The sequence below is a fragment of the Leptopilina heterotoma genome, unplaced genomic scaffold (genome assembly GCF_015476425.1).
Source record: "Leptopilina heterotoma isolate Lh14 unplaced genomic scaffold, ASM1547642v1 Lhet_227, whole genome shotgun sequence".
Classification (NCBI taxonomy): Eukaryota; Metazoa; Arthropoda; class Insecta; order Hymenoptera; family Figitidae; genus Leptopilina; species Leptopilina heterotoma.
In genome coordinates, this window is record NW_025110945.1 from 467,042 (window position 1) to 539,130 (window position 72,089).

Sequence of the window (72,089 nt, forward strand, 5' to 3'; positions counted from 1 at the left end):
AAAACGTAACCACAAATTATGAACATATGGGGCAAAATTCCTGAACTGCCTAGGTAAAAAAATGAATTTTCTCTAAACTTTGCTAAAATGTTACTATTATTAGTAGAAGTGTAAATAATAATTTTTTTTAAATTTGATAAAATATTTTTTGAGTTATGGAGTTTCAAAATTTTGATTTTTTTGAAAATATATTTTTTTCGATTTAATATATTTATACCTAAGTAAAATTAATCAAATTTAAAGTATGAATAGTGATTTTTAAAGGGGTTTTCACGGGCTATAAGCTGGTGATGAAAAAAGTTGTTTTCTGTCGATTTGACCTTGAAATTCAAGGTCAAATTCTTAATTTCAATATACAGTAGAACCCGGTTAATACGAACCCGTTTAATACGATTTCCCGCTTAAGATGCTCATTTATGGTGGTCCCTGCAATTAGAGACATACATTTTATATCCCACCTGATATGTTTTCCTGCATAAGACGCATTCTTAGTGCGGTCCCTACAGAATCGTATTAACCAAGTTCTACTGTATCTAAAAATCGGTGTTTTTTATTTTTTTGTAACCTATCCCAATCGAAAGCTCACCTTATTTCATATGAGCCATGTAAAAACCAGAGTGGGACCATGAAACTTTTTGATGAAATTAATTATAAATCATCATTTTCTATGTAAAAGAATAATATGTAAATTATTATTTTCCTCAAAAATTCTCATGGTCCCACTCTGATTTTTACATGGCTCATAGAAAAAGGTCACCAGCTTATAGCCCGTGAAAACCCCTTTAAAAATCACTATTCATATTTTAAATTTCATTAATTTTACTGATAAATATATTAAATCGAAAAAAATATATTTTCAAAAAAATCAAAATTTTGAAACTCCATAACTCAAAAAATATTTTATCAAATTCAAAAAAAATTAATATTTACACTTCTACTAATAATAAAGTTAATAGAAGGGATGAAAAGACATTCTAATAGAAACCAATTTCCCTTTCAATTTTTCTTAAATTCAAAGTTAAAAAACACTGATAGAGTGTACCAATGGGAAAATAAAGCCAAGAATTAATACATTTCAATAAGAACAGTTTATTTTAAACACTTTGATTATTTTTAACACTTTTAACAAAAGTTGTTTGATTAAAGAGATATTCGATATATTTTAGATTTGTTAAAAAAGATCGATTTTATTCTAGTTATTTTTTTAAACTAGATTTTCTGAATAATATATAATGAACAGATCATAGTTTCTAAACATAGTAAAATTTTAGCAAAGTTTAGAGAAAATTCATTTTTTTACCTAGGCAGTTGAGGAATTTTGCCCCATATGTTCGTAATTTGTGGTTACGTTTTATTTTCTTACTCCGAATCCCTTTGAGATAACAAGATGAAATTTACAGGACATATAAAGCACATTTGCCCTAACATTTAGTAAAATTTTGAACTGACGTGGAATCCACCATTAACCCATTAAAGCCCATGATTAGTCAAATGAAAATATCATCAAAATTATTATTGGAAACAGGACTGTGGATCAAATAATGACTTTTGACGTCAAAAAATGTTTAAAAAATAATTTGTTTATAAAAATTGTTATAAACAAATGAAGAAAATTGATAAAATTTTAAAAACTAATAGCGCCATTCGATTCTACGTGAAAAATTACTAAAGGAACATGTATGACTTTTTAAAAATTTTCACTCGATTTGTTGTAAATAATTTATAAACAAATAGTGCACTCTCATGTACCTATTTGAGCCCATCATTACACAACTAAACATTTCATCAAAATTATGATTGGAAACAGGACTGCGGATTAAATGATGACTTTTGACGTCAAAAATTGTTTAAAAAATAATTTGTTTATAAAAATTGTTATAAACAAATGAAGAAAATTGATAAAATTTTAAAAACTAATAGCGCCATTCGATTCTACGTGAAAAATTACTAAAGGAACATGTATGACTTTTTAAAAATTTTCACTCGATTTGTTGTAAATAATTTATAAACAAATAGTGCACTCTCATGTACCTATTTGAGCCCATCATTACACAACTAAACATTTCATCAAAATTATGATTGGAAACAGGACTGCGGATCAAATAATGACTTTTGACGTCAAAAATTGTTTGAAAAATAATTTGTTTATAAAAATTGTTATAAACAAATAGAGAAAATTAATAACATTTTTAAAACTTATAGTGCCATTCGATTCTAAGGGCAAAGACTACTAGAATATTTTTTAAATTTAAAAAATTATGAATCAACAAATTCTGACTGCATTTGTTCGTATGAAATATTTAACCTTTAGAATTACTGTCACTGTTGTTCATTTGTTTATAACAATTTTTATAAACAAATTATTTTTTAAACAATTTTTGACGTCAAAAGTCATTATTTCATCCGCTGTCCTGTTTCCAATCATAATTTTGATGAAATGTTTAGTTGTGTTATGATGGGCTCAAATAGGTACATGAGAGTGCACTATTTGTTTATAAATTATTTACAACAAATCGAGTGAAAATTTTTAAAAAGTCATACATGTTCCTTTAGTAATTTTTCACGTAGAATCTAATGGCGCTATTAGTTTTTAAAATTTTATCAATTTTCTATATTTGTTTATAACAATTTTTATAAACAAATTATTTTTTAAACAATTTTTGACGTCAAAAGTCATTATTTGATCCGCAGTCCTGTTTCCAATAATAATTTTGATGATATTTTCATTTGTCTAATCATGGGCGTTAATGGGTTAACACGATAGTCAGGGAAACAAAATTTTTTCAGTAAAGTCAAAAAAATGTCAATAAAAAATTTTTTTTCAGGGAAAGTAAGAAAATTGAGACATTTCTTCGACTTATAAACAAATCTTTCAAATTAAAAAAAATTAGCATCTAAATTTTTTAAAATGCAATATTTTCAGTATTTATAATTACATATATTTCCAAAAATCCAAATACATACGAAAATAATATTTTAGAATTATTTTTAACATTTTGGAGAAAACATTTATATTCAAAATTTTTAATTAAAATTCATCAAATAATTAATTAGTTTACTTAAATAATACAAAAAATCTAATAATAAATTCAATCCTATTTTCAAAAAATTGCATTTTAGAATAGTTGTAAAGTTAAAAAATTGAAATTTTAAAAAAAATGTGGTTTATTTCACGTTAACAGGTTTATTTTTTGACAGAGTACTTGCCCAATGTCCAATAAATAATGTTTAAACAAATAAACCCAAAAAAACGAAGAAAAAAAATTTTTTAACAACATGTAAAAATACATTTATTTTTTCGCCCCAGGGTGCGTTTTTGGCTTTAACAACAAATATAAAAAATCTGACTAAAGATATTTAGCAAATACATTTAGGTATCTCTTCAGGGGACCCAAATAACCCTCAGAACAAAAAGATATCCATAAGATATCCATGAGATATCATACTTAGATACAGGATATCCTGAAAAAGTCCCATGGATATCCCATGGATGTCTAAAGATATCCATAAGATATCTGTAAAATATCCAAATTTCCGCAAGGTAGGATATCCTAGGGATATCGTAGGGATATCTCAGGGATATCCTAGGGATATCTCAGGGATATCTTAGTGATATCTTAGGGATATCTCAGTGATATCTTAGAGATAACTTAGGGATATCTCTGGGATATCTTATGCATAACTCAGTGATAATACAATGCAAAATTGTTACAATATTACAATGCAATTAGGTTTTTTTGAATTAAATGATCGTATGGAATTCCGCATGAAATGTCCGCTAACAGTTTCTTTCAAAACTTTTCGGCCACATTTCTATACGAAATTCGAGCGAATTACAAACAGATTTCTTTTTGGAAATTTTTTGAAAAATTCTGGTCAGAAATTCGTATAAAATTCCGCATGAAATGTTGGTTAAAATTTTTTAAACAAATTTTTGGACAAAATTTCATACGAAATTTGTACGAAATTTGAGCGACTTACTAACGGAATAATTTCGGTACAATTTAAAATTCGTGCTTATTAATTCATATGGAATTCTGCATGAAATGTCAGCTAATAAATTAAAAAAAAATTCCGGCTTAATTTCCACACAAATTTGTATTAAATTCGAGTGAATTACTAACGGATTTCTTTAAGAAATTTTTTTAAAAATTCTGCTCGGAAATTCGTATAAAATTCTGCATGAAATGTCAGCCAATTACAAAAAAAAATTTCGGCTAAATTTCTATACGAAATTTGTACAAAATTCAAGTGAATTACTAACGGAATGATTTTGAAAATTTTTTTTAAATATCTGCTCGGAAGTTTATATGGAATTCTGGATAAAATGTCAGCTAACAACATTTTTAAAAAATGTTTTTTTATTTTTGAGCGAATTTTCAAAGGGACCAATTTCAGTAAAATTTTAAAAAATTCTGCTAGTAAATTTATATGGAATTCCGCATAAAATGTTAGCTAAAGATTTCTGTCAAAAATCTCTCCTCATTGATTTTTGAATAATTTTTTATTAACCCATTAAGCTCAAAAAAATTTAAAAAATGTTAAATAAACAATTTATATAACATTTTTAAAGAAAAAACACGATTTTTAAAGGTTTTTAATTTGTATAGCTAAACCCTTTAACATACCTTCTGCTGTTATAAATATCGCGTAAAAAATAGTAGAGTTACAAGAGAACACAATTTTGGAAATTAAAATTTTAAATGTCCGCCACAAAATGGCCACCAAAGTTACTTTTTTAAACATTATTATAAATGAATAGAGGAAATTTAAAAAATTAAAGTATAAAAAAGTCGTCAAACACTAATTTAAACATAATAAAATAAATTGCAATTAACTAAAAAGTGTTTAAATTAATTAATCGCATAATATAGTTTCAGAAAAATTTTGAATATAAAAAATGATCTAAAAAAGAGAAAATTGCGGTTTCAACCTATAACAATTATGCGTTTAAAATACTTGAATTAAAGATTTTATTATTCAATTAAAATTTTTACAGTTTTTAATGTAAATCATTAAATCTCAATATTTATAACAATGTCATGTATTTATTCATAGTAATATAACACAATATTAATAAATCATAATCAGTCTTACGTAATTGAGATATTAACTCAATTTTCAGATGAAATTTTATAATTTAAATTTAAACAATTTCAATTTTTTTTAGACAAAGTCCAACGATAAATATTAAAAGAAAAATTCATTAAACAATGTTTCACTTGATATTTAAAATCAGCAGAAATCTGATTGATATGAAATTTGAAATTACAAATTATTGCACACTTAAAACAGTCTTTGCCATAACTAAAATCTAAATTAATCAGTATGCAAGATAAGAAATTAAAAATTAATAAATAATAATTAATAATAATAATAAATCATTTTTAAGAAATTAAAAATTCCAACTTATTGAACACATAAAACAGTCTTTCTCATAACTAAAATTTAAATTAATCAGTATGCAAGATAAGAAATTAATAACTGACAAGCAAGTTTAAGTTCCAACTTATTGATCACATAAAACAGTCCTTCTTATAACTAAAATCTAAATTAATCAGTATGCAACAATGAAGAGACTACATACTCACTCCTATTTAACGGAACAATCATAAATTTTCTCTTTACATTCTTCAAAGGCCACATTTTTAGACTTGATAAATCACTGACTATAAACTCATTTAGAAGAGATGATTCACATGGTTTTGAATATAAGTTGCGAACAGTTTCAAAGTTTTTTCCAATAACAACAATTTCATTGGAATCTACATGATGAGCAATATTTAAAATCAAAATAATATCTTTGTTTAATAAACCGAAGCAACTATCACGTAGTTTTAAAACATCTAATCTAAATTCTCTAATAGTTAATTCATGATATTCAGGCGAAGAGCATCCTTCAAGTAAAGGACCATTACAATGCTGTGAGTTTTCATTGATTTTAATTTCATTTACTTGCGACTTCGTAAGTTTCGCACTGTTTTTCTTAAATTCGGCATATCTTCGTACTAATTGCTCTAAAGGTTTCTCACCTTTTCTCATCCACTTCTTAAGTTGTTGTAAATAATTTTCAAAATCAAATGCACTGAAGTTATCAAGACAGCCTCGTTTTCTAGCATCATCAACTAAATGCAATAACCCGTGCATATTGTAGGAAACGCTGTAACTACCAAATAAAAAAGTAAGACACTTTACAAAGTATGACAATAATTCATTCGCGTAATCCAAGTAATTTGGCCTTTTTACTAATTTTTTTGAGCATAAAATTCGCATAGCAACGTGAAGAGTGTTAAAATGCGTATACAATTTTTGAGGTAAAATACCTTTAAAAATGAAACTGCCAGTATATAAAACAAATTGTCGGTACTCAGTCGCTTTCCAAAATCTTAATTCTTTTAAAGATCGAGGTTTTCTTGAAAATTCTTGTGGAATATATTTCCTCAATTTTTGTAAACGTTTCGAAATTTTGTTTATCTGCCATTTTCTCAATCGAGAAGGCGAGCGAATAACTATCAAAAAGAAAATCAATCTTCTCATACAACCTAAACATACCAAATGCATATAATCATAAGGAATATCATCAATAAGATTAAAATTTGGAATCCGACGTAGACAACAGTAACCTAATTGGTGTTTTTTATGCATTCGATAGCGAATGTTAGCATCAGTTCTTTTTTTATAAACTTTACCTGTATGAGGAAAACAAACTCGATGTCTTCTCCACTTTCCTCGTATAACACATTTTGTACAGCTGTGAAATCCTGTGTGGCCTTTAACGTTTAAAAGAAACGATTTAGCGGGTGCATCACAAATTATGCAATCAATTTTGCAGGTCAAAACATTTTCTCTAAATTTAAAGCCATTAGTGCACAGGTCTTCAACTTCTGTAATAAAATCTTCCAAAAATTCTTCTTCATAAGTCGGTTTTTCATGTCCGTAATAAACACCAATCAGGAAAATGTCTGGAAATGGATGTATAGAAGCTAAAATTGGCCAAAATTGAGCTCTTGAAGATTTTGCTAGTGGAACACCGTCAATGCCTACTTTTAACTTAATATTTGATAATGGCTTGTTGTAATATTTAGTAAGTATTTCTTCAATTCCAGTGCTTAAGCCAAAGTGATAATATACTCCTGGATGAACTGTTTTTATAGCCGCTTTTCCCGTAGGTGTACCCAGCAATGTTCTTGGGTCTTTGGGTATTTGCTGTTGAAAACAATTATGTTCTTTTAATTTGTTTAATAATGGTCTTAGTTGAGAATGTGTTATTCTGTAATCTGTGGCCCATGTTGCTAGAAATGAATTAATATCTTCAGGGTCTTTCTCCTTTTCACAGTTTTCCATATAAACTTCATTCATATCAATTATATCAGGTTCAGTAACGTTTGATGCATTTTCGGAAGAAATAGATATAGAAGCTAGGGATTCTTTTTCCACTTTAATATCATTTTGTAGCGAATAGTTTAAATCATTTACCACTGGGTTTAGAAGGTTATTATCTGAGAATGAATTTTCAGTATCAGTAAAGAATAAATTTTGGGCCTCCGGTGATAATGAATTTTGTACATTCGTTGTATCCGTTGAGTCTGTATGCAAGAAAGAATGTTGAAGCATATGCTGAGTAATTCGATTTCGAAACTGTCGATCTGACAAATCGTAAAGCCTTTTCCTCTTCATTTTGTGACTTTAACCTGGAAAATAATTTTTGTTTTCAAATAGGCAAGTAAGAATAAGCATAAAATATTAAAAATGTAATTATTTAAACTCATGCTCTGTGAAAATACTATCAGGATACAACAAAATTTTTTGATACAGAGTTAAAAAATAAAATGGAACCAGATTGCCGAATCAAAATGTGACTACATTAAAGAAAATTCTGCTTTTCAAGGTAAAAAGATTAATTTTTTCTTAAGGCGTACTTGCATTTGCGAAGAAAAAAATAGGCCCCACTTTAAAACTTTTAAAAAAGTAAAAAAAACGGAAATGGCGTCCTTTTAAAGTCAATTTTTAAGAAATGATGATTTTGATATTTTGAATTTTTGACTTTAAAAGTACCGCATTTTCGTTTTTTTTACTTTTTTTTATTTTATCACATTAGTCCACTAGCTATTAATGTATACTAAAGAATAAATTTTGTTTTTTTTATTTTAGATTGTCAGGAGCGGCTCTAGTGGGGGCACCGCAAACTCTTACAAATTTTAGATAGCCAATTTTTGGGGCCCACTACGAACCGTAAATAACGGTTAAAAAACAAAACAATTTTTTCTTTTTGTAGTTTTTATAATGTACTTTAAGGTGCAAAAATCGTTTTTAATATTTTAAATAAAATTACTGTGAAAAAAAACATTAAAGTGGGGCCTATTTTTTGCCTTCGCAAACGCAAGTACGCCTTAAATATGTTTCCAAGTGTGTTCATAAAGAGTCAGTGAGTAATTCAAAGCGTTTTCAAAGATACAACATTAACGGTGTTGCGCAATTTCAAACAGTGGTCGCCTTTTAAAAATGGCTGCTTGAACGTAAACGTAATTTCAAAAAGATTTTTTTCCCAATTTGAACAATTATTACAAAATAGGGAAAAATACCAGTTATCCTGAAATTTCGTTCTTACATTTGTGCACAAGAAATTGAAAATCCAATATAATACACGACGTCAGGAAGTAAAATGAAAAAATTATATGTGCCCATTAGGTGCTGCTCTGTGGTGGTAATTTTATGTATAGTAGCGCATTTGTTTAACGTTTTCCTATTTTACTTCCTGTCGTTGTAAATCTAAATAAATCTTTTACTTCTTGCGCTCAATTAAAAGATAAAATATTCAGGATATCTTGTATTTTTCCGATTTTGCAATAACTGCCCGAATTGGGAGATAAATCATTTTCAAATCAAGTATACATTTGAGCAGCCATTTTTAAAGGTCGATCACTACGGAACACTATTAACCCCTTCATTGTCACTGACCTCTATAGCGTCACAAAAATGTCGTGCCCGGTATGTCAATGAACGCTATAGCGGCATCGAAAAAAAACATTTAAAAGTTAACGAACATGTCCTGCTGGAAGTAAAGGGATAGAAATCCTATCTCTTTCAATAATTTTTAATCTCTGAGATAGAAAGAGATAAAGTTTCTCTATTTTAGTTTATCCCCATTTTATCACTTCTCATCTCTCTTTCTGTATCAATCTTTTCCAATAAACTTTATCTTATCTCTTTTAATACTTTCAATATGCACATCTATCTCTAATTTCAGCTAAGAACATTCTTATAATTTTTAATAATTTTGATTCTAGAATATAAATAACTTGATTTGGGAAAAATAGGTTATATAAATAGAAGTACGAAAACTCCAAAAATATTTTTTTTAAATAATAAATTCAATTAAAATTGTAATACTTCATAAGGTCTTTAGTATTAATAATAATATTGGTTAATTAATTATTTATATATTAAAAAGGATAAAAATTTGCAGCAAAGAGAAATAAAAAGAGATAAAAGTACATAGGTGTAAAAAGAGATAGAAATTTCGAGATAAAAAGGTATAATATTTTGGGTTTATCTCTTTTTATCCCCAAAATTCTATTTCTCTCTATAATTTTACTTCCAGTAGGGTGGCCAAAAATGCAGACGCGTTAGTTGGTAAAAAATAAAATCATAAAAGAAAATACAACATAAATAAGATTGTGAAATTATAAAGGAAAATTTATAGGAATAAGGACAGTTGACCAAATCCATTTGTTTTATGTTATTATTTTTAATTCGATCTGAAACATATTTATGTATGTTCCACCGAATGTTAATATATGAATGCTATTCATAACTAAAGTATAATACACTGAGAGAATTACGAGACTTCAGACTCCTCAAAAAATTATTAATTGTGGATCTAAAGTGAACCAACGATTTGGGAACTCTTAAGAACTCTTGAGAATATTCGAATAAGAGATAGTTATAGCCTCACTAGCAGAAAAGCACAGAACAACGACTAAAAGAAAGTCTGAAGTATTGTGCGTATCTCAGTGTATAATAAATTAAAATTTTTATTAATTAATATATATTATTGCTGTTATTGTGCTAAAAACCTTTTTTTATATTTGGTATGTAATTAAAAGTATTTATGCAATAATACATTAAGCGCTAGGACTAGAATGTTCCCATCAGCCGAATTAAAGTACTCAAAATATAATCAGGCTTTGCCCGACTACTCTCAAGTCACACATTATTGCATATACAACCTTAATTAATTTGTTAATGCCAAATAAGGTAATCAACAATGCGAGCAAGTCATTAAATTTTTCATAATCTCCATTAATAGAAGAAACTTTGCAACGTTGTTTGAAATATACTTTTCATACTTTTTATAGAACTTGATTTTTTATTTCTATGTGATGTGGGCAGTAAAAAGGGATCTTACTCGATGATTTTTAAGCTAAGGTTATGTATCATTTACGAAACCGATATAAATTACATTAAGATTACATTTTTAATCCGCGGTCCCAAAAACTCTCCAGTTCAAATTGTTAAGCGAATCTAATTGTTATTTGAGCCTACGCGACCAATAAGAGCAGCTACTCACGGGTTGTCTGTCCTAATCGGAATATCTACTTTTAAATTGCGTGGTGGAAACTAAATCTGGCCAATAAGGAGACTGGATTCTTTCCACTTCTACGTAACTCGAAGTTGATATTGCGGTTGAGAAAGACAGCCCGAGCGTAGGTGTTATTATTGCACGCTGCGACACATTTATTCTCTGCTTGCTATGTTAAATACAGTTGGTTAAATTTGATCTTTAAAATTTTTAAAAACTGATGCCGGTCCTTTTTACGGTCCATGTCACGTAAATTACTCTGACAGTAAGAAGGGTAGATACTTTTTAATACCCTTGGGATATTTTAGAGATATAAAAATTTTAAGAAGCTGGTTTATATCTTTAAGATGTTTGTATTACATTTTAAAATAAAGGGTCTGTAAAAATTTATAGATGCTTCTTCTTACTGCCATTTTTGATAAGTAATGAGAAATAATAATGTACGTGTAACAAAGCTGTAGACTTTAGAAAAGTATTTACGTGATTTAATTAATCTCTTCATTGGCACTTTCGTTATTGCTTTCGTGATTGCTCTCATGATTTCTCTCATTCTCATTATTATCAGGGACAAGGTCGTCACTATCGTCACTCTGCTCTTCATGATCTTCTAATTGTTCTTCATCACTTTCAAGGAGATAATCATTTTCTGCATTGGTTGTATTACAGTTTGACCGATTATTTTCAGCATTAAAACGCTGTGGTGCGTGACGTAACCAATCCTTAATTTTTTGAATAATAGAGCTCTCAGTCCAATTCTTATTTTTCTGCAGGGATTCTAAAAAATAGTTACATTTTTGTGCAGATTTCTGTTTGACATTTATATAACATTTAAACCTCTATATTACTCTACGGCAACAATTTAGTAGTATAAGAAAATAGATATCCTGCATTTTTCTGATCGGGCTTTTATATTTTTCGGCAACCATATGCACTGAACGTTTTGCGCGATTAGCATTTCTAAAGTGATTTTTCATGGCTTACATGGAAAACGTAATTTTAGTGGAATTGAAATTTATATGGGTGATTCTCCAGCACACGAAGCGCAGAACTTGATTTTATTCATGTTGTGAAAGAAAAATCACAAAAAAATTTTATATAATATTATTACACTTCCAACGCACGAAGGTTATTTCTATGCTTATAAAAAAACCAATACAGTCAAACCTGGATAAGTGACATTTCAAGGGACCGTGAATTTTTTGTCACTTATAGAGGTTTTTCACTAATAGAGGTTTTCACTTAAGGTAAACGTCCCTATTATGGAACACTTCAAAATTTCGTCCCTGTTATGGAACAGTATTACAAACATTAAAATAAATGCAATTAAAAGTGGTGATAAGAAATTTCTACTTATTTCAAAAAATTATATACGTTATAAGAATGATTATTTCTGTATAGTATTTAGTTTAATAAGAAATGTTTAATTGCATTTTAACTTTGAATTTAAGGTAAGCCAGAATTTTCGTCAGACGACTGTTCCATATTAGGCACACTTATTATTTGCATGTCCCTATTTTTGGAACACACAAGAAATATACAGCTAACATAACCTCAAATCTTTTCAGTATTTTCGCATTAATTTTCTACCTGAAAAATTGGTTTTATAATTATCTATTAAATTAGAATTTGTTAATTGTACTTTATTCTGTATAAATAATATTCAAATTATTGAGATAAGTCAATAGAATTCTAAATACTTATTAAATTAAATAAGTGTTCCATAAATAGGGGCATTCAATATGGAACACCCGTACATACAGGAAATCATCGTTCCATAATGGGTGCAGTGTAGAGTTTCAAAATTTAATTAATATTATTTTTATTTCATGGAAAATAACCATTTTAGAGAATAAAGTGTTCCATAATAGGGACATTTACCTTATGCCGTCTCTAATAGAGGTTTCTCACTTATCCAGGTTTTACTTAGCCAGGTTCGACTGTAGTTACTTTTGTATGTAATATTATCATTTTTCATAATAAAGCAGTTTTAAGGTATTTGTCGCGTAAATTCGTTTTCGTCAGATTTTTTTTAAATTTCACATAACTATTCTTTGGATATTTATCTACAAAATAAGGTCTGTTTAAATGAAATTGACCGTCTGTAAGTCTCAAAAAATGAAATCAAAGTTTCGATTTTTAACATGTACGGTATAGGAAAACCATGTAGGGGAGAGTCTCCAGTTGTGAGACGGGTTTTATTTTTGACCCATAAATTGTAAACGGGTAAACGAAATTGTAAATAAAATACACCGTTCGAAAGGTAACAGAAATACGCAACTTTTATTAAAAGAAAGTATAGTGTTTCGATGAACTCAAAAAATTTTACAATATATTTTCCGAGCACATCGCTTTTTAAAAAAAAAATGTCTCCAGTTGTGAGACACTCATTAAAAATTGAATGAACTAAGGGCTGGGTAGTTTGAAGAAGTTAAATTTTCCAAAAATTCACATCATTTTTAGTCACAGAATGACAAAGCCCGGTCCTGCCGACAGGACGCTTTTTGCTTTAAGAGACTACCTAGCCCAGGTTTATAAATTTAAAGACTCGATATTTACATCATTTGAAAGCTTGTTTCATTACCTTTCCAACGATATATTTAGTTTTATATTTATCTGCTTCCATATTAATTTTATAGAGCAATTTCGAAGGGACTTGCGCCTGAGTCTATACTCAGATATACTGAACAATATTAAAAATGATTTTTTTTTAATTAAACAATTAGATTTCATTCTTTGAACGTTTCTGAAGAGAAAGAGACTTGTCCGGTCAAAAAAATATTGATTTTTTGGGTATTTTACATTAAATTTTCGAAAAAATGTTTTTTTCACTGTTTAGAAACATAGCAAGTTTGAAGGCTTTGAAAAATGGTTTAATATTATTATTTTAAATAGTCAAAAATATTGATTTTTTCGTCTTTTCGTCTACTTTAATCCCAAGGAGTGCCAGAAAAGAAAAGTTGAATTCCCTTTTTTTAAAAGCCTTTTTTTCGGAACGTCCTTCTGACAGGACGGGCGCTTGGACGATTTATCATTAAATACTACAGCTCGTCTGCTTCTTTTGGCGCGAAATTTTAAAGACGGCCATATGCCAAACTTTCGACGTTGCCACGATCGTTTTCCATGCGAGAGGTTATGAATATACATTGAGAACTTCTGTGTGTGAAACTGTACGTGCGCAAAAATTGTTCGGAAACTTGCATTGATAATCGCTCCATGGATAATCGTTTCAGAAGTACAGTCATCGGATACAAACTTTTGAGAGTGACTAGTCCGCACAAATACCTTAAAGTTAAAAACGTCACATTTCGACCTGTCCCCAAAGAATGTTCCAAGAAAAAAGTTAATATTGTTAGTAATATGCATTAATAAACATAATTACTGTTGCCATTTTATTTTTACAAGAAAAAAATTATTTTCAATTTTTTTTACGTTTATGCTTGTCTAAAGTTTTATCTCCTGTTCTGTTTTATCAAGAAACGTTACACTATAAATAAAAACGAAATTTCAATACAATTCTACTTTAGTAAAAGCAAAAATTAACTTCCTTAATTTAATCTATGAAAAATAATCGATTTTCAAATTGATTTATTCAATTTGTTGTCCTACCTGTACGAAAAGTATATTATTTCGATCACTCGGAGCGGAAACAAAGTGTTAATTTGCGCCCTGGAGTAGGATGAGCAGGCGCAAAATACTTGACTGCCCGCTCTTACTTGAAAATGTCAAAACGCATCTTGATAACATAAAAATCAGTTTTTACTCTATTAAAGAACAACTGCTTGTACTATTGAAAAGTATTTACGGCTTGTGCCCTCAATGCCATACTTTCCATGCTGTTAGGACAAAAAATTAAGTCGGTATCATTGGTATCCAAAAATATTTAGTCAAAAAAATTGTGTTCGGAACATAGACGCAAATGTGATTACTACTCAGGCGAGATTTTGGAACCTCGACGACACTTCCGCTCTCTCAACTTCGACTCGGGCGCGAAATTGGGTCCCCTCAATCCCTTAATCTAACAACTATTGCAAGTTTAGTGTTATGGTGCATAAAAAAATACTATACCTAACTTCTCATAAACTATCATAGTAAATTTACCATAAATTATCTATTAAATTTCTATAAATCACAGCGAAAATTTTCATAAATTAACACAAAATACAGACGTTACATTTTTTAGTTGTAATTTGTGGAGACGCATGAATATTTCCCAAATGACAAGTAACCGAACTGTCATTTAACCGAAATGCATGTGACCGACCGTTTATGTAACAGAATTGTCATTTGACCGACCCGTCATGTAACAGAACTGTCATGTGACCGACCCGTCATTTAACCGACCTGTCATTTGACCGAACCGTCATGTAACCGAATTGTCATTTAACCGAATTGTCATGTAACCGACCCGTCATGTAACAGAATTGTCATTTAACCGACCTGTCATGTAACAGAATTGTCATTTGACCGACCCGTCATGTAACAGAACTGCCATTTGACCGACCCGTCATTTAACCGACCTGTCATGTAACCGATTTGTCATGTAACCGAATTGTCATGTAAACGAATTGTCATTTAACCGAATTGTCATTTGACCGACCCGTCATGTAACAGAATTGTCATTTAACCGACCTGACATGTAACAGAATTGTCATTTAACCGACCTGTCATGTAACCGACTTGTCATTTGACCGACCCGTCATGTAACCGAATTGTCAGGTAACCGAATTGTCACTTAACCGACCTGTCATGTAACCGACTTGTCATGTAACCGAATTGTCATGTAACCGAATTGTCATTTGACCGAATTGTCATGTAACCGACTCGTCATGTAACCGAATTGTCATTTGACCGACCCGTCATGTAACAGAATTGTCATTTAACCGACCTGTCATGTTACCGACTTGTCATGTAACCGAATTGTCATTTGACCGACCCGTCATGTAACCGAATTGTCAGGTAACCGAATTGTCACTTAACCGACCTGTCATGTAACCGAATTGTCATGTAACCGAATTATCATTTAACCGAATTGTAATGTAACCGACCCGTCATGTAACAGAATTGTCATTTAACCGACCTGTCATGTAACCGACTTGTCATGTAACCGAATTGTCATTTGACCGACCCGTCATGTAACCGAATTGTCAGGTAACCGAATTGTCACTTAACCGACCTGTCATGTAACCGACTTGTCATGTAACCGAATTGTCATTTGACCGACCCGTCATGTAACCGAATTGTCAGGTAACCGAATTGTCACTTAACCGACCTGTCATGTAACCGACTTGTCATGTAACCGAATTGTCATGTAACTGAATTGTCATGTAACCGAATTATCATTTAACCGAATTGTAATGTAACCGACCCGTCATGTAACAGAATTGTCATTTAACCGACCTGTCATGTATCCGACTTGTCATGTAACCGAATTGTAATTTGACCGACCCGTCATGTAACCGAATTGTCAGGTAACCGAATTGTCACTTAACCGACCTGTCATGTAACCGACTTGTCATGTAACCGAATTGTCATGTAACCGAATTGTCATTTGACCGACCCGTCATGTAACCGAATTGTCAGGTAACCGACTCGACATTTAACAGAACTGTCTTGTAACAACCTATTTCTTGGAAATTTACAGTAATTCAAAGAAATTCATACAAATTTCTATGAAAAGGGTTGTTACAAGACAATTCGGTTAAATGACAATTCGGTTACATGACAATTCGGTTACATGACAATTCGGTTACATGACAAGTCGGTTACATGACAGGTCGGTTAAATAACAATTCTGTTACATGACGGGTTGGTCAAATGACAGGTCGGTTAAATGACGGGTCGGTCAAATGACAGTTCTGTTACATGACGGGTCGATCAAATGACAATTCTGTTACATGACAGGTCGGTTAAATGACAATTCGGTTACATGACGGGTCGATCAAATGACAGATCGGTTAAATGACGGGTCGGTCAAATGACAGTTCTGTTACATGATGGGTCGGTCAAATGACAATTCTGTTACATGACAGGTCGGTTACATGCATTTCGGTTAAATGACAGTTCGGTTACTTGTCATTTGGGAAATATTCATGCGTCTCTTAATTTCCAGAAATTACCAAAATAATTTTTAATTGAGTTTCATGCTATAATAATTTTATAAATTACAGCAAAAATTTTTATAACTTATCAAAGGAAAACACCTTTTTACGTCAATAGCTCTTGTTTACAACAAAGTAATTTAATTTTTCAGCAATAATTACTAGGAAATCTTTTTGGATAAATGCTTTTTTAACTGCGAACAATTAATACCACTTATCTTTAAAATAGTATATTGTCGGTTGGGTGCAGTAAGTTGTTAATTCGGACAAGTCGTGAGAAGCGTGCCGTTTCAAAAAACACGTGAGAAACCTGCCACTTCATCTGCGATTTGAAAAACATGCCAACTCAGAATTGATGTTCATTTTTTTTATTTTAGGTACAAGAAAGAAGTTGTCTATCAAATAATAAATAATCAACAAATTAATTCAATAAATTAGTAAAAATATTCCTTTTTTAAAGAAAAATAACAATTATGCATAATGCAACTAAAAAAATAATTTTTGTACAACTTTATAATCTTTGCTTCAAATTTTTCTGTACTGTCAAATGTCAACCTAAAATAAAAAATATGAACGTCAATTCTGAGTTGGCATGTTTTCCAAATCGCAGCTGAAGTGGCAGGTTTCTCACGTGTTTTTTGAAACGGCACTTTTTTCACGACTAGTCTGAATTGGCACCTTTCTGCCCCCAACCGACGATATTAAGCAACAAGAGATTAAGTCAGCCATTTCTTTACGGTGATTTTTTTGACAAACATTATCGTAATGAAATTGGCTGCCTTTATCCTCGTGTTACTTACGATATTTTTAATCCCAAATGCACAAAAGTGTCGATTTCAGATAGAAGACGACAGGGAGTATAAGTCATGCATTTGTTCGACTTGTATGAAAATGACAGCCGTTTTCTCCTATGGGCAAGAAAAAATGCATGTGAACAGCTGATTTTCTGTCCCATGGGAGAACACGGCCGCCATTTTCATGCGGTCGAAGAAATGAATGACTTTCCTCTCTGTCGTCTGCTATCAGAAAGACCCATTTTTGTGCATGTGGGATAAAAAATATATTTATAATTATCGTTACGATAATTTTTTTTTAATTTCATAAACCAAATCCTGCGCCACGCAAAGAATCACCCATATGTTAATTTTTTTAAACAAGATACAGAAATGGAAGTATCTTGTTGATGGGTATAATTTTAAGAGAAAATCATTTCAGGCAGGAGAATAATCTTTTATTTATACTTTTCTTTTAAATTAATACAACCTAATAACAACTCAATTTTTGTGTGAAAAATGTGTATTTTTATAAACTAAACCTCCTTCCGTCATTTTATGCGTTGTTATTGTATTTTCTCCTGCAGAGGTGCTCATATGATTATGCGCCTAGACTGAATGGAACGCCTTAATGCAAAAACCACACGTACGAATTTCAATGAGCTACACATGGAGAATAGACTACAAAAGACCAAACTAATGTATTTGACATAAAACACTTTTGCGTCTGGAGTTAATTAATTAATTAAATTCTTTAATTTTTCGCCTATAGCGTATGTATCGGTCGTGTAAGTTATAAATAATATATAATAACCAAACTTAACTTGTAAGCACTTTGTTTTTCTGAACATATTGTATACATTTTATTTTTATTTGTAAATTAAAAGTAATATTTATTATTCTTCTGCAATTTAAAATTTTATTATTTTATTTAATTAAAACTTTAAATGCAAAAATATAAATTTTATGTCATAATTTACCTGACCGATTCATGCAAAAGTTATCGGTTTTATTGTACGAACATACCAGTTTGGACAGTATAGTCTATCCTTCATGGGGCTACATTTGGTTCTTGCATCAAAGGGTTTAATTGTTTCCGAAAAGTATCAAAAACATGCAGATCTGTCTTCTTACGCTACTATATGACTCCAATAAGCTCAATTTTACACTCAAAAAATCTACATTGAATTTTAACTGATCATCCATAGTAAATCCTAATCTAATAAGATTAATAAGGATTCTTAATCATTTTAATTATGTTTTTTAGATTAATTTAACAAATCAAAACATTGTAAAAAGAACCTGCATTAACTATAGACAAATGACTAGGACATTTAATGACTTTAAAAAATGTTATAATTGTGCACGCGTCTGCTTTCGTGATTTATCGTAATTAAAAAAAGATTTTTTTATTATTCGTGTTTACTTTTCTTATAAAATGGGATATCCTACGGACATCTTAGTCATATTGCAAAATTAGGATATCCTCCAGATATCTGAGGACACCCCTAGGATATTTTACGGATATTATAAAGTATTAGCTTGTTGTTAGGGAGTAAACTTTATTTTTATCCCACATGCACAAAAATGGCGCTTTTAGATAGCTGACGACAGGGAGTAAAGTCACTCATTTGTTCGACCATATGAAAATGGCCACCTTTTTTCCATGGGCAAAAAACAGTTGGTCCCATGTGTTCTTTTTGCCCATGAGAAAAAAAGGCCACCATTTTCATACAAGTCGAACAAGTGAATGACTTTTACTCCCTGTCGTCTGCTATTTGAAATCGACACTTTTGTGCATTAGGAATAAAAAATATCGTAAGTAACATGGGAATAAAGGCAGCCAATTTGTTTACGATGATTTTTGTGACATGAGTGGAGGTCTCGGGGTGCCCTCGACCTCCACTCGTGTCACAAAAATCACCGTAAACAAATGGCTGCCTTTATACCCTTGTTGCTTAATATACTATTTTTGCTGGTTACATTAACTAACTTTTCTAGTGACTGCAACAATATGATTGAATCTTATGTCTTTAACTAAAGACGGCTTTGGTTGGATGGCAGGATAATTTAAATAAATTTTTATTAATCAGTGATTAGTGAATGTATTAAATTATCCGGCCATCCCCACCAATGGTTGTCTACTCCAATTTTACTTTTAAAATCGTAAGTTTTGAATTAAAATTTGGTCAACTGGAATGGGAGTTTGATATTTTAAGTTGAAAGCGATAAGGAAATAAACAGTTGCTGATTTCTCGCAATTATTGGCATTATTAAAAGATTAAAACAACATTTAAAAATGTAAAACTTACCCAAAATCACTTTAGTTACTTCCAACGAAGAGAATCTGTATTTTCCTTTACACCCTAACCAACTAAATTGAGCTGCAACCTCATTACAAAAAACTTTTCGCAACATTGAATAGACAGCATCCTTAACATTTTTCCCTCCAATTTTGTTAAGATAAGAAAGCTGAAAAAAGTAATATTGATTCATTTAATTTCTTGTTATTTTTTCAAAATATATAATTAGGCAATGGCTATGTTACGTTTTTCTGTAGTGGATTATGGAGAGCGACCTCCATAAAGCACTGTAAAATATTTATTGAATAGTTCACCATGCTTTAACAGCAAAAGACATTATTTAGTTTAACATTTTTCTAAGCGGAGTGAACTCAACAATCTACCACCAGATAACGTGAGATAGGCTTTGCCTCATTCTAAAACCAAGTTTTCTAGCCCGTTAAGTCTCCCTACACTACTTCGTAAAAAAATTTAGAATTTTATTTTGAACTTATTAGTGTGAAAAACATTAAACCGTTTTGCTTAAAATTGTTTTTTTAAAGTCCTGTGCGCAGCGTAACTTAAAATATACTAAACAAATCGTTTTAAAATTTTGCACACTACTTCTTTTTATAATTCCCCAGCTTAAGAAAAGAGGTTATAAGAACTATTTTTTAATAATGGCTAATTTTGCGATAGTAAATTAGTCGTAAATTTAGCTAATTATGGATTTTATAAAATAAAAATGCAGTTAAATAAATGTTTATTAAACAGGCTAAATATAATTTTAAATTTTACTTAAATCAAATTTTGTTGAATAAATATTCGATTATGTTTAAATTGGACTATTAGTAAATATACTTGAATAACATTTTACAAAGTGTCAAATGTAAACATAAAAATTCTGAAATATCGTAAATAGAAGAAAAAATTCTACTTTTATCAGTCACTGATAAGATCGGCTTTATAGAAAAGAAATTTTATTAACTTTGGTAGATGGTCCGGGTCTATACCAAGAGCTCAACAACTAAATTTTAAAGGTAGTAGCATCTCCAATCAACTCCAGACAGGGTACCCAAACTCGAATAAATTTTTACGATCCTGGATGTTTACATTTTTGAAAGATAAAGATCGCGTTTATCGAGAAAGGCACAGCACAAAGCTCTGTTCTCCATTGACGATCCAGTGTTTGGATCAATTTTCCATATTTTTGTCTCTTATAAGAGAAAATTGAACACTTTTTCTTATAAAAACATAAGTTTCCTTTATTATCTCGATTGGACGTTTTCGAGTAAGAGAGCTTAACAACATCTTTACAGAATCGGAAACTTTAGGTGTAAAATAAGATAAAAAGATCTCAATTGAAGACCTAATTTTTAACCCTAACGATAAGACGGTTAGAAAGCTGGGAGGCTATATGTACTGAGACAATCGAATAATTTAAACTTAACGACTATAGAAACAGAAAGTATATCTCAAGTGGTAGGGATGAGTAAAATAGTGACTGAAGGCAAGCTTACGTACCTTACGCAGAAGGCGAGAAGAGTGAGAAAAGGGGGACTTAGATACACTGAGAAAGCTGTGCTTTTCGGACATGCCTTCACAGGTAGAAGATTCACTTCTACCTGTGTCAAAACAGTCAAGTTATATGTACCTTCTAGTTTTAGACTTCTTGCTGTATTGCATGGAAATGGCAACATTCAGCGCCTCAACTATTAACACATAAACTAAATTAATTATTATTAGTTAGCAAAAATAGTTGGTATATAAGATTGTGTGCTCTAACAGTTGTCAAAGCCTAAACCCAGTGAGCAAAAAACCATCATTGTTTTAAAAACATTCCAAAAACGTTTTTAGAACGTTTCATGTCTGCTAAATAACGTCCCAAAAACGTTATATGGTTCTAAAACGTTTTAAAAGCAATGGAACGTTTTTGGAACGTTTTTAAAACAATGATGGTTTTTTGCCCACTGGGAAGTCATTAAAAAAGAAAGAAAAAAATTCCAGGTTAATGATGATTGGTTAGATCCAACAGAATGTTATTGATATTGGAAAAAAAATTGATAATCTACCTCAATTTTTTACGTAATACTCAATGTGTATGCTAAGACTGGATTATGTTGCTTTGTAAACAAAATTATGCTTTTTAATCCTTTCACAAATCGCAATTTTTTTGTTAAAAATAGTACATTGTATGGCAAGGACGGAAAGTTGGTTATTCCTGGTCGGGTTCGAATCGTACGAGGTTAGAATTGCCAATTCTGCCCGAGTTGCACACGATGTTTTTTGTCCAGTTGCACGATAAACAAGATACTACATACTTATATGTATTAAGTATTGAATATTTGAAACATTTTTATTAATCCTAAGGCAAATTCGAACAGTTATACTTTATAAATTGATTAATACACAGAAGAAGTTAGTTAAATTAGTTGCGTGTAGTTTTGAAAATGGTGATATTTTAAAACTTATTTATAATATATAATAATTTAACACACTCTAGTGTTATTTTAACACACTTCAGTGATATTTTAACAATAAATGCAGTACACTCAAATCTCGCTATAACGACCTTCTCTATAGCGAACAAAATTTCATTTCGATTACCCCTACTATTTATAAACAAATGTACATTCTGTTGGTTTAAATTTGGTTAAAATCACTTTTATTTATGTCATAATTAGCATAAAAAGTTACTTCTTATTTGAAATTATATCAATGAGTTGAGCATCTTCAAAATTTTAACTTATATAAATTTTCTGTAAATTGTAAACACTAAAAAATGAATGAAGAATCTTAAAAGTGGGGATTTTTCTTTTCTCCTCTTGCGTTCGTAAAAGAGGGAGACTTGACTCCCAAACTTCTCGTTATAGCGAGATTCGAGTGTATTAAAATCACACAGAGTCGGTTAAAAATGTGTGATTTTGCACACCACATTTGATTTTTAAATAGCACTCCATTTCTGTGCAAAATTCTGTATAAAACTTACTTTTAAAACATCGAAAAATATTTTGTTTCATAAATCACATGTAGAATATGTGTAGCATATGTGGGCAAAGAGAATTTGAAAGGTGTGTTTCTGAAAACTGTGTTTTTAAACTGGCGACCACGATATCTTAAAAACGGCTTGATCAATAAAAAGTTCAAGTTGTTTCTTTTTAGTACAAAAAAATAGACAAAAAAAACGTATTTTAAATTTCAAAGCTGCGTAAAAAATTTAATTTGTAATGTTTTGAAATAATCCTAGTTTATGCGATAGCCGCATCTTCATAGATTGAAATGCTTTTTGATTTTAGTTTAGTCAATTAGTCAGTATCTTAGTTAGTTCTTAGTTTTCATGGTTCTTAAAAATAAAATCCTAAAAAACTCTTAAAAACTAAAAAATAACCTATATAATAAAGTGAAAGTATTTTTAATTAATAGTATTTTTTAATATTTCTAAAGCAGTGTTAGTAGTCGGGCGGCAAAAGCTTATTTTTCGCTCGCTATGCATGAACGGAAAGTCGAGTTTATCCCGCTTGTTGGACAGAAAATACTTTCTTATGTTAATATTAACAATGCACATTCCATAAATCTAATGATAAAAGAACCTTATGACCAAAAAAAATCGATTTTTAGAATTAGACGCGGTCACCTATGCTTTTATAAGAATAATAAATACAAAACACCTATACAAACTTTAAAAATATAAAACTTGTCATTTTTTTACTTAAACCTATTATATTTAAGTAAATATTTGTAAGTAAGTGCCTTCTTGTATAATAAATTTAATTAAAGCCCATTTTAAAATACTATATTCTTACATTTAGGTTATGTATATTTCAACCTTTTTTGCAAATATAAAACGCTCTACTTACAACATCCTGATAGAACTCCTCTGCAACGAGGTCTGTTTCTAGTTTAGCTAATTCACTGAGATCTTTAAGTGGAAAAGTTTTTTTCAATTTCATCATCTTGTCCGAATTCAATGTTCCTGTTCCATTAACAAATTTTTCTTGTATTAAATTTTTAATTTCATTTTTGTCTTTCTCAATATCCTCAAGGCGTTCACTAACAGTTGCTAGTAGAAACTTAATTTCGGTCAATGACCTCATCACAGACTTACGAAAAAGTCGATCTATAATGACACAATATTTAAAAAGTTATTAAAGATATGTCCTGCTTATATTTTCCATCAAAAAAGAAGCAATTTTCATTCAGTAAATTAAATCAATTACATATATATAGTGTAATAGGGAATCAATGATACACTATATCGTATGCTATAAAAAATGCTGTAGTTATAGCTATAGTTAACTATTATTTATTAATTTAACATTAAATTCAATAATAAATTAATTTAATTCATGAAATGGTACATTTAAAGAAAAAAGTTTTCAGATTACAAGAAATAGATTCAATAACTTTAAACGGTTGACATTTACATAAGACAATGGGTGAACTTTTCAGAAAAATACAATAATAAAGTAATAATTTCACATGAAAAGATTTTTAAATAAATTTATAAGAACAGCAAAATCAAAACACAACCCAAAGTAATATGTACACTTTTATAATAATAATATAATAGGTATATTTAATAATATAATGTGCAAATTTAGTTTAAATCGTTTTAAAGTAATGCATAAAAATCAACTTTTCGGTACACTTTTATAACTAGTTATTTCAGTTTTATAGGAAGCTAAATGATCATGAAATGAACTTCTTGTTTCTTTGATTGTAAAATATAAAAGAAATTTTCAATTTAAAATATGTTCACCTTCAATATTTTGGTTTTCAAACAACTGTTGTTGTGGTGCAATATATTGATTAGAACCAAGTGATGTTGAAATGTTAGCAGTTGGTAACATCTGGGAGAGTGATGGAATAGTATTCGAAATAATTGATTTCTGAGCATAAGTTGAATCTAAGTTTTTGTTTGCAGGCTTTGTTTGCAATGGTAACAAACTTTTTGTAGTTGAGTTTCCAGGAAATGAATTCTTAAACATCGGTCTGGTAGGGAAATCAGTCGTTTCTCGCGAATGTATTGACGAATTTTTTGCAAAGCTTCCTTGATCTTTTCTATTTTGCGAGTATAAGAGCAACGAAACTTTTTGAGATTTTACAATGGAAGGCTTTTTTGGGTTTTTTGGTTGATTAAATTCTGGACATGAAGGTAAATTATTCTTTTTGCTTTCTTCAATACTTGAAACTTTGAAAGGCGTAAGTGACTTGCTTTTTAATTCTTTCGTTTTAGGATTTTTTTTATATTCAAAATCGCTGTCAGAATGTGTTTTCAATTTCTTAATTTTTCTATTAGATTTAGCCTCAGGGTCTGTACTAACTTCAGATTCATTTTCATATGATCTTAACTTGTCCATAGCTCTTTGAAAAGTATCTATAAAAAACCATTGAACATAATATTGACACATATAAAAAATATATTTTTATGGAAATATTCAATTTATTCGAACTTCACGAAAGTCAAATTTTGTTATGATTTTAAGATTTAATTATGTACATAATTAAATGACACAAGAGATAATGATTATGATTTAGAATCTATAAGAAAATTTTAGAATGGGTTTTTGAAATCATGTCCTAGAATTTAACTTTGAGTTCATAGACACCTTAAGTGTGCATTGTATTAGAAAAAGTGGATTGTGTTCAAAGGGTTATTATAAATAAATTAATAAAATCTTTATTTACTTGCAGAACTTATTTCTGATTTGAATTCAATTTCTGCCCATTTCGAAGTTGGTTTAATTTCACACTCTACAGCTTTGTAGTAAGCGTTCATATTTGTTAAATTAGGCCAGAAGATACTTTTTCCGCTGCCAGAAATCCAGACACGAGGAACAACCTGTGGTCCATCATCAAAATCCAGCACCAAAAATTTCTTTTCATTGCTAGGATTAGACATTTTCCCAACACTGGAAAAGAAAACACGTTGATGTAATAGTAAATTTCAGTTACATCAACTAAAGTGAAATCTGTAGCTAAAAGCATGAAGTAATGTAAAGAAAAAAATCTTCTGTGCATTTTTCTGCTTGGTTTGGTTACACTTTTCTGGTACATAACATTCTATATCTATTAAACGCTTAATGCTCTTAAGCGCCTCTGTAAATCAACCAAGGAATTAATGTTTCATAAACGCGTGATTTTGTATACCTCACGTAAAAAATATTATCTTAATGGTATTGCAATTTATATATAATATAATTTTTTTAAACAAGATAAATAAAGTGTTTTGTTATTCAGTGTAATTTCAATACGAATTTAAGAAGCAATTACATTACAGGTAAAAAATGAAATGGTTTGAAAAATGTGTTTTTATAACTTCAAAATATTACGAATGCATTGATAACTATAAACGTAATATTTTTTATAATAAATTATAATTGTATAATAGAAGGAGAAATTAAATCTTTAGAGAAGCACATTTATACAGTCAAGAAAAAATATTAATCAATAATGTTTTTATTGTATGTTAGTGATGATGCTCTTTCAGTTATCAATTTTCATGATATTTACACAACACATTGTTAATAATAATAACACTATTTTCTGGTGTTGATAACTTAAGAACAAAAAATATAACTTCATTCCGTTAATTTTATTCTCAGTGTACGAATACTTTCCCCTGCAGAGGCGCTCATTTGACTAAGCGACCAGGCTCAATTGTTTCCAGAAAAGTGTGTCCATATCGAAAACAGTCGGATCCGACTTATGTCGTATGTTACTTTTCCTACAAAGGTCGCTTTTGTTGACCTAACTGGAAATTAGCGTTAAATTATTAATATTCCTTTTTTCTCAGTGTAGAAGAAATACAAAATCCATCTTCATAAATAGCAATTTAAAACTTAATACCTAATAATATTATAAGTAATTTGACTAAAGAAATGAATAATTTTCTTATATGACACATTATAATATTCAAATTTTGTTTCTTGGAGAATATAGAAAGTGATAATAGGTAATGAACTTCTTGATAAACATCTTTCTTAGAATCAATTATTTTTAAAAATTTTTCAAGTGTAGTTTATAAATCAATTTTTTTATTTAAATAAATAAAATAAATCGCTATTTTTATTTTTAACAAAAAATTCAAATTTTGTATTTACTGAAATATTATCTTTACACTTTAAAATAATTAGTGGAGTGTAGACGAGGTTGGACCACTGTCAAAATAGGCCACTACTTTTTGTTATATTCCATTATTGGATAATTAAACGTGGTGTTTTTTATGACCTCAGTACAAAAAAATCTCAAAAAAACTTCTGTGCTTCATGTGAAAAACCATTAATAAAATATTTTAAAAAATCATGAAATCGTCAAGGCAAGCATGCAGAAGTATTTTTGGATTCTTGATAACAAAAAAAATAAAGTGAAAAATCGAGTCCGGAAACATATCTCGTTTTGGTTAGAACAATTCGACAATGATGCATTTTGTCAAGGTCAGATCACCATTTATAATACATGAATTTGACACATACTTTTTTAATAAATATACAAAAAAACTCTTTCCATGTTGTAATCAATAAAGGATACATTTCTCGCAACGCTATTAATGTTTTTTTATTTTTTAATGGTAATACCCTTTGAATTTTAAACATGGTCCGACCCTGACTGCAAGGGCCAACCTGGACTACAAAATTTTTTTTTGAAAACTTTATAACTTTTTCTTTTTAAAACCAATCAATTTACTTTGTACAGAACAAATATTCCTATTAAACAGGACTATCCAACAATATACTTCAATTGACCAAATTCATTTTTAAAAAAAGTTAGGGTGTTATAAACATAAGTCAAAAGGTGGTCCGACCTTGACTATACTCCCATATTATATAATACAAAGCTTAGCAATTGACATATATGTATAAAGTTTTAATTTCACCAATAATTCGAGAACAGTTTAAAAATTATATTTATATTATGGCAAATGTTTAACAAATTCTAAAATAAAACGCTAACAATTATAAGATTTTACTAAAAATATGGATTTACTAAATATTAAGTTATTTTAATGGGTTACACCACTTTGAAATTTTCAAGAAATTGAAATTTTTTTTGCTTAATTTACTCTTTATGGAAACCAAAAAGATATGTCATTAGTTATATATCAATATATGAAGTGAAAAGACAATTTTCAAACTGTTCAAGCAGGGTCCCGCGCTAACGTTTACGTTGTAATGAAAACTTTAAACGTGTTTTTCTCAAAACTGTATTTTAAAAATCGGTGGACACTAACTGACACAATTTTTTTAGATAGATAGATTTTAAACTGCAGAAATAAATGTTTTTTTATTTTTTGGTCTAGCTCAAATCTGGACCGAGTTATAGTGTCCACTGCACGGCCATACATTTTATAAGTACTCCGACAAATCATCTGCCAGACCGACATTTTTGAAAAAAAAAATTTTTTATATTTTTTGTAGTTTAACAGTAGTATAAATACCCTTCTATATTTTATATTAAAAAAAATTCTATTGTTAAGAAAATGATTGAAAATGCGTATTTTTTGATCGACAGATTCGTATAATTACGTCCACTTTTTGAAACAGTACCCTAAATTGTCACTTGACGCTTTTTCTGATTGACAAAAATCAGAAACTTCCTGTTTTACTGTACGTTTAATCAAAATGTAGCAGCGTTTTTGGTTGAACAAAAAAATATACATTGTTTTTTTATATTCAAGCACAAAACAAGGGTAATACATAATTATAGGAAAATGGTTGCTGAACACAATTATACACTTGCCAACGTAATTTTTGAATCTCTTACAATTCTCGACTAAATAGCATAGTAGACCGACGTAAGACTACTCTGGAGTACCAATATATTACATAAAACTTTATTTTTTAAAATATTTTTATTTTTAAAATTAATTCAAGGGGAGAAACCACATTAGACGTCTGAAAAATTGATTTTTTCTTTTTTGCATAAATTGTTAGTTAAGGAATTAAAAAATAGGCTGAAATAGTTTTTAGAGTAAAATTCGACGTCCTTGCTGTATTGGTGATGAACGGAATAGCCGATTAAAGTGTAATCACTTTAAAAAAAATTTTGTTCTAAGTATCAATTTTTTGATACTTTTTTTTCTAATGCGTTTTTCTCAAAACATGATTTTTGAAATTGCCGTGCAGTGTAGCTCAAAAAGTTATTGATCGATTTTAAAATGAAAAATTGGAAATTGTTCGTTATTAAATGTATTATTAAGGAAACTCAACAATATGGTGGAAATGTTTTATTTCATTCAAAAAAATTCTTACCTTAAAAAAATTCGCGAAAAACGACTAAAACACAGTGTTCTAATGTGGTTTGCCCCCTTAAAAAACTTAAAATTCTTAAGTAAAGTTAATGTTTTGAGGATATGTTACGGGCCGGTAAAGTTCCAATGGTTTTAATTTACTTTTATAGTTGTATGATAAAAAATTGAGACAAAAATGTATAAAAACGATGCACTAGAATCTTCATTACTTATTATGAAATATCATTTTTTAAAAATATTTAATTTGTCTCATGTATAAAATAGCCCCCAAAATATTATCGCAATGAAATTGACAACACATACTTTGCACAGTTTAAGACACACTTTTAAAATCTAAGACATTTGGTATAATTTTTACGAGCTTTGCAAATCACCAACACAAATGTTTCGTTTTTAATTTTATGAATTTTTTCTGTTCATAACTTGCAAAGAATTTAAAAATAACAATTTGAGCTCTCTGTTTTCCTGTCATTGAACACTGTTTGCAAAAAAAATTAAACGCAAACCATTTAATTATAGATTTTATTTCAAATTTAATCCAATTATTTTCCAAATTTTCAATTAGTTTCAGTTCAGTTTTTCGAGTATTTAAACAACTTTTAAAGATTTAAGTACAATTTTTAAAAATTAAATTTTTTAAAACTCATAATTTATGTTAAAATAATATTAAAGTACTTATTGTGGTTTTTTACACAAGAAATAAAATTTTAAATAACTTCACTGTACAATCTTGTAAAATTTAGTTATTTCTAAATAGTAAATCAGCAGTTCTTCCAAAATTCAATTACTTTTCAGAATTTTTAATTAAAAATATCTTTATACTTTTACATCAAGTTTTTAAACATTTCTATTTACAAAACATTATTAATATTATTATTTATAAAAATTCCTACTATAAATCTTCTAATAATCAATCATTTTTTTTAATTTTAACAGAAATTCGATTTAAAACAATTCTTATCAGATAGTTCTAATAAAGTAGTTTAAATGAAATTCTCTTATTAAAAATAATTTTACAGAAATCAAAGGAAATTTAAATCTCCTAAAATTTGATTAGAGTAAATAAATTTGTATTAAGAAAGTTAAATTTTATTAACAATATTTGTATGTAATAATGAAACAAGATAATAGGTTATTCATAAATTTATAATTATTTTGAAGATAATAAGTATTAATTTTTTGTTTCAAATCTAGAAAAAAAGTATCCAAATAATATGAAATTATAAAAAAGTAATAAAGAGTAGGTTTTAGTAAATAAATGAGAATCCTGATGTTTAATAAACTAAATATTATTATTAATAATAATAATAATAATAAATTTAATAAAATAGAGACAAAAAAAAATTCCATTACAGGAAGCGCTCATTAAAAAAGGATATTTAATATAATTATGTAATTATATAAGTAGTAATATAAATTTTATCAATAAACATATTTTACTCTTGAAGTTTGAAGAATATTCATTTAATAAACACAAAATATTTATACTACATATATATACATTATATGTAAAAATGCAATCAATTAATCAAGGAGTATCAAAAAATTAATATAAAACAAAATAACAAATAAGCATATTTGCTTAAATTGAATCTGTCAAATAAATTTATCACAAGCTAATAAATTTTTTATTTAAATTTTGAAAATAAAGTAAAAATATTTTTTTTTAATATGGAGGTTTTTCATGAAAAAAGAAAATGTCATAAAACAAATTTGAAGGATAAATTGTATTATTTCACGAATTAAATTTAATAATCTATAAAACAGGAAAATACATACCTGGCAGTAAGCAATTTGCTTCCTTTCGATGTTTTGTAGATTTAATAAACACACAAAATTAAACTAAATTAAAAGAAGGAACTACAGGAACGTTTTCCAGCTTAAATGACAAAAGCGACAAAAGCGTCACTTTTTCATTTGTTTTTACTTCTCCTGCTACCGCTACACAAGATAGAAATTGTCTTTTTTTCTTCTCTTTTGTCTTTATTTTGTGGCTTCGAAAATTATAAAAATCGAATATTATATAGTCAAATACATTTTTTCCTTCTTATAATTCTTAAATAACTGGTCAACTGTTCTATCACATGGTTAGTTCCACAAGTGGAATAGGGTGTTCACATTCACTTTCTGTACGTTCTAAAAGTACGAAACATGGTTGGTTGGATTAGAGGAATTGTGAATTATGATTGGCTAAAACTCTAAATTGACATTTCGTGCTGTTTTCACGAGATAGACGGAGATAGACAGAGCGTGAAAACAAAGCACGAGACTGTAAATTTAGAGTAGCCAATAAAAATTTGCAATTCCCCTAATTCAACCAACCACGTTTCGGATTTTCAGAGCGCTCAGAGAGCAAATGTCGGAAGCACCCCCAGTCACAACACAGACTTTTAAGGCCTTTCTCCAATACGATCCTAAGGCTGTGTCTACATGCTTGCGTTTTAACGCACGTTTTTTCGTTTTCATATACTTCTATCCTTCTTACACTCTTTGCTCAACGCAAACCCAACGATAGGGCTCAAGAATTTAAGTCGGTTCCACACTTGATGTCGGCGTTGTAACCGAGGCATTGATAAGGTTACAGCTTTCACTTTCAAATATTTACGCTTGTAACATGGCCTAGTTAAAAAACGCAACGTAAAAATAAGCTGCCATGCAAAGATGTGTACTTAACAGAGATGGGTAAAAGTTATTTTCTGGAGGTTTTCTACGTGTAATAGGTACATAAATTATTGTAACCAAGACAATCGCAACATAACCTCTTTTTGTAATTTACTTTCTGGTCTATTGTTAGTAAATAATTAGAAATTAAGAAATAAACTATTTTAATATTATTAAATAATTGAGAATTTTCAGTCGAGCTAGTAGTAGTAGAAATTTTATTAAAGAATAGATAATTAATTTTTGCCAATTTCAGATTTAATATTTAAAAATTATTATAAATTTATCATTCAGTGATATAGATCTTCACAAATTTTAGTTAGTTAAAATACTAATCATTCTACAATAAACAATGTCTGATTATTTGTTATTAACATAATAACAAATAACAAGTTATATGTTACAAGTTTGCGTTGCGTTTTTAACTAGTCAATAAGTGCAAATAGAGTAAACTTATATCGGTATCTCTCTCACACTCATGGTCTAGTTACAAAACGCAACGCACAACGCTGTCATGGGACTCCAGCCTTAAGCTGCTTCTACAACAACTTTTTTTTCATCGACATGAGCGTGAAAACGATGCGCGCGCAACTTTTTTGCATGGTTTTAACAGTGCATCTTGTTCGTGTCGATGAAAAAAAGTTGTTGTAGAAGCAGCCTTAGGCTGAAGTCCCATGTCAGCGTTTTGCGTTGCGTTTTGTAACTAGGCAATGAGTGTGAGAGAGATACAGATATAGGTTTGTTCTATTTGCACTCATTGCCTAGTTACAAAAAGCAACGCAAAACGCTGCCATGTGACTCCACCCTTATATATTATCTTACCATGACAACCAGCAGACAGACGAACTGAGAGCGTACCTTTAAGGAGAGTCCAGAATAGAGTCGAACGCGCTGATAGTAACGCGCTCGTCCATATGGAATACATAGGAGGAGCGCGTTAGTATCAGCGCGTTCATACCGACTTCGACTCTATTCTGGACTCTCCTTCAGGAATCAACATTGAAGGAGAGTCCAGAATAGAGTCGACGTCGGTATGAACGCGTTACTCTCCTTCATGTAAATGCACCCTTAAGGCCTTTCTCCAATAAGGCCTTTCTCCAATAGGTTTCAAAAAGTGTGCGTTGCGTTGATTTTAGCATGTGTTGCTATAGCAACCGACGCAGACGCAGTCCTTCGCACACTTTTTAAAACCTATTGGAGAAAGGCCTATAGGAACCCAAAACTTTGCGTTTGTCTGCGAATGACTGCGTTGCGTTGATTTTAGCATATGTTGCCATAGCAACCGACGCAACGCAGAGTTTTGGGAACCTATTGAGGCCTTTCTCCAATAGGTTACCACAAGTGTGCAAATGACTGCGTTGCGTTGATTTTAGCATGTGTTGCTATAGCAACCGACGCAGACGCAGTCCTTCGCACACTTTTTAAAACCTATTGGAGAAAGGCCTTTACGCCAACACTGGACGGCATCTTTAGATCATGATGAATCGTCTGCTTTTGTGTTGCCAGTCTAGTCATCTTCTTGTTGACATAAAATTTCAAATAATGTTATACTTTATTTTATTCACATCAAATGCAAAAGAAAATTTAGAAAAATTTTAAAAATTTAAAAAGTCTTAGAAATCTTATAAATATTAATATACTTGAATTAATGATACATTTTCCGGCATGATATTTCTTATATCATTATGACTCTATTTTGAGGTTATCAGCGTTTTGTAAGAACATCAAGTTTTGAGCACTGATTTTTTATAAATCGTATTTATAATAATTTCTTGTTTCTTTTAGTTGTTATGTACTTATTATATAACTGAAGTGATTAAATACAGCTAGAATTCTGTTGTCTTTTTGTAAATAGAAAACGTCTGTCCAAAATATGTAAATTCATTTTTTGAGAAGAATATTCAATTTATTTAGTTTTTAATTTATGTATAATTTTATCCTACTATAAAATTGCACATTTTAAGCTAAAAAACGTCATTTTATCTCTATTTGTTTAAAAGATAGCATTAAGCTGAATAAAGCTGTGTAAACAATAAATTAATTATTATTTTTTAATTTCAAAAACAAAAATTAATTGTACACACCTTAACCCTCTGCCTACGCCGACTTATCCCCACTCTAGCGCTTTTGAATGTATTTCCCATAGTCCCCACCAGGCGACCGAATTGTCGTTTTTTGTCGATAACGGTCACTTGAGTAGGCAGAGGGTTAAAGAATATCTGTGAATTTTTAAAATTTTTTCTACTAGCAGTTTCGCTTGGGGAACAGGTGAAAGTATAGACTTGAAAAAAGGGCTGAAAAACTGTGTTTTTTGGCACATTTTGTGTCATAGCTACTGCAAAAAATTTTTTGTGGTCATTCAACATACGCCTGCCCCGACATTTGAAGCACGAGCGAAGCGAGTGCTTCTGGTCGGGGGCAGGCACGAAAAAAATGTGAAAGATAAATTTATTGATTTATTTATACCTAATAATACACGGGCAACGAAATAAATTAATATTATATTCTCAAAAGAATTTTTTTGTTCGTACAAAATTAATTTTATATTTCGGAAATTTTAAACGTTCTAAGAAACAAAATGTCGTTATTTCTTTAAATTATTAAAACTTTATTATAATATTCTGGCACGTATAAAATATTATATTGTGCATCTATAGGGAGGAAAATAGAAGATTTCCACAAGTGGAAATCATTTTCCTCCCGTGGTGCACATACTATTTTTTCTAACACACGTAAACGGAAAGTACAATTACTTCATAAAAAATTTTAACGACAATAGTGTTTTCAACCCAAAGTTTATTATAATAATAGTATAATTTTTTAAATTGATTAATTATTAGAAATTAACAATTTTAACAATAACAATAAACAACAATTTAACAAATTAAAAAACAAATTTTAATAATTTAACAATTAAAACAGTTTTAAACAAAAAAAACAATTTAACAATTTTAACAATTTTCAATGAAACATATATTTAGTCGTAAATAAAGATACATTTTATCTTTACATTGTTATCAAAATATATTACACTCGACTCTCGGATCTTTTGCACTTACGGGACCAAATCCTCTCATACCTTTTACCAAAACAAATGCCATGGTAACGCAAAACAAAATAATATGTATAACCAAATATGTAAATTAATGACAGTATTTATGTTTTAGTTTCAATATTTACATTTATAATAATTACAACTTTAATATAATTTTAATCACATAATGGAGGAGCTGTTCTAATTTACTATAGATAACCAAAGTTATCGCGAAATAAATGTTTTGACAATTTTATAGTCATTTATTTATTTAATACAAAAGGTAAAAGGTGCGGGAGAAAAATTGCAAAAGAAGCGAGAGTGTAAAAGAACTAAATGCAAAAAATCCGAGAGTCGAGTGTACATGTGATTTTGGACGACAGGGAGGTAAAGTACTTTTTTCTAACACACGCACGGAAAGTACATCATTTCTTACCTGTGTAGAGGGTGGAAAGTATGTCTTTTCCGACGAGAGGGAGGGAATGTTACTTTACCTCCCTCTGACGTCATAACGGGGACAGAAAAGTATACTTTACCTCCCCGTGACGTCATAGCGGGGAGAGAAAAGTACTTTACCTCCCTGTCGTCACGGGGAGGTAAAGTATACTTTTCTCTCCCCGTTATGACGTCAGAGGGAGGTAAAGTAACATTCCCTCCCTCTCGTCGGAAAAGACATACTTTCCACCCTCTACACAGTTAAGAAATGATGTACTTTCCGTGCGTGTGTTAGAAAAAATAAATTATAAAATCTTCTTGTTAATTTTTATTCTCGATTTATAGGGGAGAGTCTCCAGTTGTGAGACGGGTTTTATTTTTGACCCGTAAATTGTAAACAGGTTAACGAAATTGTAAATAAAATACACCGTTCGAAAGGTAACAGAAATACGCAACTTTTATTAAAAGAAAGTATAGTGTTTCGATGAACTCAAAATATTTTACGATACATTTTCCGAGCACATCGCTTTTTCAAAAAAAAAAATTGTCTCCAGTTGTGAGACACTTATTAAAAATTGCTAAAATTTAATAAGTTTGACATAAAACGTTATGTTTAGTATAAATAATTAAATATATTAATAATATATATTATTATATACTAAATGATAATATTTATTCGCCAAAATATGACTATCAAATAAACACAATTTAATAGCTTCAACAAGAGCATTAAAATTGATTTCTTCTGAATCAATTGACTTCTTTCCACTTGACATGCCCAAAAATACTAGAAAAAAAATCAAAACAACGTTTAAATAGTATGCCTGCAAAGTCGTATTTTTTATGCTGCCCAGATGGGTGTTGACACCGTCTCACAACTGGTGATATGCTGTGTCTCACACCCAGAAATCGGCGCTATTTTGAAAAAGGAAAATTAAATTATTTTCAGCCGTAGATTGGAACAATGCAATATTGCATCACAAAATATAAGGAAAACACTAAAAGAAAATGCATTACATTTACCTTTTCCAATTAATTAACTTGGAAAAAAAGTACTTTGCATTTATTGAAAAAACGCTCTTTAGTCGATTATCACACACAGTGTTGGTATTTAACAAAAACAGTTTATATATCCGCTTCGGCGTACACGAAAAAGTTGGCTCATACAAAAAGAAATGTTTTTATATAAACCAATCGGCTTTTTAATATTGCATGTTAAAAAAAATTGACTGTCTCACAACTGGAGGTGTCTCACAACTGGAGACTCTCCCCTATATTAAAATAAAAAAATCGTTAAATTTTCTGGAACTTATAATTTTCTTATTTACCGACATTGGTATTTTTACCACCAAAGAATTCCCGGTAAGAAGCGAGGAATTGAAAAGAATTCAGAAGTTCATTTCTTTTGAATGGGCGAATTTCCAAAATAATCCAATTCCTCGGTGAAGCAAGGAAAAGTAGCAAAATCTATTATTCTTAATTGACTTCACTAAAATATGAAACGCGAAATCAAAAGAGTGAGAGAGTACAACAAATCAGTAGAAATTTCTATTCCACTGAATTGCTTTACTATCACTTAATATTTCACTTGAAAAAAGGTTAGGTTTTGAAAACTTGACGTTAAACATTGAACACTTGAAAATTTCTTTCATTTATTTCAATAAGAGAATTTTTTATTTTATCGTAAGCACTGTGCGTTTTTAACCATATTTTCACTAGTTTTAATATTTAATTTTAATAGTTTAGCTGTTTAGCACTGAAATTACAATGAAATTCACACGACGCGAAAAATAGCTGTCACTGCATTTTATTTTAAAACAATAACTAGAGGAGCTCCTACAAATAATTGGAAAGATTATGCTTTTTCAAATTGTTTGTCAAAAGTTCTATTCCTCTTAATGCGTTTCTAAAATTCGAAGCAGTTAATTGAAAAGAATAAACAATTTCTATTCGTTTGAATTGACTACGTAAAATCGCTTAAAGTCGATTGAAAAGAATAGCTATTTCTAATTTTTTTCAATTCGCTTTTACAAGATTTACTTTGTCGATTCAAAAGGATAGGATTCTGTATTTTTTTGGAACGTTGAGAAGCAGAAAAATTTTGCGCATTCAAAAAAATAGAAACTCTTAATCCTTTTTTATCATCTCATTGACACGAGTAATAGAGAAGAATTAATTTTTCTGATATTTTGCTGTTCACAGAGGAATTGGGTTTTTTTGGAAATTCGCCTATTCAGAAAGATTAAAAAATCCTCGTTTAACAGAATATTTCTGGAAATTTAATCTTTTTCTATTCCTCGCTTCTTACCGGGTTCTTTTACTCTCGCTGTAATAGAGGGAGTGTGTGTATATCAACCAAAGCATAAATGTTTGACTTTCAGCTGCGAAGTCTAAGAGGGAAGTGCGTACTTTCGATCGAGGTATAAAGAAAAAGGTTTTTTTTGAAAATTTTTAAAGTTTTCAGAAAGTTCACTGCAAGTTTGTTACAACTTTTCCGCAAATTTTCTGTCAAAATTTGTAGTAAGATTGCTCCGCAAACTTTACACAAGGCGGACATTTTGTTATTTGCCTCAAGTTTGCTGCAAACTTACAATGCAAATTTGCGAGGTCCCAAACATATCAATATAATATCCCTGAGATATCCATAAGATATCCCTGAGATATCAATATAATATCCCTGAGATATCCATAAGATATCCACGGGATATCACAGAGATATCCCAAGGATATCATAAAATATTTTTTGGATATCTTATGGATATCATATCGATATCTTTCGACATCCATGAGATATCCATAGGATATCCAAACTTCCGCATTTTCGGAAATCCTGAAATGATCCCTTTGATATCTGTAGGATATCCATGGGATATTCACTGGATATAATTTGGATATCCTGCAATATCTTATGCTGTGAGGGAAGGATCTAAAAAATCGCGATGAGAATAAATTCAAAAAATATACTTAAAAGTTGATATGGGGCCATTCAAGTATTACGTAAGCATATGTTTCAGGTTTTTAAACCCCGTCTCCCCCATGTAAGATTTTTTATATGCATTAGCGCCATTTTTTCTAATGGAAATAAGCAATAGCTAGACCACCCCCCTCCCCTTAAATGCTTACGTAATACTTGAATGGTCCCTATTTTCTTTTTCGAAAAAATTTTCAAAAGTAGGTTGAAAAAAGCTTTCAATATCGACACCACAAAAATAAACAGAATTGCACACAACTCCAGACATTTATTTAGGGTGATAACACTCTTTTTTTAAATTAAAGGATCTACGCTGTATAGACAGTTTTAGAAGTTAATTGTAAAAAAATCCCCACTGTGATGCTTGCAAGTGATTTTTGAAAATGTTTTAAAACTCATTCAACACATCAGTCCCACCTCGGGATTTTTTGGAAAATCTTCTCTATATTATAAGGAATAAATAAATTTTAAAAAAATAAAAAAAATCCGGGCCAAAGTTAGAAAAAATTAATTTTTTTATATAAAAAAATTCTTTTAATAAAAAATTAAAAAAAAAATTTTTTGTTTACATTTCTTAAAAGTCGAAAGAAAACTAAAACTTTCATTCTTTGACAACTTTTTCCTAAACTCAATATTTTCTGACTTATAAACTACTAAATATAGGTCTACAATTACAAGTCCAAAATTTCGAAAATTCATAACTCGAAAATTTGGACAATTAAACAAAAATGAAAAAATACGTATCTGTTTTTTTCGATACAGAATAGAAAAAAAATATTTTTGGCCTATTTTAAGAGGTCGACTTAAATCTCACGTGGAATTGCCCATATATATATGGTTTTTTGGTTTTTTTTTCGAAAAAAGAATCAGCTACGATTTTCGGAAATTAAAATTTGAAATCTTGGACCGATTTCAGATAAAACTGCGTTAGCACAATTTTGACTCATTTTAGGTAAACCTAAATGTGCTTGAAGACCACCGTGTACAATATAGGGAGACCGAGGAGGAAAGTAACAAAAATCAGTTTTTTTATTGTAGCGTTAAAACTATTTGAGCAATAATTTTTGTTGATACCTTAATTGAAAGCTTGGACTTTCATCTGTTAAATAAAATTTGAATTAGACATTTAGATTAAATAATCAGTTCACAGCATGACTTTTTCACGACCTCTGCATTTGTTACTTTCCTCCTAACCCCCGAGGAGGAAAGTAACAGCACCTAGGAGGAATGTAACATTATAGAATTATGGCAAATATTATAATTTCAAGACTATTATTAATTTCAAATATTTTTATTATCAACTTAGAAAAATACAAAGATATTTAAAGTACAAATTGTACATATTTGGCACAAATTTAATACATATTTAAATTTAATACATTTTGGTACATTATGTCGTCTCATAGATATTATCTTCTTATCTATATCACAGATGTAACATCTACTTTTAAACGTTATAATATTAAATTATTAAAATGTACAACAAAAATACGAAGTATATAGATTAAATTAATAATTAATAACGTAATAGTTTTCACCACTTAAGAAAATTTGCTTAATTTTGCATATGTTTCATATTTTTGGCATGGAAAAAATAAAACATTAATTTTTTAAAACATAAAAGTAACTTTGTCTAAAGTTTAAAAGCAAAAATTAACAATTATGACAAACGTAATTATTTTCACCACACGGAGAAACTTTTAATACCAATAATTCTTAAAACTGGTGAGACATTTTAGTATGTTAGGTTAGATTCAAGGGAAAAACGACATAGGTTATAGAAATTGCTATTGAGACTATCAAAAACACTCATTCAGTATATATTTTACAGTTCTTCATAAGGAAACTAACGAAAATTAGTATGTTGTTTTAGAAAGAAAATAATAATTTTTGCAAAGTTGGGAAAGCCATGAATTAAAAAGAAACACAACAAATTAATTGTCTATAGATACTCATAGAGACGATAGTGATACTTGGATCTGATGGTAGATGGCATTAGTGTATGTCACTGTAACTGTAGGTAAATATATTTAACACGACGTAAGAACCTAACCTATATTATTAACGCACACACGCACACGCAAGTAAAGACACGACGATTGGTCACGGAAACCGAAAGATCGCACGATTCGTTAGAAGTACACAGCTGAATCGTCCTTATATATTAAACGAGTGGAAAAATATGTGCCTTCGAGAGAGAGCATTTTTTTAAATAACTTTCTAATCAAATTATGTAAATAAGTAAAAGTCGTGAAAAAAATTATGTTATATTGAGGAACAGTTCTTGAATTTAATTTGGCATGAGGAGACATTCACGTTTATTAATAAAAGGTTTTTTTCTTTCATACACGTGTGAATTTCAACTTCGAAAACATTAGGGTTAGTTCGCGACGTCAGGTGATGGTCTCGGTGATGCTCGGGCGAAATCGGTTAAGTCCGCCCGCAGTCCTTCCAAAATTGGTATGCTACGTTAGAATGTCTGTTATATATTCTATCTATATGTGGAAAAAAGGTTAGAATTACCGTATTATTTCACAAACAAAAACTAGCATTTTATTCTTTTCTAAAGAAAAATAAGACTATTTCTAATGCAGATAGTAATTTTTGTACACCGAAGGTTGCTTAATATATAACGAACTTATCATATTTTCGTATTAATGTTGAAATTATTAGCACAACGCACGAAAAATCCTCACATTCTAACGTACTTTTAGAATAAACATAACCAAATATATTTAATATTATAAGAAAAAGTTTCTCCGTGCAGCTGTACAATATGAACACAAAATAAAAATTTTGCCTGGTTCAATAAACCATTTTAAGGTTATGTTAATACGTCAAAACGAAAGTCAATCAATTATAATTTAATAAATATATAAAATAATAATAATAATATAATAATAATAATATAATAATAATATATATAATAATAATAATAATAATAATAATAATAATATAATAATAATAATATAATAATAATATATATATATATATATATATATATATATATTATATATTATATAATAATATATAATAATAATAATATATATAATATATATAATATATATATATATAATTATATAATAATATATAATAATAATATTATTTAATATTTTTTTATTTTAATTATAATCAATTATAATTCATTCCTTTTAACGAACAAAATTTAATCTAAAAATTTAAATATGATTTACTTCACTCATTTCATAATGAATGCACAATATACTGAAACGAGGAGGAAAGTAACAACGTGTTACTTTCCTCCTCACTATCTTTTTCAACAAAAAAGTGAAAATTACACAAAAGTATTACACACAATTTAAAAATGCACTATTACAACTTAAAGACAGATAGTTAAGCTACAAAAAATCGAAAAGCACATTTTATTTAACTGTGTAATTAAAAAAATACGAGGGTTTGAAAATTTAAACGAAAATTTACTTTTGACGTGTTTTTGTAACGTCACATCACTAGCGGACCTAACCTCACCGGAAATGCTCTTGCACGCTATGGAGAAGTTGTAGGGGGCACTACTGACTACAAAAAAATTTAAACTCTGTATATCCGCTAATTTGTTTAAAAGATATTAGCGTTGTTACTTTCCTCCTCGGTCTCCCCTAGCATAGTTTATACGAGTTTAAAAAAGTATGTTTTGTAACCGACTTTCAAATTTTCTAACGAATTCTTGAAATAATACAGTTTTCAAGCAAACTGAAAATTTAAGGAAATAATTATAAAAACAAAAAAATTATTATATTTATGTCGTGAAACTGCTTAGTATGTTAAATTTAATTTTGGTTTTCGTGTTATATGTTTTTTAATATTCTTCAAAAAAATTTGTAATCTTTTCTAACATTTCCGCAGAAGAAAAAAACATCTTAAAGTCTTAGTCACATTTGTATATACACACGATGAAATAAGAGACAAAAGCAGAAATATCGCGCGCGTAGCTCTGCTAGTTATAATTATAATTATTATTAGATAAAAAGAATTTCGATAAAATAAAGATTCGGAAAATAAAAATTAGAGACTTTTCATGCGCCTCGTTGTAACGCGCATTATTATTAATTAAATGTTTATTTTTCAATTACTTGGTTTTATTGTGTTTTGTCCCTAATATTTAATTGAAACTACAGGTAAAGTCGCATTTTGATATAAGAAGATTTCGTTCATTAACCTTTGTGTTAACTGTTGTGAGCGGAATCCTTATCCTCATTTATTTAATTTCAAAGATATTAAAGTCTCGCTAACTTTGACACAATTGATTCTTTTTGGAGATCTCTATATTCATAGAGGATACGTCAATTGCGAAAAGTCCCTAATATCCGCGGTCCTTCTTAAATTTATTCTACAGGTCGCGAATGTTTTAGGTCAGTGTGCCGATTTGAATAGTCGCAGTAGTCGTTTTAGAGTATTGAGTTCTTATTATACATTTATATATAATAATTATTATATTATTGAGTTTTTAAAAGTAAAAGTATCTTTTCTTGGAGCCGACATGATGAATATTAAAAATTTCTATTTATGTAATTAAGTCTAAATTAAATTAAAACTGAAAAACTTCTGGTGATTTTTTATTTGTAGGATTCGTTATGTTTTTTTATGTTTATATTTAAAAAAAAACCTATACTCTCTCTCTCTCTCTCTCTTAATTCTGTATATTAATCAATTTGCGAAAATTCGACAATTTACGGAATCATTCCGGATAACTTTTTCATGTGGGTAGTGTTCTTTAATTTTATAATTGTAAAGCTAAATAAAAAAGTTTGAATAAAGAAATTCCGATAGGATATATTGAGGGGGTACTTTTGGAAATTTCTTCGCAACTGGGAAACCGGATTTACTGAGAGGGTTGACTGTGGAATTTTAATAAAAAATGTACACGGAGAAAAAAATGCTGTTGAATCAATGACATATGGGTTTGATTCATTGAATAGTGTCATAACGGGCTGCCTAACGTATATGCTGTTGTTTTGAAAGCACCGATTCTAATGATTCGATAGTATCACTTTCTTTGAAACAAAAGCATATTTCTCAAATTGACAGCATACTATGTTAATTCGAAGGTGAATTCTTTTGAATGAATAAACAAAATTTTTTAATTTAACAGTATATGCTTTTGAGTCAATGACTATAACTTTTAAATTTAAAAGCATCATTTTTATGATTCAAAAATTTGTATTCTTAATTTTTTTAGTTGTTGCTATCGATTGAATAACACCATACTGTTAATTCAATTCTTTTATGTGGTTAAATATATACCAACGATAAATTGAAAAAAGGGAATTTTTGTTAACATGTTTTTTATATACTATAATTAATTCTCACACCTTTAACACAACACTTTTTATACACATCTTTTTTTCAATTTTTCACACTAACATATACATCTTTATTATTATTTTCATTTTTCCCAACGGCTAAACACACACACACACATACACATTCAAACACACTTATCTTTTTTAGTCAGAAAAATACGGCTATTCCCAAGCGGTCACCCATCCATTTAGTAACCGCGACCAACGACGCTTAACTTCCGTGATAGACGAGAACCGCCGCGCTGCAATGTAATACATCCGCTTCTCAACGTTGGGCACTTACTTTGTGGTTAAATACCGTGCTCGAGATTTTTCGCGTATATAAGGGAATTTATATAGGGAATTTATATTTAACTAGTCATTAATTAATTAAAAGAATTTAAATAATACTTTTTTATATTGGAATCTCAAAAACGACAGGTTTAATAAACATATAAATATATGTGGGTAAGTATTTCAATAAATTTAGTACCTGTCAATGTCTCAAAACATAGTGTTCTTATTTTTATAGCATATGCTATAGGCAGTCCGCAATAGCACCACTCATTGAAACGAAAGCATATGCTTTCGTTTTCAGAGCGCCCTTCTTTGGAGCAAACAATTTTTCATTTGATTTAAATTTACACGCATTTTCTTCAAATTTACCTATTAGATGCTTCAAATGAATAATGTCAAAGAAGCAATAAATTATTCTGTTGCTATATATAGATGAACTATAGAAACAATTTGCACAATATCATTAATTCTACAGTACCGTACTTTTAATTTAAACAGTTTCATTTTTTCATTTTAAGCAATATACTTTTCGATTAATAAATGTGTCATTGAATCAATGACGGGGAATTCAATAGCATGGAGATATTTGATTCAACAGCACTTTTTTTTCAGTGTACTAAAAACCAGTCTTTGACGGCGGTACATCAGCAGGCATGAGCGTGTACATTATACATATATACGCGTATGATGGATATAATCCATCAATTATTGAACTTCTGTGAAGTAATGAACTCCCCTATGGTTATAATTTTTTTTACTGTACGAGATCATATATAGAGAGTACCCCGTGACCAATTCCAATCTGCTCGGCAATCTCGCAACGATATCTATAATAGATACATGCCACACAATATAGGGAACATGCTCACATCGCCCGAGGTGTACACGCGTGACAGTAGAGAGGATATCCATCCATTCGGTTGCAATATATATATACATATATGGAGAAGAAGTAGAGAGAGCGGTGAAACCCCGATACTAATTACATTTTCCTCACCAATCACGTTCTGCCTTCCGTGTGGATCGTCGATCCTCACTTCCACTCGCACAGACAGCGGCTTTTGTTTATCTGGCCAGCATCCAAAAAAAAGGAATTCCCGTCTTGTTTTGAAGGTTCCGAACTCAGTGGGACACTGAAACTCATTGCTCACACGCGCCACTTTTGTCTTTGATCCATTTTCGCTCCGAGAAATTTTCCATCGTCTCCAACTTCACAGGAATCTGAAATCTTTGAATCTTCCCCCTCGCCCACCCCCAAAAAAAAGAACCAACGTCCAACCAACGTGAAGAGTGATAAAAATCTTTTCAACACTGTCGCTAAACTATAGAACCTGAATGACAATAAAAAGCCGCAAAGCAAACCGAAAGGATGAAAAAAAGAATTTAGAAAGCAGTATCAAGCATAGTGACAAGAAATTAATCATGCACAAAACTAAAAGCAGAAGCGGAAATTAAAACAGTGCTAGAAAGATAGAGAAGCGAAAGAAAAATCAAAAGCAGAAGTAGCAAAAATTGAACAATATCCCTCAACTAAAACCTAATTTTAAATCCAAAAAAGCAGAAGATGGCGCCAAGTGGAATTTCGTTCAGCACTGGTTCACAATCTGATACGCAACAAAAATCGAATCCCTGTTTTCTTTTGAAGCAAAAAAAAAAAAAAATATGATGAGAATTTCTTATTACGAATTGCGGGTCGAGATAAGAAGGAAACGTCGCCAGGAACTTTGTACGATAGAAAATCGATGGCAACAGAGAGTCAAAGATTTGAGAAACTAGCCCAAAGGCACTTGAGATGTCAAGAACTACTACTGCTTTTACTCCCCCACCGACGAGTCATTTACCAAACCAGACAAACCCCCTAAGCTTATATTCCGACTTTGAAATCAACGGATATCAATTTCCTTTCGCAGAATCTATACACAAGAACACTAATTATCAACAATCGCTCCAAAACGACAATCAGAATACGAATAATAATGACCAGTCGAGAAATGCAATTAAAAAAATTTCACAATCCGAAAGAATTTTCCGTTAAAAACAAAAAATCACCAAACACTTTCACTATTTTTATTTAGAATTAATAAAAATAAGGACAATCTGCAAGATAAAAATCACGAACAATACGACAGTTCATCGCGAGTCTTGCAGACAAAGTGAGAATTTGGTAACTGAATTGAGAAAAGGCCCCACTATAACTGCGGCGGTAGGGATTCTGTGATTCGCGGTGCCTATGGACCAGTTTTTTGATTCAAAGACGTGATTCTCACGGGCCGGTATTGCGAAGGGATGCTGGAGCACTGGACAACGGTCAAGCCGCACCCAACACGCGAGAAAAGAAGAGAGAAATCCCAATGTTGAAATCTCTCGAGATTGGGAAGGGGTTGTTACTTCAATTCTGGTTTGATCCGGAGGGATGATGGTCATCGCGTGAGAAAGGGCTCTTAGATTCGACCTCCGACTCTATATCTCCTCTTCTCGCTCACTAACCTGATTCTATATATGAGATATAGCTGTCCATATATAATGTCCAGTATTTAGAGGATATTCAGATAGTATATATTAATTCCAAAATTAAGACGTAAATTAATTAAATTGTTTCACCTTGTTTAACCTACTTTTCAATTTATTTTAAGTATAGAACATTAATTATTAAAACAGTATAGTGATAAGTACATACAAATTTTTGCATATAATTTCTGAAGTTATATTCCTCCTCTCGACTCATTAATTTAAATGATAAAATTTGAATTTTAAAATTTTTATAAACATACCAACATAACCGAGCGCTGATATTGTTGATTGTAATTATTCAGATTAATATTTCAATAATTTAAAAAATTATTGTAATAACAACAAATAATTGCAATAATAACAAATAATTGTAATAACAAATAATAGTAGTAACAAAATAATTAACAAATTGTAATTGTAATAACAACAAATAATTATAAAAACAAACTAATTGTAATAGCAAACAATTTCTAACAACAAATTATAAACAAATTGTAACAACAATATTAAGAAATTCAACAAATTCTAATAATGACAAGTAGTATTTTTATCAAAATATAAAATATTACTCATTTTTTTAAAGTGTCGAACAGAATTTAATTCAAACAAAATTTATATATTTATACAAATAAAACTTTGTGGTTAACGATTACTTCGAGTTCAATTTTTTTTATACCATACGTCCGACAGATTAAGAGAAATTCGTAATTGAAATGTGAATTTAGCGAAATCCTGGTTCACGTTGATTCACAGTTTTAAAATTTTTCACTGTTGATTAATCGAGGCAAATTCGAAAATATTTGATGTCCTGCCACTACCAAGTGATAAAGTCAGAATATTACATTAAAATTTATATAATATAAAAAGAAATTTTGTGCTTGTAAATGTTCATAATAGGAATTTAGTAAATAGAGACTTCACATCTAGACTAATTAAAATATAATTTTTAGGAATTGTTAAGTTATTAATTTTTTATATGAAAGAATAACTGTTTTTAATGTGATATTTTGGTTTTTTTTATTGAGTCGTTTAATGTTTTGAATAACTATTTAAATTAAAAATATATAGGAGACCCAATAATAGAAACTTTAGGTCTTAAGGGGTAATATCACTCTAGAGCCAAAAATGGCCTATTGTTAATGAGTTTGTTTCGGAAAATTAAAAAATGAATAGGATTTTTTTAAGGTTTGTTAAATACATATTAAGGTAAGAAAAAAAAATGTTATTTAAAATTTTATAACAAAATGGTGGCGATAAATTTCATAGTAAAAACTGACTGTTCCTTTTAGTGACCAAAACGGCCGGACAAGTTTTTTAAAAAGTTTAAGTCTTGGAAAAAAAAAAGAAATTAATATCAACTTTGGGAGTACATAATGGATTTTTTTATATCAATTTTTGTAAAAAATGGCGCTCTTTTTAAGTAAATTAATCGACTTTTTGACAAAAAATAAGCAGTAAATTGTTTATAAAAAATAAAGTTTACATACAATAATTAAAAAATCCATATGTACTTCCAAAGTTTATACTATATAGCTTAAAAAATTTCTTTGTTTTTAATTCCAGGACTTAAACTATTCAAAAAACTATTCCGGACGTAAAAGTATAGTCGATTTTGAATATGAAATTTACTGCCAACGCAACATTTTGTTATATCATTTAAAAAATTTTTTTTTTCCACATTTCAATATGTATTTAATAAACACTCCAAAAAGAAATCCTCAAGTTACTAAATGTATAAGATACCTCAAGATACCCAAGTATAAATTTATAAGTGAATCCAAAAATTGTTTTAAACTTTGTCCACCATATTGAATGTGACATTTTGAATTTTGAAAGACAAACATCGGATTCGTAATCAGTGACAGAGTAACTTTCAAGCGAATCCGATCAATTTTTTAAAAAAATATCTGTGATATTGGATCCGCCATATTAAATTTTTATAAACTAACATCATATTCGTAATCAGCAACCCCGAAAACCCCCGAGTAACGAGTTTCAAACGAATCCGATCAGTTTTTAAAAAAGTCATCCACCATATTGGATCCGCCATTTTGAATTTTGAAAATCTGTTATCAGATTCGTAATCAGCGACCTCCAAAACAAATTTTAATCAGATTTGAGCACTTTTGAAAAAGGTTGTCATCTTACGTATAAAATTAGGAAATATTTTGTCCTTCTAGCGCCATTTTAAATTCAAAATCGAAAAAAGTATAAATTAGAAATGAATATTTTTCAAGTAGGGTATGAACTTTTGAAAACTTTTATGGCTTTTTTCTACTAATTGTAAGAGATTGAAATTTATGTTGAAGCAGCATACCTCGTCGTTAAAGGGTTAAAGAGTAAACAACTTTATGTATTTTTGGAAGGCCATAAAATTTAGTTAAATTTGTATTGGTTTGCGTTAGCTGCCTGTAATTATAAAATCTACCTATCTAAAAAACCTCTAGCATTTAAATTTAATAAAATATTATAGTAATATTTTTGCAAATTGTCTAATGGGTTGCTGTCAAGAGGTAAATAAGTATTGATGTCTGAAAGCGAAGCCTGTACTTTTACATTATTATATAATCAGATTTTGTTATAGCTACAGTGGTGTTTCCTTTGTCAGCCGAAGGGCACATTATATTTTTATTTTTGTTTAGAAAGGATTTTGTGGCATCCAATTTGTGTAATAGTATCGCAGTCTGTCTACTTTTGACTGATTTAATTAATAGTGCCAAGTACAATTTAAAAAACTTTTAATTTCCAATAATTATAATATGGTTGATTATAATTTTGAGGGCGATCAGCGATCCCAAAAGCCCTCAAGAAATAAGTTTCAACCATTCCAATCAATTTTGCATCTCCCATAGGAAGCTGTGTTTTACACTAAAAGTATCACGAGACTTCAGAGAGCTCAAAAAGTATTATTTGCTATTTTCATGTAAACCCACGATTCAGGAGCTCTGAGAACCCTTGAGAGTCGTCTAATGCCTCCTTTTGAGAAGTTTGGCGTCTTTTCAGAGTCAGTACAGAGCTCTCAGTCTGCGACGTCACTTTAGGGACATTAGGTCACCCGAATGAGACAGCTGTAGTTCCACTAGCGGAAAAACACAAAACAAGAATTTAAAAAGGGGCTATTAGAGTGACCATGATTGACGACAGAGTGCTGTTACGGCCGAACTCCGTAATTTTTAAAAAATGTTAAATACAAATTTTCATAATACCTAATTTAATTAAAATAATTTAATTATTTACCTAATAATTGTTTACGTCATTTGTTTCTTTTAATTTAAATACCTAAAATCCCTTCATTCCACACATCAAGGATATAAGGTTCTCTACATATTGGTTGAATGACTAACCAAGTATTAAAACGAATTATTAAAATTAACATTCTACTTTAACAAATGAGAAATTTTATTGTAGACTGAATTTGTATAAAAATTTTTGAATTCTGTATACAATTAATTATACATTAGTATTATGATTGCGACAATTATTGCAGCGTGGTTTTTAAATGCTCTTACGAAAAGAGGGAAGACGTGATATCCAATCCCCTCATTTGCGGTCATTTATAGTCACGATCTCTGAGTCAAGTAGACAATTGTTCCTTACAATTCAAAAATAATAATTGATTATTGATTTCGACGACGACTGATGAGCATTATATTGTTGTAGGCGTTGTTGTACACGGACAACAAAAATATAACAATATTCATCAGAAAGCTTTAAAGTATTGCACACTAAACAATTCGAAATAAAACTTCATAACTTTTTTTCTGTTTATACCCACACAGAGTCGTCAATGTCAAATCCACAAAAAGCTTTCAATCAAGATAATTCAGAACATCTTTTTGCATCTGCCTACGCAAAACTCTTTCCGCTTTACTGTTTTGAGCAGCTTGATGTCAAACTGGCATAGAAACCCTGCCTGAAGCGATGGACCCTCAAATACTCGTAACTTTGTCAATTTTGCTCTGATTGATTTGAAACTTTGACACAATATTTTCCAGATATTATGGAATCATTAAGAAAAATAAAAAAAGCAAACAAAAGAATAAATATCTAATCGACCCCATAATTAACAAATACGGTAAAACAACATTTTGTCGAATTGTACATTAGATCGAAATGCCATTAAATCTAGATAACATTGTGTGAAACAAAAATTTATTCAGAAAGACATTCGATCTAAAAGACATTCGGTTAGAAAGCCATTTGGTCTGAAAGACATATTCGATTAAAAAGTTATTTGATAGAAAAGTCATTTGGTAGAAAAGTCTTTTTGACCTAACGACATTTAGATCCAATGACTTTTCGCGGACATGGGAATTAAAAATTTAATGTATTTTAATAAAAAATTCTGCCTAGAGGTTTTTGGGGTCCCTCATTGCGGATATGAATTTTTCGACTGGTGCTTTAGTGCACACGAATTGTAGAAGCGCACAATTTCTTGCAATACCACGGGTCATCGTGTAAAGGTTGGATCCAGAGACCATCATAGAAGGAGAGGGAAGAAGTAGAAGAGGAAGTTCATCCAGCCTCTTGAGTGTTAGTAGCACTAAAAGTGTTATTAGTCCGGTGCCTTCAGAGTTAGACGAGGAGGCTATCAACGAAGAGCGTGAGAAGTGCTAAGTACTGAGAGCGGAATAAGCGATAACGGCGACGCGACGATCGGCTAAAATCCACAATAGGCTTCGCAGAGGAGAACAAAAAGTTAAGGAGGGAAGGAAGAACATACCTCTAAGCTCATGAAGTTAGATGTGCTCGCACAGAATCACGAAAAAGGAATAGAAGTCCTGGCAGTCCAGAAGACGTACGCTGACGTATTGGATAAATTTTGTGCGAGGAAGTAAATCCAGACGTCAGCCACACGCGCATTGTGAGGACAAGGCCTACAAGAAAAGGAGATCCCTTGATACAAATCAGAGGAGACTCCAATAGAGAAGCTTTCCCCTCTAAGGACACCGAAGTCGATGGAAACAGGGGACACTAGCAGTAGCATTCACTCAAGAGATAGTGAGGACAAAAATACTGTTGAGTATCGTTAACTAAACGGAACTCAACGCTGTTTAGTTACAGCTACTGCTAGAACGGTTCAAATGACAAAATTTTAGGTTACTAAACGTGTTTTGTTACCACAACAATAACTCTTCTCTTTGTGCACGAGCCTAGCAGTGGAGGATTCCAAGTCTTTAGATCAGCCCTCGAGGAGGCTAAGAAGACAGTAGCAAGAACTAAAATAAGTGAAGCTAGAACAAGAGCGGTACGGTAGGATCGCGTAAGCGATGAGAAGGGACCTCATCCTGCGAATCTTAAAGCCGAAAGGTAGTTCCGTAGGTTGGAGATAAGTTCACTTAAAGGAGTGGTTTTTAGTGAGTCGACCCCAGAACATACATAAGGGTGGTCATCCCCACATGACCTTGCATTTGATCCAGATATCTAAACTTTTGCAGATTTTCCACTTCCGACTATACAAGAAAAAAATATGAAAGATTTACATTTGCATGTTTTGAAAAGAGAAGATTATGATTAACTGTATCAAAGGCCTTCGAGAAGTCAGTATAAACCACATCCAATTGATTTCGTTCAGAAATTACATCGTTAGTCACTTGGATGATGCTAATTAGATTGTTGGCAGTAGAACGATTATTTATGCACCCATTTTGCTCATCCGCTATGTAAGTAATTAATATATAGTAAAGGTAAATATATAATATGCTTAAATACGGATCTCTCGAAAGCTTTGCAAAGTTGGGAACTATTGAGATTTGTCTATGGTTAGTGATGTCACTTTTGTCTCCAGATTTAAAAACCAGAACTACTCTTGTTATTTTCCAAGAATCTGAAAAGATTCCCGTCGCTAACATTTTATTAAAAAGGAAACAAAGTGGCTCAGCCAGGATGAAGGCAGTAGATTTTAGGAAGAAATTAGAAATTGACTGGGGAGTATCAAACATTTGATGTTTTTGTTTCATGACACTGGGGATTCGTAGATATTTATTTTCCGAGCTTATAATCTTTCAAAATGCATTAGGATTTGTATTAAAATTATACTTACAATTGTCTGATAAAATAATTTATGATAATTTATGTTGATCTTTAATTCTATTTTTATAATAAGGGACAGACATTTAACTTGATCTTTTAGTTTTAGGTGATTCTGAAATTTTTTACCAATTTATGAGTTAAAGGATAAATAAATTGTTACAATTATGAGATTGATAATTAAAAGCTGATGTCGGCTATCTGTTATCGAGGATAACAGTCACACTACATACATACTATTTTCAGGAAATGCAACAAAAAAATGATTTTTTACAATGCTGGGACCTAACCCCGTAAATAAGGAAATATTTAGAAAATGAACATTTTACTGAAATATTCAAGGTAGCTTTCTTTTATATTTTGATGAAAGATTACCATGATATTCCGGTAGAAGCTTCCCTCCAGGCGGACATTTTAAGCTTAGGGGAAGCTTCCCTCAAGTTCCCAAGGGAAGCTTAAGAATAATCCTTGAGAAGATTAGAGTAAGCTTAGAGGAAGATCTCGTGGTGTGTGGGAAGTGAGAGTTAATTCAACAGCTTTTGACATAATTGTTTCTACTACACACCTTTTCAACTAAGTAGTGTCTCTTTGAACTACCTGTGCAGAAATTGTCCTACTTGCCCCAATCTGCTTATGCATCAGTGAAGTTGGCTATTAAGATCTCATTACCCTGGCGCCCTACCAAAAATTCTGTGCATCTCTAAAACAGAAATAGTTACAAAATAGTGGCAGATATACATTTATCAAAAATAAATTTACCACCGGTGGATATATTGTGCGCCAGTGTGGTTAATTGCTGATTGGATAATTGCCGCTTGAGGACATCCATGTCTCCCCTTTCCTGGCACGTAAAATTTTAACCATTCATTAACACATGGATAGTTATAGATCAATAGATGAATATTGATGAGGAAAAACGATGAGAGAACATGTCGACCCAGATAATAACCACGCCTTTTATGTTGAATAATTCACACCAACGGGAACATGAACCGTGAAACATATCATATAATATTATTATCCGAATAATAAACCACTGACAATTAAGCTCTCACAATGATTAAGCCAAAACCATAATTTGTATTTCTAAACGCAAAGATATTTATACATATACTTATAGATATAGATAGCTAAAGGGAAAATTGAGCCGGATTTGATGCTAAAGTAGAGATATTGTCGTGATCTGGGACGCAGGAAAAAGAACCCTCCTCATTGGCTGCACGTTTACGAGGACCTGTGAAATCCCAACCGATTTTCAGTCTCTTACTCTTTCCTCTTCTTTCTCTCTCTCTCTCTCTCTCTCGCTCTGCGAATCTCCTTCTCTCGTTCAATGTTGAGAATCTCGTGTACCACACGGACCCTCGGTACTACCAGGCTCTGTGAGGGATGATGGAAACGACAGGGGGTGGCAAATAGAGTGGGACAGCGCGAACAAGGGTGCCATGACAAAAGACCCGAGAAGGCCACGGTGGTAGGGTGAAGGGGGGGTAGCTTTACTCCGGTTTGAGATGGGTGGGTGGATTGGAACGAGGACGTTATGTGGGCGGCTATGTAGTCAGAGAAAGACGGACGCAAATGGAACGCTGGAGCTCCTCGTGGAAGCGCCAGCGGAGGATGGGAAGAAGCAGACTAAGGGTGGCCGCACGGCAAGAGGGGTTGAAAAGTTCAATTGCGCGTATTTTCGCCGTGACGTCTCGCAAATCCTACTACCCACCATCACTACCACTACAAACATCGACGCTACCGACTCGTTGAGATATATACGTGTATTGTATATACGTATATATAACTATATACAGACGAATGCGGAATGACACTCGTGCCCTCGGTATTTAACTCCCCCTTCCAGTTCAAGCTTCGACGATCCATATGCAACCCTGATAGCGTGTACAGCACTATGCAAAACGTACTTTTAAATTTGTATTCAAAAAAAGTTGTCAACTTTTGTGAATTTATTTTTTTTTGTATTTGGAAAATAGATTTTTTTGTTTTCTTTTATCCATTTGGCTTCAAACTGGTGGAAACGGGGAATTTGACCCAGGCTGGGATACGGATTTGGGATCGATTACGTAACTTATTCCGTATATCGGACATTCTAAATTCCGCATATACCGTATTCCGTAATGTTACATCCGGAATAGAAAATGTGAAATACCGAATCAAGAATCTAGATTGTAGACTCAAACTTCACAATTTCTACTCCCACTTCCCACTCTCACTTTTCACCCTCACCTCCCACTTCAACTTTCCACTCTCACTTTTCACCCTCACCTTCCACTTCAACTTTCCACTCTCACACTTTACTCCCACTTTCCACTCTCACTTTCCGTTTCCACTTTCACTATCCACTTTTACTTCCTACTTTCCACTTTAATTTCCCACTTTCACTTCCAACTTTCCTTTTCCCACTTTTCATTTTTTATTTTCTTTTTTCTATTAAGTAAAACTAATTTGATATATTACTGGGGCATTCTCTGTAAAACTGACCCCCCCCCCCCTTCTGCCCAGAAAGGGTTTAAAAATAAAAGACCATTCTTTTTGAAAAATTACAGCTTGGAATATGTAGTTACTTTTGCCGTATGCCTTTTTTTAATTAAAAATTTTTATTAGATAATATAGCACTATAAATAAATAAATGCTAACAAAAAAATATATAAACTGTTTCAGAATTTTAAAATTTGACCAGATTTGCTCAAAACTTGTTACTCGGGGGTTATTGGGGTCGCTGATTTCGAATCTGAAGTTACTTTTTAAAAATTCAAAATGGCGGATCCAATATGGCGGACTAAATTTTTAATTTGATCAGATTCGTTTAAAATTCGTTACTCGGGGGTTTCTGGGGTCGTTGATTACGAATCTGAAGTTACTTTTTAAAAATTCAAAATGGTGGATCCAATATGGCGGACAAGATTTTTAAAATTTGATCAGATTCGCTCAAAACTTGTTACTCAGGGGTTTTTGGGATCTCTGATTACGAATCTGAAGTCATTTTTTGGAAATTCAAAATGGCGGATCCAATATGGCGGACTAAATTTTTAATTTGATCAGATTCATTTAAAACTTGTTACTCGGGGGTTTCTGGGGTCGCTGATTACGAATCTGAAGTTACTTTTTAAAAATTCAGACTCGAACACCAGACTACCCTTTTAAAAATATTAGAATACTATTGTTTTTCTAAATTTAAGATTGCTATTTTCTTGGTGTAATTATTTACAAATATTTTAATTTGTCAATCCAGTGAAAACGTTATTGAAAAACGTTATTTTACTTTTAAATCGGAACCAACAGATGTTGGTTATTATTCTACTAGAAGACTATTTCTACAAAATACATACTTTCCACTATAATTTAATAAAGTAATAAGTTCTCCAAAATAAAATTTTACCCTGTTTAAATTATACACGAGTTTATTTAATAAATAAAAATTATGTCTTGTAAACCTTAGAGTTTAACTCTTCACTGAGAAAAGCTTATACTTAAATGAAATACATAAATTATTTTAGATAATTTTGTTTAATCAAAATTAGTTTAAAAGATTAATCATAATGCATAGAAAATATCTACTGATTTGATTCAAAAGCATTATTTGTTTAAATAATTATAATTAATTCGACCATATATTCTGTTTTGGTTTAAATAAAAAATATGTTTGAAATTTTGTTTAATTAAATATTAAAAGTGGATTATAATGAATAATTTAAAATTAAGCATGACTTATGTTTGAATTAAATATATCATTTGTTTAAATTAAAAAAATATATTTCAATCAAACATAAATACAATGTTGAACTGCACAGGAAAGATTTTTTAAACTTGATTTAACCAAAATGGGTTTGAACAGTATACACAAGCTTATTTAATATAAATGTATTTACATTATAAAACAGTATGAAGATAAAATTTTTTAAAAGTATCTTCAGATTGGTAATCAATGACCCCAAAAACCTCCGGGTAACAAGTTTTAAGCAAATTTAATCAAATAAAAAAAATCTAATCGCCATATTGTATCTGACATATTTTGAATTTCTAACTAATTTGACTTCAGATTCGTAATCAGCGACACCAAAAACCCCCGAGTAACAAGTTTTAAACGAATCTGATCAAATTAAAAATTTAGTCCGCCATATTGGATCCGCCTTTTTGAATTCCTAAAAAACGACTTCAGATTCGTAATCAGCGACCTCAAAAACCCCCGAATAACAAGTTTTGAGCACATCTGGTCAAATTTGAAAATTCTGAAACAGTTTATATATTTTTTTTGTTAGCATTTATTTATTTATAGTGCTATATTATCTAATAAAAATTTTTAATTAAAAAAAGCCATACGGCAAAAGTAACTACATATTCCAAGCTGTAATTTTTTAAAAAGAATGGTCTTTTATTTTTAAACCCTTTCTGGGCTGAAGGGGGGGGTCCGTTTTACAGAGAATGCCCCTACTATAATAGTTTTCCTATCTTGTAAAATTTTATAATAAAAAATCATACTTACAATCTTATGGGTATGTTTTTTTAAACTGCTAGTACAAATGAAGATCTTATTGTTAGTGAAAATAGATCAAAATTCTTTGAATCTTTAGCGGAGAAAAGACTCATGAATTCATAATATATAGCACCTGACAGTTATCTTAATTTTTAAATTATGTATTGAAAGTCATTAATTAATTACCAATTCTACTAATATATCAAATTTGTTTGGTTGCATAGAAAATAAAAACTCGGAACTGAAAGTAAAAATTAGGAGTCGAAAGTAGAAAGGGAAATGTAAGAAATGAAAGTGGGAGTAGAATTAAAAATTGGGGAGTGAAAACCGGAAGTGGAAAGTGGAATGTGTAGAACGGAAAGTGGAAGGTGATAGTGAAAAATGGCAGTGGAAAGTGATCAATAAATGGGTGTGGAAAGTGGCTAGTGGGAATTAAGAGTAGAAAGTAGGAGGGAAAAGTGGAAAGTGGGTAGTGAGAGTGGACAGTAGGAGTGGGAATTAAAAGTGGAAAGTGACAGTAAAAAATGGGAGTGGCAAGTGAGAGTGGAAATAAGTAGTGAGAATTGAAAGTGTGAATGAGAGTTGAAAGTGGCAGTAAAAAATGGGTATGGAAAGTGAGTACTAGTAAGTAAAAAGTGAAAGTGGGTAGTAAGAGTAGAAAGTAGGAGTGGAAATGGAATGTGGGAGTGGTAATTTACACTAAAAAATGAGGGTGGGAAGTGAAAGTGTAAAGTAGGAATGGAAAGTGGGAGTGGGAAGTAAAAAGTGAAAGTAGGTATAGTGAGAGTGAAGAGTAGGAGTGGGAATTGAAAGTAGGAATAGGAAGTAAAAAGTGAAAATGGGTAGTGTTTGGGGACAGTAGAAGTAGAAAGTGACAGTATAAAAATAGGACTGGAAAGTGACAGTAAAAAATGGGAGTGGAAAGTGAATATTGGGACACGAAAGTGGAAATTGGGTGTTGAAAGTGAGTAGTGGAAAATGGAAAGTAAGAGTGGAAAGTAGAAAAGAAAAGTAAGAGTGGAAAATTGAAGTTAGAAGTAAAAATAGAAAGTTGGTAGTGAGAGTGGAAAGTAGGAGTCGGAATTGTAAGTGGAAAGAAGGAGTTAAAAGTGACAGAAAAAAATGGGAGTGGAAAGTGAGTTGTGGGAAGTAAGCGTGATAATTGGGTGTAGAATGTGGGTAGTGAGAGTGGAAAATAAGTAGTTGAAAGTGGGGAGTAGAAAGTAGTAGAGTGTAGTAAGATTACAAAATGGGAGAGGAAAGTAAGAGTGGGAAATGGGAGTGGGAAGTAAAAAGTGAAAGTGGATAGTGAGAGTGGAGAGTAGGAGTGGAAATTGAAAGTAGATAGTGACAGTAAAAAATAGGACGGGAAAGTGAGTAGTGGAAAGTGACAGTAAAAAATGGGAGTGGAAAGTGAGTATTGGGACGCGAAAGTCGAAAGTAGGAGATGAAAGTAAGAGTGGAAAATGGAAGTGGGAAGTGAGAGTGGAAAGTGGATGTAGGAAGAAAAAAGTGAAAGTGGGTAGTGAGAATGGAAAAAAGGAGTCGGAATGGAATGTGGGAGTGGAAAGTTACAGTAAAAAATGGAAGTGGAAAGTTGGAGTGGGAAGTAAAAAGTGGAAGTGTAAAGTGAGAGTGGAAATAGAAAGTAGGAGTGGAAAGCGTGAGTGGGAAGTGAAAGTGGGAGTTAAAAGTGGAAAAGTTACAGAATCGACCTTCTGTAAGTTACGTAATCAAATCCCAAGTACCATACTTAAGAACTCCTGTCTGGACCCAAAACGGGTCCCGATAAGAATTCCTCCTCCACCTTAAGTTTTATAACATACACCGCAATTGTATAGTGCAAGAGGCAGGAAAACTTAAAGATGGAAATTAGAGGAATATGGAAGTTACGAGTATAGAAGTGAGTGTGGTTTATTTGGTACTTTCAGCACAAAATGAACAAAACATCATTCCGGCGTAAATAAAACTTTTCCCGCAATTCAGCTCTTTCTGTGGGAATTTTGAATTAGCCTGTATATTTGCCCATCGGCTACGAGAGTTCGAACTTGGGTATAACTCGCCCTATAGCAAAAGCGACGGATTTCATGCGATTCTGTACGCTTCGTAAAGAGAGAGACAAAGAGAGAGAGAGAGAGAGAGAGAGAGAGAGAGAGAAAGAGAGGAAGCAGACCGTTTGGGTATAAATTTGCAGATATACAGATATTTTGTACGTGATATTTTGTTCGTCACTAACACACACAAAACTTTATATCGATTCTATAAAAGACACTATACACCTTCATGTATGTATCGAATAAGATTTCCATTTTTTTACACGTATATATAGTTGACAAAAAAAAGTTGTTCAAATGTCTTACTCTGCAGATAAAAGGGTATCATATTCGATAATTTGGAATGTTCCTTCTTGTTACTAGAAAATTGGGAATAATTTCACTTAAATTTTGTTAAAAATATTTTGTTTAATATTTAACTCTAGAACGAAAATATGATTTTCTTGATCTCTAACGGAAATCTGGGGTGGTTTGGCACCCCAGATTTGAAACATTTGTCAAAGGTTTCTATTTTACTGAAAAAGAGGTTTAGTATAGTGCCTTTTTTTTGTTTTTCTGTAAGGAAGGCGATGGTATGATTTATTTTTTTATAAACTAAAAAAGAAATGTAAAAAAAGTTGTAAAAACGAAATTTAATTTAAAAATTTCTCAAAATTGGCATTATTTATAAAAAAAAATTGTAGTTTTCCAAAAATTGACAAATTTAGAAAATTCCGGCGAATTTTGAAAGCTAATCTCCTGCTGACAATTTTTTAGAATAGACTTCAAGCAGTATCAAATTAAAAATAAAAAACGTGTCTGGTAATTCTATATGCCATCAAAATACTATATATACTATTATATATAAAAAGCCTATTAATAGAAAGAAAAGAATTGAAATGGAGACTTATTCCAACTGGAAAGACTTAATGTAATTCTCATTGCTCTCGGAAAAAGGAGAGAAATAGTTCAAGGTATCGGTAATTCCAGCAGACGTGAAATCAGTAATGGGGGAGGTTCTTGGAAACGATGTTAAGGATAGCGATGAGAAATTTTGTGTTTTATCATCGTGGCGCGCGAGTGACTAATTGCCTTGCTTAGAGCCAGGCGCTTCTGGAGGAGAAGAGTTTCATGAAACGATGAGGGAAGTCCCTCGCTGAGCAGTCCGCAACGAGGGTGGAACGGAAAATTTACGCTAAAGCGACTTTAAATTTGATTCATGGCAGAATTTCCGAAGCACTAAGAAAAGACTCCTGTTAGAAATGAAATTTTTTTCCAACGTCATTTCCAAATCATACCGAGAGAAGGAAAGCGGCGCGCTCACTGCGTGACATCGATGAATTGAAATGCGAGGGTTACAAAATAGTAAAGCACAAATTTTTACACATTTGTCCCTTCGCTCCAATAAATTTATAACACTTTCTTTAATATATATGTGATTCTATTTTTATAATTATTTCATTCTTTCTTTCACTGGAAGTAAAATTAAAAGTACTTTCTCTAAAAGGATAACAATAATTTTAAAATTGCGAAACAAACATTTTTTATTGATTCTCTTAATAGTTGATATTACGACCGTTTGTAGAGGTCCCGATTACTGATAAATTTGCAAAAATTTTTGAAAAATAAATTGAAGAGTTGTCCTACTTACACTAGCAGCGACAAATTTTTTTTCAAATACAATAATGAGAAGTACTTCAATCAAATAATTGAAATAAGAACTTTTACTGAAACTACACAAGAGATTAAATTTAATTATTTTAATTTAATTCTTAAAGCTTTGGAGTTGAAAATTGATATACTGGACATTGTTTTCACCAAACATCGGTGAGCCTTTTGGCTGTTTCAAGAGTGGACATACTAACCCTAAAAAGACATGGAGGCTGGCGTTGTGGTAAAGTTGCAGAAGGATACATTGAAGAGTCCTTGACACATAAAACTAAAATGGGTGAAAAAATTGCCTCCATGATTTCTCTATCGTCAACGAGTGAACACGTGCCACTTACAGTTGCTAACACTGCATCAACTCCTACATCTAGTGGCGACAGTATGAATCATCAAACAATTGTTCCTTCTGCAGTTGCATTTCTCATGAATGAAATCATTAAGACGAGAATTATTTTGAGAGCAAACATGCATAATGTATATAACCTAAGGAAAAATTAAAAATCAAAACCGAAATATTTCGATACAGATAATGAAATGCACTAATTTGTAAAATTGTAATCAATTAATTCAAGTAACAAATTAAATCAATTAAATCGATGCCCCACCGAAAAATGTACTTTTTCGTTTCAAATCACTCTACAGATTACAATTTTCGACCAAAACGATTTTTTTTCTAAATTTTCCTAATTAAATTCTTTATCGATCTCTCGAGCCCGATTCTTGAATTTTTGTTTTTAAACACTTTTTTTAATATCAATAGAAAATTACAAAATTCATAAAATCATAAAAAATATTTTTTTTAGCTTCATTAATTAAGAAAATTAATCAAAAAACCTATTAAAATAATGTTTGAGTATTTCTGAGTTATGAAAAAAAGTATAACAATTTATTAAATGTTAAGATGATGAAAAAAATCGATCACTCCGAGTCAGGATCGGAGTGATCGATTTTTTTCATCATTTTAATATTTTATCGACCGAGTGATAGCATCATTATATATAATTTATTAAATGGTTTAAATAATTAATTGCTGTTATTTTTTTTATAAACTGTACTTAGGGCTAGAAATTTCTAGTTTTTTATCAATTGTGCAATTTGTCATAAGTAAAACATCTACTAATGATAAAAAAAAATTAATTAATTCAACATTGGTTGAACAATTAATTATGGTTTTTTTTGTTACAAACTGTAATTAGAACTAAAAATTTCTATTTTTTTCTTAATTGTACAAATTTTCAGGAGAACACATATAAGGATAACAAATAAAAGATTGTTAATCAATCTTTTACGTCCGAGAAATAGTAATTAAAGTAAAGGAGAATGAAACGAAAACATTCGGACAAATAGTTTTTAAAAATTAGTTTACTCCAACGTTTCAAAATCTAAATGATTTCCTCTTCAGGGAGTCTATAAAAATATAAAATAATATACAAAAAATATAAAACAATATACAAAAACAAAACATTTTTGAAAAATTAGAAAATTGTTTAAATTTAAATTAAAAATTATAAATTATTTAAACAAAGTTTAAATAATTAATTTTTGATACTTGAATTTTGATTCTTTAATACTTGAATGTTGTAGTTACAAGAAAATGCACAATAAAGAAAAAAAATTTCTATCCCTAAGTACAGTTTATGACAAAAATAATAACAATTAATTGTTTAAACAATTTCTAAAGCAATAATTTTTTTTATGTTATCAGTAGATATTTTACTCATGAAAAATTGCATAATTGAGAAGAAACTTGTCATTTCAAGCACTAAGTACAGTTTATAAAAAATAACAACATTTAAATATTTAAACAATGTTTAATTAATTTATATTTTATTTTTTATCATTAGTAGAAAAATTGAAATCAGTAGAAAACATTTTCTAGTCGTAAGTACAATTTATGACAAAAATAGTAATAATTAATTGTTTAAACAATTTCTAAATAAATTATTTTTTATTTTTTATTATCAGTGGATATTTAACTCATGAAAAATTGCACAATATTGAGAAAAAACTAGAAATTTCATTCTAGTTCTAAGTACAGTTTATAAAAAAATTATTAATTGTTTAAACAACTTAATAAATTGTTATTAATAACAATTATTTATTATTATTATTATTATTATTATTATTTATTAATTATTAATTATTATTTATATTTATTATTATTATTTATTATTTATTATTTATTATTTATTATTTATTATTTATTTTATTATTATTTATTATTTATTATTTATTATTTATTATTTATTATTTATTATTTATTATTTATTATTTATTATTTATTATTTATTATTTATTATTTATTATTTATTATTTATTATTTATTATTTATTATTTATTATTTATTATTTATTATTTATTATTTATTATTTATTATTTATTATTTATTATTTATTATTTATTATTTATTATTTATTATTTATTATTTATTATTTATTATTTATTATTTATTATTTATTATTTATTATTTATTATTTATTATTTATTATTTATTATTTAGTTATTGTTATTATTGTTATTAATTGTTATTGTTTTTTCATAAATCAAAAACACTCAAACATTATTTTAATAGGTTATTTTTGATTAATTTTCTTAATTAATGAAGCTAAAAAAATATTTTTTACGATTTTATGATTTTTTTCAATACTTATTGTTATTAAAAAATGTTTAAAACTAAAATTTAACAATCGGACTTGGGAGATCGATAAATAATTTAATTACGAAGATTTAGAAAAAAAAAATTATTTTGGTAAAAAATTGTGACCTGTAGAGTGATTCGAAACGAAAAAGTATACATTTTTCACCACTGTGAACCAAATTTTTTGGTCCTAAACTATTTTTGCCTTTGTCCATGGTTGGCTAAATTTAAAAAATGGGCAAAGTATAAAAATTTTTAAGTTTTAAACTTTTTGCTCCTTCAGCAATGGTTCACTAGACGTTAAACTTAGCTAAAAATTTAAAAAAATTATATTTAAAAATATTCTTGTTTTTCACATATGATTTTCTAGATTTTGACTATAGTTACATTGTTGTCAAATAATTTGTTTACAAGAATACTTTATAACTTTGTTGATAAATGTCAAGAACTAAATTAAAGTTTTAAGATAAACCCTATAGAAAAAAGAATAGGGGAAGAATTGAGGCGCATGAAAACTCTCCAATTTTTATTTTCTGAATCTTTATTTTATCGAAATTCTTTTTATCTAATAAGAATTAATTATAATTTCTTTTAATCGAAAGAATAATTGTCAAAAACATTATTTTTTTGAATGACTAATTAACAGAATGTTTAATACTGCGAAAGAAAAATTTTTTATAATATTCAAATAACCGAATTATCATTTCTAAAAATTATTATTTTTTATATTTCTCATTTACATTAATATTTTCATTTTCGAAATTTCAATTTTGATAAATATTATTTTATAGATTTGTTAATAATTATATAATAATTATGTTCCCAAATTATCATTCAATATAATTTTAATATTACCGAATTACCAATTCTTAAAAAATTTATTGTTCCTAATATCTTTTTTTTATAATGTGTAAATGTTCTAAATTCTAAAGACTCTAAATTCTATTTTATCGAAATATCATTTGTTATAAAACTTTTTTCTTATAAATGTTTTTCAAAATAATTTTAACTTTTTCGAATTAACATTACTCATAATTTTCTTTACTCCTAATCATTCTTCTTTATAATATTACTATATTTTCTAACTTGTATTTCTTCTAACTATAACTTTACCGAATTGTCACTTCTCATAATTATTATTATATCGAAATAGAATTTTTCAAAATTTTTGTAATATCTAATAATTTTTTATACAAATTTCTTTATTGTATAATAACCAATTTTTATAATTTTATTTTATTAGAATAATTATTTCGTATAATTTTTTTCTTACCGAAATCATATTTTAAATAATTTTTTTTAATCGATTTTTTATTTTTCCTAATATTCATTTTTCCAAATACTTCTTTTTCATAATTTTTATATTTCCTAATTCGTATTTTACATAACATAAATTTCTTCTAAGATTTAAATTCTCTAATTTATTATTTTCCTAACCTATAAATGTCATAATAAGAATTGCTCCGAATTAAATGAAAGGTAATGCATTTTGAATACGGTATTTTGTCATTTAAAATTTTCCCTGATGCGTTTTCCAATCAAAAATATAGTTGTAATGAAAGAAGACCCGAAAAATTTAAGATCTTTTTTGTTTTAACAATCATAATTTTTTATCCTTGAAACAAAAGTTGAATTTTTTTGGAGATTCTGAAAGAGGACTAAAGAATACATAAGAAACACCATATGAAATTTTTTTAGCCCACTATCTTTAAGAATGACGAGTACAAACATAGTGCGAAAAACATACTTCTCGGACGAAATGGGTTAATAAAAATTTGTACAATGACATCAGATAACAATTTAAATTAGGTATCTATAAATTAATTCATAAGTAAATGTGAACTAAACTCTCAAATTTTAGTTAAGGAATAAAAACTTGTTTGTTTTCAAAAGGGAAGCAGTTGTCATTACACTAACTCATCCTAACAAATTATAGTTGCAAAATACAAAAAGAATTCCCAGACTATTTTTCACCGGGTAACACAAGGTCAGCACACTTGACTTGTGTTTCAAGCTTTGTATATTGTACGCATTTTAGTGTGCGGTAAAATAAAATGATTCGTTTCACGCATACACCGCAGCGAAAATGTGATAATTGGGGATCAAACAAGCCAGAAGAAGAAGGTAGAAAATTCTACGAAACTAATTTGTCCAGGTCTGTCTTTTCATACCGTATTGTATGCCCCTCTCTTGCTAACTGCTCTCCTACATCTGTAGCACTGAGTTCTTTTGTTTCTTTCTTGCTGCAGAGTCTCTAGGGAGGCTCTGTCCTTGTTACTGCGGTTATGTCTGGGTTCTTTCGTCGTTCTCTTTCTCTCCTCATTTCTTTCTCGGTCTCTCTCAACGGAATCATAAACCTTGTGGTGGCGAACAGGCGAACGGCCCGGGTCCCGGGACTTTTCAACCCGCCCAAACCCGCCCTCTCGTACTCAATAATCCCACAGCACTATAGCGGCTCCTGTTACACACCCCTCGCTTCCAGTCCCCTCGGTAACGTTCTCTATAGTCTGATCATGTAGCATCACATACACTCACCCACATTCGCACACAAACCTCCCCCGATCAACGCTCCTCGGTCACTTGATTGATGCATAGAATGATCAACAACAAAACCAAAAGGACAGAGGTTCTAACGCAGTATTATATTGACAAAGGAGTTTCCTAACATAACGTTGGTCACTAATGGAAACACTTTATTTCAATCCTTAAAACAAAAATGGGAGGAAGAATAGAGAACCTTTCACATATATATGATGTAATGAAAATTGTAAACTTTTTGATTCCTTCCCCTCACATCTGAATATGAAAAGACTTTTCCCCCAACTAATGGACGTTAGGTTCTTTAAACACAGCCTTTTGTCCTTTAATATTAGTTAAGGTCAGTTCTTTACTACTGTACAAAGAGTGGAATCAATTTTTCCAAAATTTTTTACTTTTCTATCAAACTTTATACAATTTCCGAACTATTGAAAGAGTCTGGCAAAATATGGGCAAATAACTATGCCCCGTTTAGAATAATTAAAAGATATTTGTTACAAAAACTAAAAAAATTTTCAAAAAATAATAATAAAGATAATGTTATCTCGCGAACCGAATAAGATTTTTTAACTTTTTTGGTCTTAAATTAAAGATGAGACTTCAGGGATGACGTCTATATAATTTTAAAATTTTGTCTACAATTTTTAAAATATGTGTAAGAGTTTAAAAATTTTTTTAACATTTTTAAGGTTATTTTGAGAAATTGACACGTTTCCGCAATGACATATTTTAGCCCGATCCTCTCTAAGAATTTGAAAATAAAAATCATCGAAATCCATTGAAATTTGTGTTGTCGGTGAATTTTTGAATAAAATAAGCCGCTTTTTTCCCACTGTGAGCCGTACCAATAATTTTCGACGGTAGTGTATTCAATTTTATTAGTTATCCTAAATATGAGAATACAAAAAAAATGATTATAAAACTAAATCAATACGGTCGCAAACTAATCTGTCAATAGAACTTATTTTCTTAAATAAGTAGTAAAAATGTTCTCCTTTTTCTCAAAGACATCGATTACGTTACAATAGTTATTCACCTCAACAGCCATTCTAGAAATAGCCGAATTTTTACCATAGTTAATTCTATGGGATGGTACACGCATTAGATTGTAAGAACGAAGATTTAAAATTGATTGAAATTTCCCCAAAAAATTATTCTAACCTATGCCTATACTTGTCAGACTCTTCCCACAGCCAGGAAAATATATAAAACCTAACAGAAAAGTAAAAAATTTCGGAAAAATTGATTCAAACCATTGCCGATACTTTGACAGACTCTTTCTCTTGTTTCGTAAAATGAAAAAAATTTGTAGAAAACTAAAACATTTCACAAAAATTAATTCTAGCCATTGACATTACTAGAGTTTGATAGACATTACTTCGCACTATTTAGGGGCCGTACACATAATACGTCACGCGATTTTTGACCATTTTAGACCCCCCCCTCCCCCATGTCACACACTGTCCCATACATTAGCGCCATTTTTTCTATAGGTCGTCACAAATGTCTTGACCCCCCCCTCCCCCTGTTCGCGTGACGTATTATGTGTACGGCCCCTTATAAAATAGAAAAATATTCTGCCTTGTTCACAAAGAAGAAAAGTTTAGTATTTACCTAAAAAAATTGCTTCATGCAGACCTAAAAAAACCTTCGTTTTTTAGGTATAATAAGAACCCCTTGGGGTTGTATAGGTAGGCGTTCTAACCGTACTAAAAAACCTTCCTTTTTCCCCTCAGTGAATCTTTGATTCATGGTACTACCATAAGGTTGTCATTGTTTCCTCAAGGGCTGACTTGAAGACCCTGAAAACTCCACTTCCTTAGACTTGGTTGGTGGACTCCTTCCTGTCGAATTTGGGTTCTTCGCTTACAGTCTACGAACTTGTGATTAACTTCTCCGCATTTAAAGCAAGCAGTGTATATATGTTCCCAGTTTTAGAATTTCTTCCGGTGTGGCCGTAAATAAAGCACCATTACTCTCCTCATGAATGAACAAGACATAAAACCAATTTTATGCGTCTGAATTTTTTCACTGTGTCCGCCTCTTCTTGATCGGTGTTGGTGACTTTATAGAATCTCGAGTTTCATTCTCCAACCTTTGGGTTCAACGTTCGTCACATTCCTGCTTCCTGGCTTCTTTAGTACTTTTTCTAACTCTTGCTGATCCTCTTTTTCCTGGATTAGGCAATCCAAATTGTTTATCTCGTGGGTCACTTATTGATCAACCATTCTTCTGACCGTGTTAGTGACTTTTGCGACAAACTTATTTAAGAAACCGATTTTTATTGTTGTTACTTTTACATTTATAAAATAGTATCCATTGTTTAAGAACCACCTTTAGTTTTCTTCCACATAATGTTTGATATCTTCATCAGATTATTAAGGGATTAGGGATAGTAAGAATTTTTCCAAAAACTATTTTTGATGATTCTTTGCAAAAACCTGAAAAATTAATTCATGTCCTTTTAAGAGGCATCTTAAAAATATATTCAAAATACGTCTTTAAGATAAACTATGTCTTCATGCCCATTATTTTCTAAAGAAAGGATAATTGATTTGGAAAAATTAGCCAAGAAAAAATTTAGGACTATATTAGGAATACAAAATAGTTTGGTAATTCTGGGTCAGAGAAAGATTTATGTTATCCAAATGCTTCCTCAATTAAGATTCCTTTGTCGACGACTAAAATATTTCTCCCCATATATGTATATATATATATATATAATGCTATGCGATGCTATATAGAGTTCGTGTCAGTGCTAAACGATCCTATTTCATGCTAATTGGGTTCGTGTCGATATCAGATTTGCTCTATGATTTAGTCACTCACGGGACAAAGGTTTTTCGAGACGTCATCATTGTGAGATACAAATTTCGACCAATTTGTAAATAAGGATATTATAGTGTTTTGGAATTCAGCTTTCACCCAACGCGATAACATCGCGAAGAATATTTTGTCAATGTTATTATGAATATTTAAAAAGATTACTCGGTGAGTATTCCATGTTTTTTGACTTGGCTAGGGAGTTTCATAAAAATATAACTGTTTTTTTTTAATTTTGCCAGACACATAGGATTCACAATTTTAATTTTTGAAAATCTGACTTTTGATTCGTAACACAGGTACACAAAAAAAATGGTCTGTTTATTTTACCAGACCTACATGTCTTATAGTATTTTTGCCTGCTGAAAACGAATATATAAATCAAAAAAACTACCCTTAAATGTAAAAATTCAAAGTTTAAAGTAATAAAAAATGTAATAACAGATTTTTTTTAAAACAGAATAATAAATTTATGTACTTCTCTTACATCAACTTAGAAACAATGTCAGAATTAAAACATAACACTGCAAAAAGAAGCATCTTAAAATACATTTTAGTCACTTTTAAAACGTTTAAAACATCTTATTTTTCCAACTTCCATCTTAGAAATTAATGCATTTTAAGATGCTTTTGATAACTTTTTGGAAACAACTTAAAAGTGGCTACCAAAATATCTTAAAATAAGATACCTTCTTTTTACAGTGAATCCCCTTAGATGTGCAAATCCAAACGTTAAAATATAAAAAAATGAGATAATAGATTTTTTTAAACAGAACAATGAATTTATATATTTCTTTTTCAACAACTCAAAAGCAAGGTAAGAATTAAAATATCACCCCTTGTTTTTGTTGAAAATTAAAAAAATACTCTTAACAGGAGAAAAATGAGAAAAACGATTAATTTTGTAAAAGAAGCATATATTTCTGTATTTTTTTAACTATTAGTTTTTGTTAAAATTTGAAAAAACTACCCTTGAAGTGAGGCGCATGAAAACTCTCCAATTTTTATTTTCCGAATCTTTATTTTATCGAAATTCTTTTTATCTAATAAGAATTAATTATAATTTCTTTTAATCCAAAGAATAATTGTCAAAAACATTATTTTTTTGAATGACTAATTAACAGAATGTTTAATACTGCGAAAGAAAATTTCTTATAATCTTCAAATAACTGAATTATCATTTCTAAAAATTATTATTTTTTATATTTCTTATTTACACTAATAAATAATGTTAATTCGAAAAAGTTAAAATTATTTTGAAAAACATTTATAAGAAAAAAGTTTTATAACAAATGATATTTCGAAAAAATAAAATTTAGAAACTTTAAAATATAGAACATTTACACATTATAAAAAAATATTATTAGGAACAATAAATTTTTTAAGAATTGGTTATTCGGTAATATTTGAATTATATTGAATAATAATTCGGGAACATAATTATTATATAATTATTAACAAACCTATAAAATAATATTTATCAAAATTGAAATTTCGAAAATGAAAATATTAGTGTAAATAAGAAATATACAAAATAATAATTTTTAGAAATGATAATTCAGTTATTTGAAGATTATAAAAAATTTTCTTTCGCAGTATTAAACATTCTGTTAATTAGTCATTCACAAAAATAATGTTTTTGACAATTATTCTTTCGATTAAAAGAAATTATAATTAATTCTCATTAGATAAAAAGAATTTCGATAAAATAAAGATTCGGAAAATAAAAATTGGAGACTTTTCATGCGCCTCCTTGAAGTGGTAAAACCCAGATTTTTCATACAAAAACTAAAAAAAAAAAAAATTTTTTTAAACTTCACTTTGTTTTAAAAATGGGAAAAAAATACAGTCCACCTTTTTCGAATATAAAGGGCAAAACCACCTGTAACAATATTCATTGTCTTCCAAAGGTTATCGATAGTGAAAAGTCGGTATAATTCAGACTAATTCGCAAAGTCAACTTCGCCTTCACCAGAAAATTAAGAGTGTATATTTCTTCTTTTAAAAGTCATGAATACCAAACCATGGACAACAATAAAAATATTTATAAACATGAAAATTTATATATTTTAAGCATGGTTAAAATCTAGCAAACCATGGCTAACGACAAAAGCATTTAAAAACTTGAAAATTTAAATATTTTAACTGTGGTAAAAATCTAGTAAACCATGCCCAATGACAAAAATATTTTGAACCCTCAAAATTGATATATTTTTTATCATGGCCAAAATCTAGCAACCTACGGTTTGCTAGACCAACGGAAAATTAGTTCAAATCTAGATATTTCTGTATTTTGACTGGTCAAAATTTAGTGATTCATGGCCAATGACAAATATATTTTAAAAGTCAAAAAGTTTCTAAATATATGGTCAAAAACTAGCAAACCATAGGTAACGACAAAAAATATTTTAAACCCTCAAAATTACTATATTTTTTACCATGGGCAAAATTTAGAAAACCATGACCAACCAGAAAAATAGTTTAAAACTGAAAATTTCTGTATTTTGACAAAACGGTCAAAAACTAACAAATCACAGATAATGCAAAAAATATTTAAAACCCTCAGTATTTATATATACTTTTGACCTAGCCGAAAATCTAGCAAACCATGATCAACCGCGGAAAACTATAGTTTTATTCTTTTGCAGGAGGGCCTCTAAGACCTATATTTTGGCCATTTGGGATTTTGATTTAAATGATTGAAATGTACATTTTTACAAATGAGAATTATATTTTTTTCTATTTTAGGCGAGACGGGGGTGTTTTAGTCATATTAACCCATTTATACTAAGATCTTTTTTTCAAAAAAAGGGTGTGAAAGAGGCACAAAATTTTTTTTAATTTGTAATGCAGTTGACTTTAAATTTGTTACTCGGAGGTTTTTGGGGTCGCTGATTACAAATCTGAAGCCGAATTTTAAAAATTCAAAATGGCGGAATCTTAGTAACGATTTTAAAATGAATTCCATGAGTTTTTACAGAAATCGTTCGCCATAATCAGCGACCCCAAAAACCCCTAAATAACAAGATTGAAGTCAGTAACATTACAATTTTAAATATTTTATGTGACTTTTTAACACCCTTTTTAAAAAAAAAACGTTAGTATTAAAGGATTGATGTGACCAAAACACTGCCGTTTCTCCTAAAATCGAAAAAAATATAATCCTTATTTGTAAAAATGTACATTTTAATAATTTAAATCAAAACCCCAAATATAGGCTCTAGGGGCCCTCCCGGTAAGAAAGCTTGAATAGAAACCCAGGAAAAAAACCTATTAATCAGGCCTTCTAGTATATCAACCGCACTGACGATGAAGAAGTTCCATGTCAGCGATTGGACCTTCAACATGTGGAAAGGGAAATTTTTCCCTTTCCTCCTTAAAATTACAAGAGAAAGGGTAAAAACTTCTTCATCGTCCGTGCGGTTGATATAGTCAAACAGTTTAATTTTTCGCGACGTAAACTCTGTTGCTCGCTGCGCGTGCGCAGACCGTACCAAGGTCGCAATGACATCACCATGCAAAAAGGCACATTCTCTTTTTGACTGAAACTCAGTGGTATTCTAATTTTATCGGTTATTCAAAGTTTAGTAACCAAATTCGATACGTTAGTTCACCATTTCTATAAAGAAAATGTGAATTTATCTTTATTTACGCAAATGGGAACAGCGAAAAAATGCTTCACTAT

At 30.1% G+C, this 72,089-nt stretch overlaps 1 protein-coding gene across 4 annotated transcripts; it reads right to left on the reverse strand.

Annotated features, from left to right (window-relative positions):
* Positions 1-4,956: 4,956 nt before the first annotated feature.
* On the reverse strand, positions 4,957-31,151 carry LOC122502304. Of its 4 annotated transcripts, XM_043612286.1 has the most exons (6): positions 30,765-31,151; positions 25,424-25,647; positions 24,495-25,112; positions 23,593-23,852; positions 19,766-19,925; positions 7,554-7,691 (listed from the first exon to the last, which is right to left on the reverse strand). In XM_043612286.1, exons 2-6 carry the CDS (start codon positions 25,635-25,637, stop codon positions 7,687-7,689), a joined length of 1,257 nt encoding a protein of 418 aa, XP_043468221.1. In that variant the 5' UTR covers positions 25,638-25,647; positions 30,765-31,151; the 3' UTR covers positions 7,554-7,686. The 4 variants fall into 4 exon arrangements, with proteins under 4 accessions (XP_043468219.1, XP_043468220.1, XP_043468221.1 ...); XM_043612287.1 differs by lacking the exon at positions 24,495-25,112 and having other exon boundaries at positions 30,765-31,123; XM_043612284.1 differs by lacking the exons at positions 23,593-23,852; positions 24,495-25,112; positions 25,424-25,647 and having other exon boundaries at positions 4,957-7,691; positions 30,765-31,119.
* Positions 31,152-72,089: the final 40,938 nt, after the last annotated feature.

Bases quoted from the DNA above. Each gene is read 5' to 3' on its own strand.
- LOC122502304 (XM_043612284.1), bottom strand. From the start codon at position 7,677: ATGAAGAGGAAAAGGCTTTACGATTTGTCAGATCGACAGTTTCGAAAT.